The sequence below is a fragment of the Cataglyphis hispanica genome, chromosome 6 (genome assembly GCF_021464435.1).
Source record: "Cataglyphis hispanica isolate Lineage 1 chromosome 6, ULB_Chis1_1.0, whole genome shotgun sequence".
Taxonomy (NCBI): domain Eukaryota; kingdom Metazoa; phylum Arthropoda; class Insecta; order Hymenoptera; family Formicidae; genus Cataglyphis; species Cataglyphis hispanica.
In genome coordinates this window covers 8,323,879-8,388,491 of record NC_065959.1, presented here as the reverse complement: position 1 = coordinate 8,388,491, position 64,613 = coordinate 8,323,879, and the positions used below count along the sequence as shown (strand labels likewise).

Below are 64,613 nucleotides of genomic sequence, written 5' to 3'. Positions count from 1 at the left end.
CACACACACACACACACACACACACACACACACAGCTACGGTACCGCTTAAATGAAAGTTAAATGTTATAAGAAGGAGTTTAATGCCCGACTTTAAGGCTATTCTCAAAAAACATAAATTCAACTTTATTTTTACGCGCCTTTTTAAGTGGCAGAAATGAGTTTTCCAATAAGCAAGGATAACGCGATGCATCGGAAAATATGATCATTATTTTTTTTTGAGTACATGCACTTTTTTTTTGTCAGGATCCATATCTTTTCTTAGCAAATATATCGATTTATACTAATAATTCGTAATAAATAAAAATAGATTTCTCAAAATAGACTTTCTCTCGAATTAAACCTCAAACAGAGAAGTAAAAGAGAGAGAGAGAGAGAGAGAGAGAGAGAGAGACAATCTTATTTTATATTTTTTATTCATAATAAATTTTGCTTTGTTTGCTTTCTTTCTTCACATCCTTTACCTCTCTTTTTCTCTTCTTTATTTTTAACTTGCATTATCGCGAAATCTCATTCAATTACTATGCGTGAGAAAAGCAACATAATCATTCCAGATGATTGAAGAGCGATTAGACTCAATTATGCAGAACGGCTTCATCGCGATAATTCTCATTCGAATATCTTTGTGATGTTGAAACGTCTTCGATGTTTTGGCCGCGTCAGGAAGTATTATGAGCGTGCTCGAGTGAATAAACGCATTGGTAACGTAGTCACGTTTTCGTTCCTGCAAAGCTGCTCGAAAGTTTAGCGCGCGAGACACTTAGATATTCAGTTTCGCTCGCCTATCACGTCGAAAGAAAATTTTCAGTTAGTAAATTATAATCTTACACCCGTAGGATAGATCATGCACGCGTTGGAAGATTTAACGGAGATCGCGAGCGATCGTTGTAATTGTAAAAGAATTGCGCTTAAAGAGATACATAGAGGCGCAAATGGCTGAAAATTAGTATCCGAGGAACTGAAATTAGCTCCAGCGAGAGAAATTAAATAGGAAACTGCTCCCATCGCGAAAATCATTTCCTTCATTATTAGTTACGGGGGGCGTGTTATTACGCGCAATATTGTATATCGTATGGTATTATATTTTTTCGTTGTAACGAGGCGCGTGATGATGTGCGTTTTTTACTTTAGCGGACTTATCGCGATCATTAGGAGAATTTCTGCAATGTACTAGAGTTCGAAAGATCGCACAATACACTGCAATGCGACAAATAAGCATGACTGAGGGATAAATCGCGTATATTTGTATTATGCTTTCTTATGTACCGTTATCGAACCATCTATCTCCTTATATTTAACTGCTATCGAGTGGGTTTTGCTCAGACGCCATGTAACCGTCGACCTGCTCGCATAAACAGCCGTGCACTATTAAAGCCGCAGTACTTAAACTTACATCGAGACGAGAGCATGTCTCGCGTAGGTATCCCTTCCGAATCGATATCATCGTCCTATGGACCCCTCAATGTTATGTTCTTGCTATCGTAGCTATTTAACGAACACTTTTTTTATATTTTTATTATTATTAAAGTGTATCAATGTCTCTTACAATGATCGACTTTCTTCATTGATGTGCAATTTACGAAAGCATGCATCTTATAAATTAGAAACTAATTTTCTTATTTTATCTTTTTTGAAAAAAATTGTTTACTAAAATAAAAATATTTTTTTTATTAAAAAAATTATTTTTACTTTAATAAACAATTTATTTTTATTTTAATAGATATTTTTGCAATTAAAATGATGCCAAACATAATTCGAATAATTTTCAGTTAAATGCATAATAAAAAATTATCAAAATTATTCGAATCACATCGTGTTTCATGTAATATGCGCGAAGGTATCAATAATCCATTAAGATTAAATTAAAAAAAAAAATAAGTTAAAAACGTGCAAACTTATTTTTTTACATGTACATAAAAATATGGAGAAAAATAATATTATATTGAAAAAAAAATAAAAATAAAAAGATCTCACATTTTTTTTCTATTAGAAATTTTTTTACTATCGAATCTTGTTTGTAAAAAGCACCAGAACTTGGTAAATTTGTTTTCTCGTGTTGCAACATCGAGATACATTATTTCGACTGTTGTACGGAATCGAAGGGAATTCTTCGGTTACGAGTGGCAAACTCGACTCTTCCCGTTTCCGATGTCCTTTTACCGCATGCTGACAGTTACCGTCTTGTCACCCATCGCGTATCGTAAAAGACACGACAAGAAAGTATCAAGTCTCAAACTGCGCACTTTTGTCTGATTTCTTTCAGAATCGATAAATTCGCGAAGACAGTGTTGACGATTATAGACGAGCAAGAATAAAGCTAGTTATAGAATTTAATCGTAAACGTGTACAGGACGTTACAAAATTATTGCCATACTCGAACCGTTGAAATATCGTGACATATATTTATTATTTTACTCATACTCATTATTTTCATTTAAAATGTTGATTTATTCAGAGATATCCTATGGTATTTTTATAATATTTTTATAATTATTTTTTTAAAGTAAATAATAATAATAATAATAATAATAATAATAATAATAATTACACATATAAAACTAAAATTACAGTATATTAAGTCGTTAGGTTGTTAAGTCGTTTTATACTCTAATAAAATTACATAATGAAATTGAAAAAATATGAGTAAGAGGAATGACTCCATATAAATCTCGTTCTCATTTTTCATAACAGGCGTTTATATTTCCTGTCATTGTCGTGTTGCTTTTTGGCTATATCTCCGTATCCACCTCGTTATACGGCTTATAAAGCAACCGCGTTGATTGATTAATTGCCGGTCTTATGCGGAAATGATGCAAAATGAGGAAAAGTAAAAACGTGTTTTGTACGGTAATGTAACGGGAAGAGAGCGGGGAAAGGAAAGAGGGAAATAACACCCGATTTCCACTTGTCATTAATTGCATCATCCGCTTGAGATGGAAGCAACCTCCGCAAGGTCACTCCAATTTGATCGTTATTCTAGCAAATTTATAATTTATAGTCCAATAAAATTATCTCGTGATTTAAAAGTGCAAATGTCTGGAACTCTTGCTACAATATTGCTGCAATGTTCTGACAAACCTATAATCCAATAAAATTACCTCGAGATTTAAAAATGTAAATGTCTGGAACATCGCTGCAATGTTGCTGCAATGTTCTGATCAACTTATAGTCCAATAAAATTACCTCGAGATTTAAAAATGTAAATGTCTGGAACATCGCTGCAATGTTGCTGCAATATTCTGATCAATCTATAGTCCAATAAAATTATCACGAGATTTAAAAGTTTAAATGTCTGCTGCAACGTTGCTGCAATGTTCTGCTCAACCTATAAATGCGGGTTTATCTTACAATCGTGGAGGGCAGCACCACAATGACGACCGCTAATTACCCCATCTATCTATCACCTGGTCCATTATCATTATTATCTGAGGTAACATCCATGGCATTACGATAATTCCGCTCGCCGATTTATCCCATTATCCTCGCGCACATAGATTCCAATCTCTCTTCTTGTTATTTCTGCCCTACTCGGCGACGAGTCCCTTTTTCGGGAAGGGAAGGTAAAGCCAGCCCCCACGATCTGGTGGTCGTTACGTCATTTCCGGCGTCGTCCGGGTCGCCAGTTCCTCCGCGCGACCGGCGCGATGGCCGTGCCTTTTCCCTCCCTCCCGCTTGCCAGCCTTCCCCTCGCCCCCTGGTTCGCGCGCGACACCCAGACTGACTCCAGAAGTGTGTTCTACGTCGTGGTCGTCCCTGACGTGGTGTATAGACCGGCGGGAGCGATGACGGCGGTAGGCCCGGCTGCGCGGAAGACCAAGCGCGCTGTATGCGCGACTAGTGGGGGTGCCGGTGCGTCGCGACAAGAGGAAGGGAGAGGGAGGGAATGAGTGATCCGGGGGGAGGGAGACGGGGAGGGTTCGCCGCCGACGCAGGGGGCCGCAGAGCCGCGAGTTCTCCCGAGTCAGAGAGCCGGCAGCCCGCAACGCGAGTGTGTTGCTGCCGAGCTTTGAATAATCGAGAAGACCGCAACAAGCATTGTGAGAACTGTCATTCGTCGTCGCATCGACGTCGTCGTAATAATCATCGTCGTCGTCGTTCTCGACGGCAAGGAAGAGAGCCCATCGAGGAGAGGAGAGGAGGATTTCGCGTCGTACTCCCACATCGACGGAGAGGCTTTCGCATCGGACAACGAAGCGCCGTCGGAGGCCGTCCGTCGATCGCCGGTCTTCACGTAGCTCTTTTTCTCGTTCTCTCTCTCTCTCTCTCTCTCTCTCTCTCTCTCTCTTCCTCTCTCGTTCACAACCCCGTTGTCTTCGGAGAAGACCAACATCAACTTACTTGGTCCTCGGTATATACACACACACATACATACATACATACATACATACATACATATATATATATATATATATATATATATATATATATTTTGCACATTTTGTTTTAAGTCTGCTCCTGTCATTCTTTCACTCTCCTCTTTCTGTCTTTCTCTTTGAATGTCTCCGAACGTCTCCACCTTGATATTTCTATTTGTCATCTGCCCCAATTTTTGTTTGCTATATATTTCTCCCTTTATTCTCAATTACACTTTAATCTCATCCAAGTATTCTCAATTGCTGACCTCGCACAGTACTTTTCGCGGCGTGCAAAGGGAACGAGAGGTGGGGCCCCGGCCGGGTCTCAAGCGGACGAAGGGGCAAGGGCAACTCGGTGACGTGCCGTCTCCGACTTACGCGCGACTCATCCCTCCGAAGAACGTCCCTGGCTCCTCAAGGACAACGCCAGTCATTGCAGCCAACAGCAGCGGCGGACCCTTCGGTATACCCGGTTATCTGGAGTCCGGATTGTCGCGACTTCCCGGCACTCGGAATATTACTGGAGGGCGTAACGAGTAACCAGGTGAGTTATAATCAGGAACCAGATCGATATAGAAATCCCTTATGTGTCGGCGACCGCCTTTAACCGGGTCACCGATAACCGTACCGTGTCGAATGGGTTTTGGGAATATGCAATCGTAATGAGGAAATTCACGCCGACGATATTTCTCGCCTGCGACATATGACGTATGGATTTTATCGGCCGCGTCGTCGGGCGGTCCGCGAAAGGGGGCGACTTGTTACCAAGGGGTTGCACTGCAGTCGCGGTTATCGTGGTGGGGCGATCTCGCCACCGAAAGTTCTCCACCGTGATAGTGCCACCCGGCGTTCTCGATCATTTCGCATCGGAGGAAGAAATATTTGAAGGGAAATCGACGGGAGTGAGTGACAGCTCTCTCAGCTCCAGCGTCAGTATCAGGTACCCCTATCGTTTTTTCTCGGCGTGCATGTCGTGATACCGGACACGGACAGTTCATCCCTTCTTGGCTGAGACCGAAAAGTCAAACACAAATCGCGTCGATGCGGGGATCGATCGCGATTCGGTTAACGAGAACATTTTCGTCTGCCCTCGTCGTCTCCATAGTTTCAGAATTTGGATCAATGATCTAAGACTGGACTACCCCCCGATGGGAGGGTAACCCGGTGTCTCTCTCGTCCTGCGCATTGCGCCCGAAAGGATGTAGGATTGAGAGCGCCGCTCTCTCGTAGTAAATCCTGCGCAATGCCGGCTGCGGCGAGCAGGAAGCAATCTCCGCAAGGATCGCAAAGATATTCTCTGCTCGCGATTCGCGAATTTTGAAGCAGCTCGCGAGCTTTCCAACGTGAGGCTTCCTTTCGCGAGTGAGCTCTTGCCAGGTAGCTGATTTCAATTTCATCGGAAAGCTCGATCTCTCGTAAGGTTTCGACGAGAATCTCATCGATGTTCGGCTTAGCTCGCAGGAAGGTTAGCAACTCTATTCTCTATTGCTTCTCTTTGCTTTGAACTCATAGATTTGCCGACCGGCATACATTTTCTTTCAAATTTCCATATAAATCCCTATATAAATTTAAATGGACAAAATTCCTGTTAGAACTTTTGCGAAATTCTTCTCTAAGCAATTAAAAAAAGTAGACTCCGAAAAAATGTCATTTTATCGAGATCCAGAAGTTATAAATATTGTAATTTTTTAAGATCAAAAAATGAAATCGGTATTCTCTTTCATGCGATTGCTCGATAACTACATTTTTCCTCAATTTTTCCGGCGGCGAGTCACGCATTTTTTTTTCTCGACGCTGGCGCGAACGATTGATCGTACCGTCATAAAGTTGGCCGGTACGTTATGGCCGGTCGTCGGGTCATAAAGCGAACATTAGCAAGATAATATCTTCTCAACGGGAAAGAGATTACGATCCACGGCCACGTTTAACTTGAAGAAGAAGAGCGAGCGGGAGGCCGGCACTTTGTGTACAACCCTTCGCGCGATGTTAGACTTTTCCTCGCCACTTCTATTTCGGCCCCGAGATCCGTTTCATCTCGTACGCAATGCAGATGGAACATCCGAGTATATAGGAATGGCATAATGGCGCGGCGGAGCGAGGTAAATTTAACGAATAATCCTCGAGTGATAGCGCAACATAAATCATCCGATGCAGGCTGCAACTTTCGTTTCCTCGCTCTCTCGCGGCGCGTCAAACGCGTTAATTGCAATTAGCATCATGCATGCGACGTGTGGGCACTAATAGAAGGCAATAGTAGTGGTGACACTAGCTCGCTGTCTCGCTGCTTGATGAAAAATTTAGAAATTTATTTTTGTAAGAATATTAAAAAGGCCTTCCTTCTAATTTCTATCTATTTTTCTTTCTTTCAGCAAGATTTGTTGTAGCAATTTTTGTGATTTGAGAAGAAGCTATATCGGTAATTGAAGCGTTAATAGGCGGCAAAGAGAAGAATAAATATAGAGGCGTGAAAAGTTGATTACATTTGAACGAAAAAGTAGAAACAAGTGGACTGACAACCCCATTTATCATGGCATTAATTAGTGATCAGCATTCACGATAAGACATTTTGCACTTGCACTTTGCGCATACATATGCGCATTTATTATATATATTTATGTTTTTATATACGTAATTAAAAATCTATCTATCACATCTAATTTAAGAATAAATTATAATAAGATAATAATATATAATTATATAAGATTAATCGCTGACAGAAGAAATCATCATTAATATCTGACAGATATGATCAGATATGTTTCTAATAAAGACATCAAATATAATAAAAAGAGATTATCCTTCCATAAATTTCTTTGAAATTCATATACATTTATTTTATTGAAGAATAAATCCCCTTTTCAATATATTAATTTCTATCAATATTAAACAGAATTAATTTCTCTATATTAATATTAACTAATCATATAACTTCTTTTATAATGTCACAGCAATGAGTACCACGGACCCCACCGGGGAGGGTGGAGGAGGAGGAGGAGGAGGAGGGGAGGGCGCCATGTCGACGAACGTCGAACAGAATGCGTCTCCTAGCACGCCGAATACCGGCGCCGCGGTACCGGTACAAGCGACTGCTCAGCAACAGCAACAGCATCCGCCGCCGTCGCCCCTGAGCGGCTGTTATCTTCTCGTCGTGCTTCCTGAGCCTCATACCGCGCAACACAAGGACCTCATCCTGAACCGCCTCGCGAAAGGTGAGTCGTCACATTCTTAAATCGCCGATTATAAATCACGATGGTAAACGGCCATTTATCGCTACTATTAATGGGAGATACAATAATCGAGAGCCCTTTCGTGCACGAGGGAATTGATGAGTTTCTCGAACGCTTCTTCAACGCGTCATCATCTTAACGGCACGCATCAACGTACGCGTACGATTACGCTTGATATATGTAATTATTAGCGTAACTCTTTAAGAAAGTATCGGACACGGCAGAGATACGATTGGCATGCAGCTTGGGAGATGAGAGCGCGCTTGTAAAACAACTGGCTTCCATTTCGGTCGGATTTCCGCCTCGCGATGTCGCGCGATTTCGCGGGATTAAGATTGCACGTATCCGTTGCGGTACTTCCTGGACGTTGGTCTAACGGTGCTCGACCTCCTCCGCTTATATTTTCCTTCCTTCAATTATCGGACAAACCAAAGTCGACGGTTGCTAGGCGAGCCGTAAAGTCAACTCTTTTTTTAACGATGATTTTTTTTTTTTTCTTTCTAGCGAAAATGCCAATCGATTTCAAGTCGGCCAAAGGGCTTGTCATTAAAAGAATACTCGGCGATTCTGAGGGAGGCATTTTTTTTTTTTTAATTTATATAATTTAATTTGAGAAAAAAAGAGCTTATTTTTAAACAATATTTTTGAAAATTTAAAGTAATATATTCTTTTCAAATATCTTAGAACATTTCATTGCTATTACCATTGTTGTCACGAAAGTATTGTTATAATCTCTATGAGATTATGTGCATGGGATTCATAATTAAAGTACGTCCCAACAACGTGGTTTACATATTTAATTAGAGACACATAAAAAATCAATAAAAGGAAACATATGCTTACGTTCCATCTTCACAGCATGTCCCAAAATTTTATTGATAAAACAAATTATCGCGATACTACAATTTTTTTATAAATATTCCGTTAAAATTAAGATATTTCCCTTTTTTTAATTGCGCAAAATTTTTTTTGCATTCGGAATAACGAAATTCTACAACACGTTACCTCTCCGTGTGGATATGCTAAAATTAATAAATTATGCGGCGTTTTTTAAAGAGAAGGAGGAAAGGAGGGGGAGTGCCCGTATCCAATGTGATTTCCGCATTGCGCCAACAATGATTTTTAACGGTGCGCTCGTCGGCGCCTCATTTAACATTTATCCGTCGATTTTTCAATCCTTTCGTGCGCAAATTGTATAGCCCGCGCAGCGCGTTTGCATTTGCGACGATGATCGTGCGAAATGTCGTGCGATAACGCCGGTAGCTTTGACGCTAATGGCAAATCGCATTTACCGAACGTACGTGGAATTTTTAACCTTAATTATGTATTTTCATTATATGTATTAAAGCACAATTTCATCGTCGTTCTACGAAATCGTAATAAATCGAGAGTGCTTTTTTTAATATTATTTTATTTCAACAATCTCTATATAAAACTTGGGTTTTTATTCAATTTATATTAAATTAGTATCGAGCCATTATTTTCTCTTATAGTAATCGCTATTACTATTCTACTCTCATCGGAAATATTGTACTTTTATGTTTTTTTTTTTTCCTTGACATTTTTATAATTTTTTGCTTTCTCATAGAGGAAGCTTTGTTTTCATTAAAATTTTTTTTTTTAATTTCGATACCGTTGTATTCAAAATGTTCTGAAATCGCCGAAAAATCACATTTTTACAAAATGTCCATGTGTGTATAAATATATATATATATATATATATATATATATATATATATATATATAAAGTATGTGCATAAAAAGGACATTGCTCTAATTTCTATAAATTTTGAAATATCGATGTAAATATTTTTATATGAACAGAAAATCATTAAAGGATAGTTGATATTGGATTTGATGAGAATTAGTGAAAGGGTTAATTTTTCATAAAATTTTGAATTTTTCCAAAAAAAGATGTGTTTGTTCTAATGTGTTTGCGCAAATTTTGAGATATCGGACTAAATATTTTGACATAAGACATTTTTACTGATATTATAAAGGGAAAAAAAAAATAAAATTATGAGGAAGCAATGTGCAAGTTTCTAATTTGCACACCTTTCGACTTGTTCATCTTTTTTGAAGAGAGAATATATTCAGGGCCGACATCGGGATTTATCTCTTTAAGTTTAAACCCGTGGGCAGAGCTGGCGCAAAAACGCCTCCGAGAGAGAGCTCCGGCGTTTGCTCTTTTCTTGGGTCAAAAGGAGTGCCTCTCTCCTAGTTGCTCCTTCTCTCTTCGCGGACCTCCACGCGGACTTCCTCTCTTCCTTCGTATAAATTTAGCGGTAGATTTCGATCCTACGAAAGACATTTGCCGCGCCATTTACTGCGTGTTGCGGGCGTTACCGCGTGTGCGGCCTTTAAATACAACGAAAAACGCTCGCAGTTTCACGGATTCTCAAGCTCGTCGAAATCTTCGTCGCAAGAAGAAGCATACTTGTTTTCTTTATAGTCCCCGGCAGTTCTCTTGCTCTTTAACGAGATTCTAAGTAGACGTTCAAAGAGCTTTTTGCGTAAGCACAAAAGCGAATGCAGATTTAGCCACGATAATTACAATAAATTTAGCAAAGCACAAATTCTCGTAGAGAAACGACGAGTTTGAAGAGAACGAATTTTTATTTTGATGCAGATGCGTTATCACTTTATAGGAACGAAGACTTAGAGTGAAACAAGGCCCTACCGTATTACGATGTCCTTGCAAGTCGCCCCGTTTCCTCGCACAAAGGCCAAGGGATCCTAAGGACCCTCGTTTTTGATGAAGGAGAGAAATTTCGTACGCCCGAGCGAGCTTCCTTTCAAAGGCAAATTGCGATCGTTTGTGCTCGCTCCGGAAAGTTCGCGGAATCGCGCAGAATATATATCATATGGGATATACGTAATGCAGCGCGATATTAAAAATTGGAAAAAGGCGCGCTTTTCTGAAAAAGGTTATTTTCCGCCCGGCGAGTATTTTTTCACGCGCGTAATCCTGATCGTAATGAACGCTTCTTTTTTCTCTTCTCATTTTTTTTTTTCCCCCTCGCGTACGTTTCGTGCGAGCCAACGTCCACATGCCGTGCATGCGGAAATGATAATAGCAATTTATTTTTGACAAACGGCTCGCTCCTTGCGAGAGGACCTCACTTTCGCCGACCCGACAATTCAAACACGCTCGTGCAAAAAGCTGTCGCATGAATAATTAAAGGCAATCGCAATTTAATTGTACATACACATACACACACACACACATACATATTTCTCTTTTTTTTCTCGCGTTAATTAAATTCTATTGAATATCCCAGTTTGATCGTGATATCGAAGATTAGATGTTTACGCTGCCTCCATGTTATATATGCTTTATTGATATCTTTCCGTACTACGTATGTTCTATTTATGGCTGATAAAAAGCTACGTCTACAAAGTTATTTATCGGAAACGCATCAATTGCGACAAGTCTGTTTGCAAGGATTTTACTGTAACAGGTGCTATCGTGATTTAATATGCTGTTGAACACGATTTGACGTAGCTAAGCCTCTCGGATTAATTAATTTTCTCAATGCTGAACAACTGTATTAATGATAAAAATAAAACGGGGGATCAATAATTATTTATTTTGCTCTAACAAAAATTAATAAAAATAAATTTTTTACTAGATAAATTTTCACGATCTTTAATTTCGCGATTCTCTCTTTAATTCTCAAGCGTTTGATTGAATCGGATATAATTTTCTTCAAGGTATAATATCTCTATACGTGCCTCGTGATGAGAGTTCTTGTTCATACGAGCGTGCAAAAGCGCGTGCACACACGTGTCATCTCTCTCACGTTATACGTCTATTCTCTGCTCTCCACGGGCGGGGGTTACAGGCCTTAAATGTCCGTTTGTATTTATAGAGACTCGACATGCACTTCGGGGAAGCTCTCCTCTCGCCGATCTCGGCGACGATATACGTCCCCGATGTCGCACGCGTTCCCTCTCATGCTAGTCTTATTTTTCTCCGCGATGCATGAGTTTCTTCTATGAACAAATCAAAAGCCGCACCAACCTTCCCTCATATTCTTTCTCTTTTATCGCTCCTCCAGATCGCCATTAGTCATGGTAGATAACAGAGATAAAGAAAGGACTGTGCTCCAAGAGGCAATAAAATCTAGTTTTACTTTTTCTTTGCATAAGTATATGTATATATATATATATATATATATATTTAGTATATTTTTTGTATTTTCAAAAAATTGTCAAAAATATACAATCTTTTTTATTTATTTATTTATTTTTTCAATTTAGAAGCATTTTACATATTTTTTGATGCCGGCAATGATGTCGTTTGCAGAATTATTTTTTGCCGATAATATTTTACTGATTAATATTTGATTATATAATATTATAATTTAACGGATATTATATATTCTATACTAATGACTATTGCTCACATTAATCGCGTCCTAAATATGGTAAATTACCTTGAATCTGTTGACAAAAAGTGTCCCCGAAGTTATGGACCGTATCATTATGAAGGCTTGATACGGTCTGCGATTTCTTTTAATAATCGCTTTACCATCGCCTCTCTAATGATACAAGCATATTAACTTCGAGTATTAATAAAAAAATAATACTTCCTTCGATAAAAAAAAAAGAAAAAAAAAATAAAAAACTGATGATAAGGAAATTACATTTTCTTGTGCAAAGATATTAGCATACTATATCCTTTATTATTTATTTAAATTTTTTTAAACACCAAGCTTTTTCTATGTGTTAAAAATATCGAGATTATCGTTTTAAACGCGCGGATTCAATTTCGCCAATCAATGCTAATTTATTATTTACGACCAGATGGGGGTCCGCATAATTACATAGAATTCTCAGTCCCACGCAACTCGTTCCCATGCCGTGCGTGACGCACCTTGCGAAAATACATACACGTTTTACAGGGAATATCGTATCTATTATAAACATCAGCGGAGCACGCCCGAACAGCCAGAAGCAGCGCGATTGCTTCCCTCGAAATCGAGGGGACGAAACGAACAGAATTTCGATGTGGCGAATTCGCGATATCGACATTTAAAAATTCATATGCAGGATAAGGTTGCCGTCGGAAAATTGGCAGGCCATTCCGAAATTGAGTTTACGAGTTCAGTTTCGATACCCATTTAAAGGCCGATGATAAATATACAACGGGAGAGTGTCCCGATCAATCGCCGCGCGTGGTATTCCCGTCTCGCGGAGACTCGGGTCATCGTCTCTAAATATTCACATAATTGAACCGATGTCCGTATATACACGAAACGTTCGCACCACAAGCAATCATGTGTGTGTGTGTGTGTGTGTGTGTGTGCTACGCGACGGGCATACAATTACACGCGAACGCATACGCACGACTGTAGCATGTGCGTACTATACATGGTACTCGATAATGTTTGGATTAATCGGCTCCCCGAAATACTGACTCCGGTCATCTGTAGCGTACTTTATTCGTCGGCGATGCGACACGGCAAATATAGGTTTCCTCGACAAATGTTTCGTGCTGCAAATCGGAATTTGTCTGCTGCAAATTTAGTCGAGCGTCCGTCTAGTTTACAAACATTTACATTTACGCCGAGAATCTAGTGCGTAAGTATAGAAATTATTGATCTTTCTCTCTCTCTCTCTCTCTCTCTCTCCCTCTTTCTCTCGGTAATATATGATATATTATTTAAGTACATAATTTCCGTAATGCGAATAATAATATTCTCTACACTCTCTCAAGTCTGTGTTACGTAATACATAATAAATGAGTCGCGTGTGTCGCCTGTTGGATGAAACCGATGATCGATTTTCTCCTCGTACCATCTGCCACGAGAGATTGCGTTGTAAATTTGATAAAACGCTAAAATTGCCCTCCTCCCCCTCTCCCCTCTCCCTCCCTCCCCTCTTCCCCCGTCCAAAATGCAACGCGGAAATACGACGGTAATTTATTGCTCGCGAGATAAGTTTGAAAAAAAAATGATGGAAAACTATATATGTACACACGCGTTTTATGCCTTGTAAAGGAGGAGTAGGAATTTAATAGGGATACAAATGTACACGCCAAACCATATATATTAATTAACGGCTTAATCGAATAGAATTCATTTGCGCCGCGTTGTTATCTCGGTAACGATAAATCGGACGGTTAGCGAAAATTAAAAGCTTACAGAAGTTACGCTTACAGAAGTTTCGGCGACTCGAGGAATAGGAGGATCGATAGATGAACTGTCTGTGTCATCGGCAAACTCGCGGGATTATTAATGCGCGAAATAAATTTCAACATCGGCTCTCGTGAAGAGAGCGTTTGCGCGCTCGTTAATGAGCAGCGTACGCAATTAGCGAGTAAAGTGTTGCGTCGCGTATCGGTATTTAATTGAACGCAAACTGGTTTCTGCGCGTCGTACGCAGAAAAAATTGCGAGCGTGCAAGTTACAAGATTGAATTTACATCTGTCGTTGAGCGAGTCGAAAGAATTTTTTCGACAGATGTAACAGCATTTTCTTTATTAGAAGGGGAAAACGCGTCGTATTATAAATTTCTGTAAGAAAGAGATCGTAAAAAGGGGTACAATGTAGTCATCAAATCTGGAAAAATCAGAAGATACGTGATAATGCGTGAGAAAGAAATTACCAAAAAATTGCCGAGCAGAGAAGATACTGAAAAAAGAAAAGATGTGGTGAGCCGAAAATGGACGTAAAAGAACGAGATGAATCGGATGTTCTTGTTCGCCAAGATCGTCATATATATATATATATATATATATATATATATATATATATATATATATATATATAAAATAAGAATTAAAAAAAAATAGAAGACATAAAATGACGAGGCAAAGGAAGTCAGAAGAAAGGAATAAAATTTGAATATATAAAAAAAAAGCAATGATTTGTGCTTGTAAGAAGAAGAGGCGGGAAGAAAAGAGAAAGTATGTTAGACATATATTATATATTAATATATAAAATTGGCATATATATATATATATATATATATATATATATATAAAATAAGAATTAAAAAAAAATAGAAGACATAAAATGACGAGGCGAAGGAAGTCAGAAGAAAGGAATAAAATTTGAATATATAAAAAGAAGCAATGATTTGTGCTTGTAAGAAGGAGAGGCGGGAAGAAAAGAGAAAGTATGTCAGACATAGGAGAATATAATAATCGTGGAGCGAAGGGTTGTGAAGGACGACGAAAGGGGACACGTGAGAGAGAAGAGAGGGCAGGAAAGGTGCGTGAAGCGGTGAAAGGACGAGAGGGTGGTGGAGGGAAGGTTGCAAGGAGGAACGGAACGACGATGGGGTGGGTGAGAGAGGGCGAGAGTGTAGCTGTAGGTTGATGCGGCATGCGCATGTTGGTACCTGCCTACGGCCACATCCCCGCAGTCCCAGAACTTGGATCAATAATCCATCCACTCTCCACGGCTCGGAGTGAAAACTGTCGCTAAGCCGAAATAACGATGTCATTTCATCCTCGTCCTCGCTGAGGGCGATCGAACCCGAGAGTAATGTCAGCGTTGATAAATAGAAGCGCATTCAAAGACAGAATGCGTCGTGCTTAGGGTAACTTGAGAGATAAAGAAGCGAGGGGAGAGAGAATTATAATGACCGAGACAGGTGAAACGTGCAACTCTCGATAGCAATTGTAGAAATAAGGAAAATTAAAGGAAAGAATTGCTGAAAGAAAATAAAACAAACTTGAATTTTTCCAACGAAAGTATTCAACGAAAAAATTATTAATTTCATTTTGTGTAATATTCTTTGCAAATTATCAAAAGATTTGAGGCCAGAGATAATGATGTTACAGCGAAATATAATTTAGAGAGGATATGCGCGGGTCGAGACGAGACAAAAAACATCGTATTCAGCGACTGTAAAGTCCTTGTTTGTAGGTCGAAGGATAATTGGGGTATGTGTGTGTCCTATCTCGGGTTTCTCCTAATGAGAGTGAAAAGTAAATAAGTTGAATTTCGTGTCCTATGGAATAAACGTGTTTTAGCAATAATTTAATAACGTTCAACACCTTGATATCGCTTCAGTAGCGAGAAAATTTTACAGAACGGAGAGAGATGCAAATTACTACGACGACAAAATCTTTAAGCGAGGGTACACAGTCTATCCCCGGGGAATATAGGCGACGTGATTGTCTTTCATGGATCATCGGGTAATTTTATTACACTGACCTAAATTCTGCGCCGGAACAATTCGGCGAAATGTTGATGGAATCATCGCCGCGCAAAATTGGCGCTGTTGGTTGACAGATAGAATTATTAGCGGATCGCTTGAGGGATGAATCTGTCTCATCGAGATATATCCGGCGAGAATTTTGACAATTTTCGAAATTCTTTTCTGATAATTAAATTTTAACTAACGAAGATCAATCGAGATACGTATAAAATTTTTATTTTATTTTGGCAAGACTATGTTGTGGAAAATATTATTTTTATACACGGTGGGTCCAAAATATTCCAGACTTTGAGATTTTATAGGAAATGTTATTCTTATATAGGAAACTTAATTCTGAACAAAAAGTTTTCTATAAATATAGATCGAAAAATGATTTCTTTAAAAAGTTAACAAAAACTTCCATAATCACGGTTATTTTATACATTTTCACAAATATCAGGGAAAGTATGCATTTTTTAACAAAAAGTGTCGAAACAAACAAAGATTGTAAAGAATTAAATTATTTTTCAAATGAGATCAAACGTTTGGGCCCATCCCCTGTACTATCGTAAATTATATATATATATATACATACATAATATTATTTAAAATATATTATACTGTATTCACTTTATCATCATATCTGATATTACCTATAAAATATTGTACACATTACACAATACCATGTACCGTTACGTCATATTCACGCACGTGGTCATTTTATTCATACAATTTCACAATACAAATAGAAGGATAAAGTCCCCTGCATTTTATACGATTCATTCAATCAGATTCATTTGACGGGAATGCAGTTGTGAATTGGGCAGACGGTTTTTATGGCTCGACGAGCATCAACGAAAATACGAAAAAAAAAAAAGATCAATTTCAGTTTCAAATTCGACTCATGCTTGCCATCGTGGACTTTTGAAATATTATCGACATAAATAAATTTATTTATTCTCGCTTATGTAACAGCAAAGTTGATTTCCGTGAAACCTGAAGCAGAAGAAATCATTCGAGAAATATGTATGTATATTTTTCCGTATTTATATTGGTTTTACATGCATACATGTGCGATATTCAGTGGCATGGCGGATATTGAATGCTTCGCTTTTTTTTTCGATATCGTTTGCAAAAGATTTTGATGGAAAAATCTCGGTAATCTTTTGCGCAGTCAAAAAATCGTGCGACATGAGAAGCTTTAGACATCAATGTCGCGTATATATATTTTTATCATATCATTTATAATTTTATATTGAAGAATGAGTTTGCGCATCGAAAGACACTATCATACAATGAAAAATCCATACTTCGTAATGCTATCGTAATTAATTATTTTTTTGCTATAAAAATATCATACAAAAGAGAGGTATATTTAATTTTTAAATGCTTCTCGGGTAATTTCGATGACAGCTGGCGAATGTTTCATCTGTACTTAATTGAATTAATGTGAAATCAGGTATAGAATCGTCGTTTCTACCGAAAGAGATTCTATCTAGTAATTGCTTTCCACTTTGTTCGCACTTTACGACACGCGAGAGCCGCGTATAATATATATTACCACCATTTCTTCTCTCGGCTCGTCATCTTTCCCCGTGAGATTTTTATCTCGAAGTGCCATATCACCAAGTGCGCCACAGGGGAACGAAGTAACAATACCTGACAATGCAATACATACCTGGCGATCGCGTTTCGCCGTCTCGCGCGAGCGCCTCTCGAGTCATTTCGACTTTGTACGGAGATGATGACTCGTTGTGTCGGGTTATGTCGAAGATGAATAATACATTTATAGATTGTCTGGAAAATTCTCAGGGATTTCTTTTATACGTGGAAAAATCAGGGAATTCTCGTGGAATTTTATTGAGACTCGGGATATTTTTAAAAAATTCTCTCTGATAAATTTTCTCTTGTATTACAAACAGGCGGCACAAATTGTCAATTACGCAATTATTTAAAATATATTTAATGAATATATATTAATCTCTGTTTATACATTCAATATCTTAACAAAATATTGAATATGCAGTACATATTTTTTATTGTATATTTTCTAATTATAAAAATATAAAAATGTTATGTAAGTGAAGAATATTTTTCACGAAAGCTATTCAATTTTTTTTTTTTTTTTTTTTAATACATTGGCAAATCTAGCATCTTGAAAAAAACGTTTATAATAAAAAAAAAAACATATTTTAAAAAGTTGCATAAAAAATCTTTAAAACATTCTGTTTACCTGAAATTTTTAATAAAAATATCTGGAAGATCAAGGAATTTCCAGGAAATCCTCTTAACATCTCTCAAGATCTTACAGTTGGAAATCAACGAACAATACATTTCCCCCGCAGCACGATGACAACTGTCTCCAACTCGATGCGTTTGTAACTTTCGGATGAGTGGGCGCGGGCTATAACGAGTGACAGTATACAGGGGGGGGGGTCCCCGGAATCTCCTTCCGTCCCCCCCTCCCCCGTCCCGCCCGTAATCGACTTTTCCTTCGTTCGTTTATTGCGTGTATGCAAGACGCTTGATATGCCGCGAGCACAATGCAAACGTGCTGTCTGATCTCGACAGTCGACAGGTTCTGTCTGACTCATAGGGCACCCACAACGGGTAGGATAGGTGGGTTCAGTCGAGCGGAAAAAGAAGGCAAGACGCGAATTCATTCATGCGTTTATTTCGAGCTCGACGGAGATTCACCTTCGACAGTGACCCTCCTCTGAGGATCCCGCTCGTAAATGAGCGGTGAAACACTGACAGGGATTGTGTCCGGCCGGACACGCCCGTTTCTACTTCGTGCCGCGACAATGAAATTGAACGTTTCGTGGTTCTCGCGCTTCAAAGGGGTCTTGCATCAATGTAATTGTAGTGCATTTCTCCTCTATACATTTAGAAGAATAAACGTGCATTCTTGTCATTTTTAACTGATGGTATAACGAGGATTATTTACATTCCACGTGAACCAGCATGAAATAATGATGTGCTAAGACGGGAGAGAAACCTCGATAGACGACCGTATCTCTCGATTCTAGCCGGCTGAACATGCTCGGAATAGCGAAAGGGTTGACGAGCACTTTACGCCGCCTCATTGATTACGAGCCTGATGTATAGGTGCGAATAACATGACATAATACTTGCGCCAATAAATCGGAGCTTTCCTGTACGAGAAGAGCGTAAATCGAATCACATTTCCTCTCGCTCGTTGGGGATTAAGAAGGAATTGGCTACATAAAAAATTAATAAATCTAATACATTTCGAGAATTTCGACAATTGTACAAAGCACTTTTAATGTTTTAAAATATAAAATTAATTTTTGAATTGAAGTAAAGATTTGCTGTGTAGAATTAAAATTTTTGTTTTCATGAATTCTTATGTATAATCATTATAAAATTTTCGCGGTATAATTATTATGCCAAATTAGCTTGACATAAGATAATATTTACGATTTTCGAGATAAATTATATTTCGCAGGACCAATTTTTACTTTAAATTTATAAATTAATTATTAATTTTTTAAAGATTAAAGGTATGTGATTTTTGTGCAAATGTCAAATTCCTGAATCTCGAAATGTATTAAATTTATTAACTTTTCACATAGCTGATCTGTCCAGTTCTTACTTAAAAGCGAAACGGCACGAAATATCAAAAGGCACCGAATATTAATACATCGCGTCCTTTGCAAAATGCATTTTACGCTTTTATTAAAGGCGCGGGAGAAATATGCGAACATAGGAAAGAGTGAGATAGGTGGGACCTTTGCGAGTATGCGTGATCTTTGTGTGTGAATATGGATATGAATGATGCACACGCACATATGATCGTAGGATTGGCATATCAAGGTTTTATATACCGGGGCCCGGTAATACATATGTAAATATATATAGATATTCACGCGTGCATATATATATATATATATATATGTATATATATAGGCGCGATGTAGGAAGGCATAGTTGCCGACATGAATCATGATTGAGAATGTGGGGAGGATCGAGAAAGTTGGAGTTACACGATGCCGGTATTATCCAGGCGGATCGGCTTTGGGGATTCGTCAAATTAGATTGTGCGGATCGTCTCCGAGGTTCATCTCGATGCTCTGTCACCTGGTATTCCGCGTGTATCATTCAACCGAAACTTCGTAAATTGTACGCCCTTATCAATCTCTGGACGGAATCATGCGGTCCAACCAGTAATCTATGTTTTGTGCGAAATAAATTTTGAATTTTTTTTACGCTTCTTGCAAATATACCCTGTTTAATTATTACGTTTTATTAGAAATACAAAACAATAACATGTAAGACTTTTCAGAGACAAAAAGAAATATGAAATATAGTTATGGATTAATATAGTTATGGATGTATTAATATATTTACTTAATATATTAATACTTAATATATTAATATACTAATATATTTACTTATTAAGGATATATTAATATATTTATATTAATATATTTATGGATACAATATAATAATGTATTACATATTTTTTTCTTTTGCCTTTCTCTTTCTTTCTGAAAATTCTTATATTATATATATATATATATATATATAATATAAGAATTTTATAAATAATTTTATGTACAAAATTATTTATACACATACATAGACACACACATATTTTTATAATTATAAATATAAATCTCTAAAAAAATTATTTTTCTATATAAAAATAAAATGTTTACTTTAACAATACTCTATTGCATTAAGAAATGAAGGACTAATCTTTAATAATGTAAATATTACGTCAAGATAAAAAATTTGGCCAAATTTATGGCATGTAGTAAATGGGTTAAGGGTACTGGAGGGACTGGTACGTTTAATGGTACGCTACTCGTGAAGCACGTATAAACGAGCTTTTCCAGCTAGCTACTCGAAGAATTGAGAGCCCGAATACATTACGGCTGCATAATTTACGAAGTGGTTTGTACGATGATAATTATATACGTGACCCTAATACATGTTTGCGTTAATTAACGTTTACGGAGAAACCAGACAAGATATATGTCGGAAAACTGCCATTTTAATACAATCTAATGAGCCCTAAAATTATTACGATAATTTTCATCTTTGTTTTCTTTTTTTTTTTTTCTTTTTATAACCAAATAAATCTCATAAATTATTATAGATTCTTGAGATCAAATGCACGAGAGATAAATGTCGTACATTAATAAAATCTCGCGATAATATCTATTAAAATATAATTAACTGCAAAGATAAATGTGATCTGTGTGCGAGAATTAAATTTCCCTTATTTTATTTTTTCTTTCCTTTTTATTTCTGTGTCATCTCGACGGGTCGATCATTATTTCGCGGGCGTGATAAGAGGCGGGATGAGGCGGTTGACCATTTCACACTTTCGGCATGTGTGCGTGCAACCGAATATAGCGGATCTAATTTTATCGTGGCATTCGCCAAGCCAGCTTCGCTCTCTCACTGTCGCGAGTCAGTCGCGGGATCTCGTCTCTCGACTACCTCGTTCTTGAACCTGACCCCGAGACCAATACACACGCACAGCCGTCGTTAATAAATGTCGGGGAGACAGCTTAAGGGTCCCTTTTCGATTGAATTACGATCCTTTAACTTTAATCGCTCGTAGAATATTTTTGTCGCCGTTTATCTCTTGATTAATGAAAATTCGTATTTTCGTTCTCGCTTCCAAGAATATTTACGCTCGCATTCAATTTTGTGTTATGACAAAAGAATCGTTCTTAAATAAATATAAGTCTTTTGATATGAATATATTAGTAATCTATCTCTAAAAGTTTTCATCGCGTAACTAGTCTTTGAATTCAAACTTCAATATCTATATTCTCAGGATATTTGAACTTCTAAAGTTAACGCACAAAGTACTTCGAAAGTGCCCTCAATTCATTAGGTTTGCAGTCTGCAGAAAGGCAAAAAGACCTGCTCCAATTCACCAGGCTCCGATTCAATTAGCCGATTAAAACTTTGTTGACGGTTATATTCATACATCAGAGATTGAATAAAATTATTTTATTCACGACAAGTTAGATTTTTGCATTATTAATTAACGATGAATGAAACAAAATTGGAGGAAATGCTAGAGGAAAAAGCATAAAAAAAAAAAAACAGAAATAAATTTCCATACTCGGCGTGAAGAAAGAGAGAGATGTACCTCTCTTTATTATCTCAAGATCTCAATAACATTCCTGATTATGACGAGGCCGTAAAGCAATCGTAAGCAATGGTGCGTGCTGGATATAAACGATCCGCTGATCGCACACGACGTGGTCGTGCCCTAAGCTCGAGGACAAGTGCAAACCTCGTGAAGCCGAAGCAATTCAGACACACACGCTTGAACTACAAACGGGTCACGTTACCTGGGAATTCACGGTTCATCGCGCATTCATCTTTTCGCCCTCGCTCGTGCCGCCACCAACCCCGTTCACCGGCGTCGACTTCGCTTCGAAATGAACTCGGCATACGTCAGCGAACAAATCTGTAACCGCGAAATGGGGAAATACATACGTACGCTCCGTTCGTGCCAAGACGTTCGTTTCATCGTGATCGCCAATGTTTACAGTTTACGTCAGATGTAAATTCAACGGACGTAAAACGATTCGCAAGTTATTTTTTTTTTTCAAGAATTCTCTTTGTATTTTTTCTTTTTTTTTTTGCTCTCTGTTATCTGGATTGGGTAATCGGATTTTCTCGGAAAAAGTTATAAAAAAATTTATTTTCTCGAAAAATCTGCGCGAAAATCTTATTTACGGAATTTACGTTCGTCCATTTACATGTTTTCGTTACGCTCTCGCGTCGACCGTAATAAATGCGTACACTCGCTGGAGGAAAATGCCAACACAGACGCCAACGCGCCTCGCTCTCTTCCGCTTCCTTCATTAATCATCCGACACTACCAGAATTTTTCCTATGTTCCTATGGCATCTCGACGCAGTCCGCGTTGCTGCTAAGTGGATATGTATATATATTTGAAAGGTAGACTGAAAAAGGAAGGGGCGGGGAGGGGCGGGGAGGGGAGGAAGAAATGCATGTTCCGCAATGAGAGATGTATGAAAGACGCATAATCTACAGCGAGTCCCTCTTTCATTTCTCTTTCTCTCTCACTTAATAGATTCTTGGCACGGCACTGCTTATTAAAAAATATTCAAAGTTAGCGTGAATTTGTAATAGTATACAAGAATATCAGACCGTATTTCTCTCCAGTTATTAAGTTTAATTTAAAAAATATCTGTTTTATATATGTATATATATTATACTAACTAAATATGTATATATATATATATATATATATATATATATATATATATATATGTATGTATGTATGTTTGCACAATAAAGGAGATTAATTAAAATACAATATTAAATTCCATTATTAATAATTCAGTTCATTAAATTCAATTATTATAAAATAATATTTAAGACACTTTATAATTTTACTAAAAAATTCTACTTTTACTCTTAATATATTTTGTTAGTAAAATCAGTGTAGAATTCTAATATTAATAATGAAGAACAATTCTAAAATTGTGATATATATTTTGCGGAAAATATTGGCTGATAAAGAATAGAGATGTAATAGACACTCTTGACAACCCTATTATATTTAACTCGTTTGTTATTTCTAATTTACTGACCGCTTTGTTTCCATCTGCGCCATGACCAAAATATATTTGTGATAGATCGCAAAAAAGTGGCATGAATAATTACGATTTTTATTCCGGATAAAGTTTTAAAATACAATAAAAAAAGAAAAAAAAAAAGGAAAAGTAAAAAATAAAGAATCCTTTTCTCTCGGAGAAAAAGGCGTTCTAATATAATAAAATATCTACAAAATAATCTGGAAATTTTATAATTTGCAGTGAACATAATTTTTCTCAATAAAATGCCTCTTCGGTTTCTTTATTACAATATTTCGAAAGGACGGTCCCTGTCACATCCACTCGCAATCCTTGATTCAGGTCTTCGCCCTTGTCTTGGAAATATAAATAGCAGCGAGTGAGCTAGGTCGATCTCTATGCTCCCTCTGCCGAGGTCGTGCACTGCATTTCTGAATATCCGCTACTATTTTCCTCTCCGGATCTACTTTCGGCCTGTCAAACTCCGCATTCGATCAAAGACCTTTAGCAGAGCAAAATCAAATATGCTCATGCAAATATCAATGGAATTATATATCGTATATATATATATATATATATATATATATATATATATATATATATATATATTTGTGCATGTTATAAATTTATATTAAATTATGATATTTATATTATATTTATATATATCATTTTATACATAAACTTGAAACGCTATTGAACAAAAATGTTGGTATAAAATTTTATACACATATATTTTTTCTTTTCTCTCTTGAGAGAAAAAATTTTAAAATGGAACATGGATTATCTATGCTGAGCAGAAATAACGGAGGTCATCACATTGATTTCCTCTTCGGCATTTCCTTCGGAGAGATTAATCGGGAACGGCGTCAGCAATTTTCCTAGAAATTTTTCGATCCTCTTACGTTACAAAGACTTTACGTTACGCTTATATTTCATTTAACCGATATTCGCGGTATTCTCAAGAGATGTTCGAACACTGACACGTTTGTACTTATAATAGATATTCCATTGTCGTTATTACCCTGCAGTTGAAAATTCCAAAAGTAATTGTATAGAAGTATATTCTTCTCGCGTAATATTGAGAGGATAAAATATGTAGTTTTCTCTCTTTAAATTCTTGTAAAATAATTTAAAAAAGTTTTATACGGTCAAAAAATATAATATATACATAATAATCTTTTTCCGATGTGCTATTAAAGCGCATGTCGCACGTGTACTTACTACACGTAGACGCGTTGCAGGCAGGACAACGAGAAGCCATTTCTAAACATAGTCGGGACAAACCCAACATTCCCAGCATCCAACGACTGAGGGAAAAAAAAAAGGAAGTCAAATGCAAATCGAGAAACGCGAGCGCGCTAAGAGATGTACGGAGCTGCCGCGAAGAAACGTGCAGTTTTGTCTATACTTAGCTTAAGCTACTAATCCATAGGGACATCGCGAGCGTCAGATATCGCTTCTATGTATCCGCGAGAGATCACAAAGACTTAATAGCAGAAATTAATAGTAGAAATTTTTTTAATAATGACTTTTTTTAATTTTAAATGTAGTAGAAATTTTTCGAATAATAATTTTTCATTTCGAGTCTAATAATAATATACGTCTAATAATATATACACGCATATGAGCCTTCCACAATTTTACAATCGCGACGAGGAATTTATCTTCGTGTGATGACAGTTTAAAAAAGGAAAAATTGCTCGGTGCAGAAATTTCACAGGCCAGTAATAAAATCAAATTATCTGTGTAACATGCGTTACAGAGGAGACGCCTCGTTGAGATAAAACTGGCCTCGGATTTCTCTCCCCTCTTTTTTTTTTATAAATACAATATGTATATCATGAGACGCGCCGCGATCCACTCTGCATTACCGCGAACAATCGTGAAAACCTCCTACGCTTTTCGCATGACGATCGCCTATTTAGATACATCCTCATTGTGCGGCAGATAGAAGCGACATGTCAGAATGTCACACGTTAAAGCCGGAAACCGCGGGACGCCGGGATACGTCTGTGACTTGAAAATGTGACGTGTGTATAACGTGTGCTCGCACATAAGTTCTCATACTTGTAAGTTGATCGCGATATACATCGCTGTTGTTGATTAAAAACGGGATTTCCGGCGAAACAAATGCCACTCTTTAGTACCACTTTTATCATGATGACAGATACTATTCCATCCAAAACTCTCGCTCCAATTGTCAAAATTCGCACGAATTCGGTCGAATCAATTCAGTCATACATTTTTTTTACACGCTTTTTAATCGACAGACTTTCGATTCCGTACGATTCTTTCGTACGATTTTGCGAATAATTCATCTCATCACGCTGGAATACGCAACGTCGATTCACGAGCGTACATACGAGGTTCACGTGGGCACTTTAATTAAAGCAGTCCGGCTTTAATTAACAGACACTTTACCCTTAACTGCTATTGCAAATCGTATTTATCCTCGGCATTGTTCGGTTGATGAAATTACTGATCTATAGAAACGAATATTCAGTAAAATCAGAGAGATCTGATCTGGCAAACTAGAAAAAGGATGATGAAAAATATCCGCGGGGTTGACAGATATTCAATACTCCGATCCCTTTATCTGCCGCTGATAAATTCTATTTTTCTCGAATCCGCATTTAACGAACCATCAAGCTATCGATTCATTGCACGCACAGACCGATACTGCCATAAAAGTCACGCGTTTAATTAATAGCATTCGATTTCCTTAACTGGCTAAGCAAGTTCATACCGCGATCATTCACGAGGCAACGCTCTGCCGTTTCGAGTGCTCGAATTAAATAGTGAATCAGCAGGCAATACGATAATGCGTCATAGAATTCATTGACTGCAATTAGCAGCTTTTGGTAATAAACGGAGAGAGAAGAACAGACCTGTCGACGAGCTTAACCTTACATGATAACATTTTTTACCTCGAACGAACGGAAGCTGCGAATATAATTGCGAGCAAAACGTGAAATATGCATCAGAAAACTGCAACTTAAATTTTATGTCATTAATTCGTCAATATTATTTTTAATCGATATATTGATTAATTATTTAGTAATTAACTATGTGGTAAATTATTTAATTAACTAAATTATTTAATTAATTAATTAACGCCCTGCGATTTAATGCAAATCCACGCAAATTGTCGATAAAACTGTCAGAACTGTCTTCTATAAATTTGATTTCTGGAATTATAAAAACGCAATAGCATTTTTGTATTTATAGCATTCTTCAAAAAATTATACGATCTTTAATTTCTATCGAAAGACTTTTCTGCTGACGATGCATCTTATATAGGAGAAAGCAGGATGGATGCTGCATTTCGCTCGAGATGATTCGCTCTATGCAAATTTTCGGGTCTGTCGCGATCGCTCTGACACTTATTGCGATTGAAACCAATGGGAATCGGTGAGCATTAAGTAACGCGATCCACAAGGAACGGCTTCTCTCGCATATCAAGCCTCGGGGCTTCCAATCAGTTTGACACATCAAGCACACTCGATATATTCAGCGGCAGCGACGATGTAACGTTTCTCTCTGCTTGCTTATAGAAAGGCAAACTCGTTCTTTATTTTCTTAATTTATTTCGTTTACGTGCAACAAATCATGCTGTTTATTATACAGATCACTCTCTTAATTTTCTCAAATTTGTCACTCGAACTTCACTTAATCTATTAAATTGATCGGAAAAGTTGATTGCTCAAAATCCGTTTAAATAAGCTGTAACAGCGGAAATGCATGGGAAAATTAATGGAATGTAACTTTAATTAATTGAGTCCGGTCCGTTTAGGCAATTGAACCGCCTTCGCATAATTCGCAGTTTTAACTATAATTTCGCGAGAGTGTGAATATGTTTCGTCAGTGGCGCGGTTAATAATAGCGTCCACGTTTACTGGAAAGTATGCAACACGTATTTACTTATTGTAGGATAAAATTGGAGGCAACGAGAGATTGCTGTGCGGAATCCGTCGCGCGGGCTAATGCCTCTTGCTCGCTTACTTTCTTCTCTTTTCTTTTCTTTTTTTTTTTTTTGTTAATTTTCTCCGACTCGTCTTTATCCTCGGCATTGATTGATACTACAATGTTGCCAGGCAACGTCTCGAACCAGACTTGTCTGTGTACACGCCAGTGCCGGTATAGAATTACGAGGCGAGAGCCAGTTCGAACTCCCTTGGCAACGAGTTACGTTCCATTGTGCTGCATCATCAATTCTTTAATTCGACACGAGACGCCGGGCGGAAATTTCTCAACACTTCCGCCTGTGGAAAGCGCTCTAAGAAAAGCTCTATACCTTGATTAGATCGTGAAATACTGATAAGGTCAATTTTTTAAAACTGTTACACAAAATTGAGAGATAAATGTTAATGTCGATCAATATATTTGGAATATTATATATATATATTTTTTTTTAACTGCGTACAATAATTTGTTAATATTAATATAAATATAATATTGTATTTATATGTTCATTTTGTTATATATTTTATTTTAATTTTCTTCTCTACTTTTTCTTCCGAAATGTATCTGGGATAATATATTGAGAGCATCGGAAACTTTTTGCACGATGTGTCAAAAGTAGAGTATCCCCGCATTAAAGTTGGCAATGGAGGGTGGGTACAGGATGTGCGGCGATCGATTGCCAGCTGGCATGGAATCACGTGACGGGTGCGGTGTCGGTGACGTCACGATACGACCGCCCCGAGCGTGCAACTCACCCTTATGACAAACTGCGATCGCTGATTCATTTATTCCAATTATCGCGTCAATTTTTGATAGAAATGCATTTTTGCTCGTTTTTATTTTCATATTAATTGTTCACATAACTAGTAATTAATTTCTCATATTCACATGTAACAAATAAACTTGAAAATTTACGAGCAGAAAATGCTATTAGCATTTTCAGTTAGAGTCCTCGTACGTTATTGCATTAATTATTTATAATATTGATCTTTCTTTTTCTTTATTGATCGTTTTAAATAAAAATAACTTTGTACACACAAAAACGATTGTCTCTTAACGGATGTTTAATGGACTTTTTGGATGTGTAATACGAAACTGCCTAATATATAAACATAATGGACATTAAATAAATTACATCAACAAAAAACATTATAAATAAATAAATATATTAATTTTTGTATCTATTTTTCAATCTTTATCAAATATACTTTTTTATTCGTTGATAAAATCCGGAAAAACAGTTCGAAAAACTCTATACCTGTAATGAAATACTTAATTTACTTTTCTCATCAATCAAATCTATAACTGAACTTGACAGCTTCTATTATCTTAACCTTAACCTTATATCACTCGATGGCTGAATTACCCTTGCTCTATTGAAGCCAGATCGCTGCAGTCTTGCTCATTTATATGCAGTTATAGCCCACTGTTCCACTCACCTCTAAACGTCTTACACTTTGACAATAACTGGGTTAAAATTTATCGTGATGCACAATTTTAAATGCAATGTTATATGTTAATAAGTCAAGTAGAAATTTGAAATATTTTATGAAGGATCTGAAAAAGCTTTTTAATACATATATGAAAAGTTTTTTAGAAATACTAAAAAAATCTTTTTTAAAAAATTTTAATCTCAAATGGAATTAGAGAATAAAATCTTTGAAATAGCAATCATCATTTCCAGATTACGTATTTTTTTGTTATATAATTCTCGAGAGGTAAATGTTCGTTTGGAACAATTTCAAGCGTACATTCTTTAGTTTATGCGTATATACAAAAATGATCTATTTTTCATTCAAAATATCAGGGCCAGTCTTGGAAAAGCTTGGCCAAGTTCATAAAAAAGCATGTCGCTGGAATACTTAAAGTTACATTTGATCTCGAAGGATGGTGATTTATATGCAGATTTTATTCTAAAAGTTTTCCGATACTGCGACGATCTGCTTAACATGTGCAAAGAAGATTTTGCTTCTAAAGTTTGCTTATACTTAGCAAACGCCATTTTCTCCATTTTTGCAGGTTTTCTATCATGGGACAAAGACAGTTGTCACGTAGATCTGGAGAAGGAACTATTGGCCTTAGTAGCACAAGCCCCCGAAGGCGAAGAAGCCAGAAATGGTAATTACAAAAATATATTAAAATTTAATTTATTTATACGTACAAGATATTTATGTATGTGTATATAAAATACGTCATTATTTTAACATATTTTTTATTTATTTTAATATAATCCGTTAGTAAATGATCGAATGGGATTTCCTAGGTGAAAGATTGATTCAATATGCCACTGAGAATCTCGTGACCGAAGTTCTCATTCACCCGCAGACAAATACATTGTTACAGTGTATTCGCAATCTCCTTGCAAGTTTCACGAAACATCGACACATCATACACGCTGGATACACATTCGGCGGCAATGGTTCCTGGATATTGCAGGTATACTCTACGGAAATATAATACTATACGCAATCGTTGATACAAGAAAAAAAACGCATTCTAATTAATACCATAAAAGTTGTTCGAAATGTTGGCCGGTAGTAACCTTGGATTAAAAACATGTTCAATAATTGTTATTCAGGATGGAACCTTCAGTCTCGCAGACTTTCTGGATGCATTCAGCGAACATGAAGTGCAGAGAGTCCTTCGTGCCTACGAGAATAGCGTTACCGTGGATATACATTGTGCGGGTGTCGGCGATTGGACGACAAGTCGATTATCGAAGGAAGTTTGTTGCAGGCATGTGTCGTTCGCCTTTTGTTCAAAAACAATTTAAATTCATTGCACAATTGGCTCCCGCGTCGTAAAAAAAATATAACGTTTTACGAAGTATGACAACATTTTTTTTTAATATAAATAAATTTTATATATATGCTGAGTGTAAAAGAGAACTTCTCTGATATTTTATATCCTTTTTCTGTTTACAGATTTTGCAGAGTCAGAGTGAATCCCGACGATGTTCTTACAGCTGGTATGCCGGCTATCACTAGTTTCACGAATTACATTGGACAGTATCTCATGCCGCAAACGCTGGACCAGCTCATGGAACCGTCGGACGTTGTCGGAAATATTAGATTTAGCCATCCGACCTTATACGTCTTCCCCGGTGGGCAAGGTGACGCCGCGCTTTTCGGTATAAACGGCTTCAACATGCTCGTCGACGGCGGCTTCGCCAGAAAAGCCTGCTTCTGGGACTTCACCAGGCATCTAGATCGATTGGATGCAGTTCTAGTCACTAGGATAAATAATAGCAACATCGGCGGCATGTTTAGTGTCCTCCGCAAGAAGAAAGAGATGCACGTCTATCCTCAAATCGGCCATTTCTTCTGTAACTTAGTCGTAAGTAGTCTTCAACTCTCAATAGAGTTAACTAACTCTCTCTAGAATTTCTATTAATATATAATATATATATAAATTACAGCATAACTTTTATAATAATAATTAAATAATTAAATAACTTTTCTAATAATTAACATTCTACAATACACTTTCTTATAATATCTACTACTATATGTCTATCTACTACTATATCTACTACTATATAAGCACGGATACAAAATTATATACAATGCAGGAAAGAAGACAATCAAATTCACCCGATGGCGATAAGGATATCGATCCACTCATTCTCAATCTCACCGATATCGGTCAGGAGATGGTGCTGAATCTTCGGCATATCAATCTCCGCGCTCATCCTTGCTACAGAGATTCGGAGCCGATTAATCTCTATCACAAAGTAGGCCACGGCACTCTGGATATGTATGTGCTTAGTCCGAGCAAAGACAGTCGCGAAGTGCGCGAGTTTCTGTCCAAGTGGCACGCCTCGGATTCAAAGCTATTCGCCGGTTCTCACAAGAAGGACTCGAATAATCTCACATTCCCGATTCAAAACCTTGTGTCGATATGCGCTCTCCTGGTTTGGCAACCGGCTAATCCTGAAGATAATATCACGCGAATCCTCTTTCCCGGCAGCACGCCGCAGCACAAGATTTTTGAAGGTTTCGAACGACTCAAGCATCTGGATTTCCTAAAGCACCCGGTATGTTCAGCAAAAACACTGTCGCCGTCAACGTCTCTGGCAACCCTCAGAGACAAACCAATCAAGAAACTCGGCCTTATCGAGAAAGAATCGAAAAAAATCTCAGAGCCGAAGAAAGAGAAAAGAGAACCATCAGAGCCCAAGTCTATTAAGGCTGCGGACGAGGCTATTCCTAAAACAACCCCTCAATCGACGCCGATTATTCCCACGAGTAAACCCAAGACTGAAATAAAGACGAAGAAAGTTGCGGAAAATAAGAAGATCGAGATTGAGGCAAAGGAAAGCAAGAAGATTGAGAAAGAATTGAAAGAAGTAAAAAAGGAATCGAAGAAGGAACCGATTAAAGTAGAGAAACCCGAGAAGCGAGAGGACGAAACAAAAAAGGCTGATTTAATTAAAGCGGAATCCGATAAGACAGCGTCCAAGGAAATTAAAGAACTCAAGGTCAAGCCCGAGCCAAAGAAGAAAGAAGTAAAGGAGAGTAAAACCGCAATAAAGACCGAATTAAAAAAGAGCGAAGTAACTCCGAAGCCGAAACCAAGCGAAAGAAAAGCTAAACCTTCTGGCGCAGAAAAAAAAGATTCCATAAAGTCTTCCCCTACAACGCCGAAGAAGACCTTGAATGGGACTGCTACGAAGGCGGAGATATCAAAGGCCGCGCCAAAGGCAAAACTGGCGCCCAAAATTATTCCCAGTCTTCCAGCCAAGAGCGCCAAGGAGGCTAATAACAGAAAAGTGGTGGAACAAAAAAAATCCGAAGTCGAGAAGTCTGTTGTGAAGGATACCGCGGTTTCTGTCAGTAAAATGTCGAAGCCTAAACCAACGGATAGGAAACCGATCAGTCGTCGTCCGAAACCGGTCAGTCCCAGTAAAGCTCGTATGCCAGGCAGTCCGGCGAAATCTACTCGTAGCACGCCAACCACTTCCGTGAAATCTGACAAAGATGGTGTTATTCGCAAAGTAAAGGGCGACAAAGGCACCACCGATTCATCCACGGTTTCTACTCCATCCGGCATAGAACCGGAAGCCGTAAAGCCAATTGATAAGAGTTTAATCGAACAGTCTGAAGATATGTCGCTGGATTCTATAGAAAGTAAAGTGCTGGCTGATCTTAAAGAAGAGAGGGAAGTCGTCGAAGAAATTGAAGCTGTTCTACAAAAGGCGGAAAGGATTGAAGAGACTCGAAAGGATGATCGTTTCGAGGGAGACGATGAAATCACAGCCGAGGCTACGGATAAGAAAGAGGAAGATATCACAGAAGAGGATGTCACCGCCGAGATTGAAGATATGCCTAAAAAAGAAGGTTCCAGAAAAGAAAGCCAAGAATTAACCGAGGAAGACGAATATCTTATCGTGGAAAAGGAAGAAATTTACACCGAGGACTCGGTTCAAAGTGGCGAAGGTGAACAGAAACATGTTCTTGATGAAGCTGAATCGGAAAAAGCGAAAGTCCTACAAGATGCAGAGGCTATAAGAGAAAAAGGTGAGAAAGAAGAGCCCGAGGAAAAAGGAAAAGACGAGAGCCCAGAAAAAAAAGTTGATAAAATTGCGGACAAGGACAAGGAGATTGCTGAGCTGTTTTCAGAACACAAAGAACAATTGCAAAAAGAAGTAAAAGAAATAATAGCTTCTGCTGCTGAAATCGTGCAGAAAGCCGAAGAGAAGGATGACTCCGGTAAAAAAGACAGCGAAGACATTACAAAAGAACCATCCAGTCTCAGTCCGGACAAATTGGATTCGTCAGAGAAGAAAACGACTGATACAGACATGAAGCCGGATGTCGACCAAAAGGAGCATATCCTTGAAAAGAGAGAAGAATCTCAAGAACGAATCTCGACGATAGAATCGGGAGCCACTACAACCGCTCCGACTTTGCCGGAAGACGAGCGGATTCCATTGGACGAAATAAAAGAAGACATCGACGAGAAACACGTTATCGAAGAAGTGAAAGAGAAGGATGCTCTTATAATGTGGAAGGAGGAGATAGTTCCGGAAACTGTTTCCGCGACTGCTAAACCGGAGGTCAAGATCTTTGATGTTCGCCAAGCGATGCAAAATTTGCAAAGAGACATCGTCAAGACACCCGACGAGGTCGCCGATCTGCCAGTTCACGAGGAAGTCGATCCTAAGCTTTACAGAATGGAAGATTTTGAGAAGGGAAAAGAGGAGAAGCCTTCGCCGACTACACAAGAGATTAAAGAGTTACCCACGCCACCTGTAAAGGAACAGAAGGGTGTCTTCAGCTTTTTTGGCAAAGTAGCAGATAAGTTTGAGAAAGGCATTGATAAATTAACCAAAAAATCGAAAAAAGAGTCTGACAAAGATTCTGATGAAAAGTCTTCGAAATCTAGTTCTCCAAAGGAACTAAAGATCCAAGAAAAGACGTTCTTTGAAGAAGTCGATATGGAGAAAATGTTCCGTAAAGTTGGCAAACCCGCCGACAAACCTGAAATGTTTGAGAAAATGAAACCTACGGTCGTCGATGTGAAAGTGGCTGCCATCAAAGAAACAGCGGCATTCATACAAGAGGAAATATTTGATGCGCAGAGAAAAAGCGTGTCTGATATCGAAGAAAAGCTTCCGATTGATAAAATGGAAGAGATTAAAAAAACAGAAGCTGAAATTGAAGAACCGTTATTCGCAAAGGATGTATCACCGAAAGCAGTCGACGATAAGGAAATTGCCAAGGAGATCGAACTTTTAAAGGAAGAAGATATAGGAGAGGATGTTGAAGAAGTAAAGGCTCTTCTGGAAGAAGCCTCTAAGAAATTTAAAACTGTGAAAGATAGTTTAAGAGATTCGTTAGAATCATTGGAGGAAAAAGTTAAAGAGGAAGAGATACAACATGAAGTATCATCCATAAAGGATATTGTAAAGGATACTTTGGAAGGGGTAGCCGAGAAATTAGAAGAAATAAAACCGCATATTGAGAGCCATTCACTTGACATAAAAGAACCGGAGAAAGTTAAGTTTGCTATACCAAAGGATGAAGAATTTGAAGAAGAATATGAAGAGGAGCTAGAGGGACCATATAGAGATGTAAAAGAAGCCGTCAGGGATGTTGGAGAAGTTCTCGCCGGTACTGCCGGAATTAATCTGGAAGATAAACCTAAGGATGTTACAGAAATAGTAAAGAAAGTCGCCGAAGTTCTCAAGGAAGATGATTTTCTTTCCGATAAAACATTGTTCGATCAAGCTTCTAAGAAAGAAGAAATCTTGCCAATTTCGGAAGGGAAACCGTCGGAAGAAGAAATTTCGACAGAAAAAAAGCTCTCGATACCAACCGAAAAAATATCTCAAGAGAAAGATACTAAGTTGGAAGAAATCAAATCTAAACTTGCTCATGAAGATATCGTGACACCGAAGAAGGTTGGAATTACCGAAGAATTTCCAGTTCACGAAGAGGTCGAAGAACTTATCGAGAAACCTGGCAAACTTCTGGCGCCAAGTGAGAAACCCGGTGCTGTCGAAGTTAAGGAAGAACCCTGCGTGAAAACGATTAAAATGAAGGATGATACAGTAACTTCGCCCGTGAAGGACATCACGAAAGATAAGAAGGACGCTGAAAAGATTTGCGCGGAAATGTTAAAAGATGATCAGCATATTTGTGATCAACATAAAAAATTGCCCGACGACGATACGGATCGAGTAGACGTGATGCAGGCCGGCATTGAGAGCACATGCGTAAAGGAAACGACGAAACGGCCATCCTTGGAGGACAAGCTGGCGGAAAGCGAAATAGAGCATCCTGTGATAAGCTTCGAGCAAAAGGTTTCGCCGGCAAAGGCGGAGATAGTGATGGTGACTCCCGGTTCTACGCCTACTTCACCGAAATTCACCGCGGATAAAATGTATGATAAGGAATTGGAGATTGATTCTCGGGAACTTTCCAAACTGCCGGAGGATATTAAACAGGTCCTCAAAAAGGAAGCACCTATTGAGGAAGTGATCGAGGAATTGATTATCACGAAAAAGAAAAAGATTACGATCGAAGTGATCGAATACATCACCGTGGTGAAACGTATCCCGAGGGAACGCGTGATTTACATTATCGAGGAAATTATCGTTAAGAAAGGACTGCCCAGACGAAGCGTGGTGGACGATCCCGAAATTCTAAAGTCGAAGGAATCCATAACGCCTGAAAAAAGAATGGAAGTTGAAGATTACATTGTTAACGAGTATATTGTCAAAGAAAAACGAATTACTATAGAAATCGTCGACGAAATCTCGATTAAAAAAGTTGTGCCTAAGAAGATCGTCATCGAAATTATTGAGGAGATTATTGTCAAGAGAAAAATCGTCAGACACATGGTACTGGACATTCCCGAGGAAGTATTATCTGAAATAATTAAAGAAGAATCGCCGGAAGAATCGCCAGAGGAATCAGCAGAGGAGCAAATAACATCGAAAATAGACATAACTGCAAAACGAGAATCGACTGCTGAAGTTCCTAGTTCTCCAACCAAGGTAGAAGAATCAATTAAACCTCAGAAGCGAACAGAGATTGAAGAATTTGTTGTTAATGAATATGTCGGTAAGGGGAAAAAAATAACCGCGTCGATAATCGACGAGATTTCTACTAAAAAGGCCGTGCCCAAGAAAATTCTCATCGAAATTATTGAAGAGATTATTATTAAAAAGAAGATTCCTAAAAACGTATTACTTGATGTTGCCGAGGAAAAGTCCGATCTACACGAGATATCGACAATCTCCAGAACGACACCTGAAGATAAAGAGGAAAAAAAGATATCAGAAACAGAAGTTTTGGACGAAAAACAAAAATCAATCATTGAAGTTCCTAGCGTGGAGATTCCAGAAATAAAAGAGCCGGTAACTCCACAAAAAAAAGCAGAAGTTGAAGAATATATTATTAAAGAATATGTTTCTAAGGGAGATAGTATTAATATACAAGAACTTGAAGAAATCTGTGTTAAAAATAAAATGCCTAAGAAAATAATTATCGAGATTATCGAAGAAATTATCATTAAAAGAAAAATGCCAAGGCACATGGTACTTGGAGTGACCGAAGAAGAATTATCGCGCATAATCAAGGAGGAAGCAACTCCAGAACCGAAAGTTTTGCATGAGAAAAGAGAATCGGTCGATGAAGTGCTCAGTCCTGATAAAAAGAAAAAAACTCCAGTTGAATTAGAAAAAGATAAAAAAAAGGATATGCCTGAATATGAAGTTGGCGAAAAAGAATTATCACCTGCATCTGAGAAAAACGTTGTCGAGGAAGAGGAAGAGGAGGAAGAAGAGGTAGATGGTTTTGTCAGTATACGTAGAAAGAGTTTCGATGAAAAGAAGAAAGCGACTTCACCGATTAAAACAGAGGTTTTGCCTGCGGCAAAAGAGCATGAAAAAGATGTAATTGACGATTTCGAAGCTGTCGAACAAGAGTATAAAGTGCGCGATGTACCAATTACGTCTCCCGAGAAGGCAGATGAAATGCGAGAGAAGGAAGATATTGAAGAAACTGCGGAAGATACTATGAGCGAGGTGGTCGAGGCAGATGAGAAGTTTGTGCAAGAAACTAAAGAAAAGGTGGAGAAAGAAGAGCCTCGGATTGATGTGGCAAAAGATATTAAATCTGACGATAAAAAACGAGAACCTGAAGAACCAGAGACATCTGAGATATCGGAAATCGTTGATACTACAGAGAAATACTTGGACGAGGCTAAAGAAAAAACAGATGACGTTTCCCCGAAAGATAAATCTTTAATTGAGAAAGCAGAAGAATTGAAAGAACTTAAAGAAAAAGAGATACCTAAAGACGTCTCCGATAAACGGCCTTCAATTGATGTAACTGCTGTGCCAGAAGTTATTTCTAAAGTGATCGCACCAAGCACGAAATTAATTGACGAGAAGACTGCGACAGATAAAACGAAAGAAATTGAACCTGCGAAAGAAAAAGTCGAAGAACTTATAACAAAAGATGATAAATCAAAACCGACAACTCCAGTTAAAGACGAAACATTAACAGATATCGTTTCTTCTGAAAAACTTATTGAAAAAGTTGCCGAAGGAATAAAGCCAGAAACGAAACTCGCAGATGCAACAGGCTTCGCACAAGAGCCAAAGACAGAATTATTTAAAGACAATACAAAATCTAAGTCATTGGAGCCTACAGAAATTAAAGAAATTTCAATAACTAAAGAAGAAAAGAGTTCTCCAGAGTTATCCGAAGAAACTTTACATAAAAGAACCAGTATCTCAAAAGAGCCGGAAGATAAAGTACTAGAAGCAAAAGATGAACCGCATGTTGAGGATGTAACTAAACCTCTCGAAGAAGTTAAGGATGAGAAATATCCAGCAGATAAACCTGTAAAGATTGACGAAGATTCTGGCACTGTGAAAAGAATGTTGGTCACAGCGTGCAGCGAGGATGGCAGAGAAGAAATAGAGATTTGTCCGACCGGGAGCATAACTTTTATGAAGACCGTCACTCCGGACGATTCTCTCAAAGATGTATCCGTTAAATCAACACCAGAAAAAGAATCTTTACTTTTGGATAAAGACTCGTTGCACTCGGGCGTGAGCACTCCTGAAAAAGATAGCATTTCCGAGAAATCTGTGCCCGAAAGTAAGGATAAAGTCACTCCCGAGGACAGCTTGGAAAAATCTCCCATTGGTACTCATGACTCACAGGATCTTGAAGACAGTTTGGAAAAATCAGAATTGCATAAACCAAAAGACATTAAAATATCGTCAATCGATGACAGTAAGCCAAAAACGCCGGAGAAATCAGAAGATATTACAAAACCGAAATCTCCTTTGCAAAAAGAAGACTTGAAGATGCCAGATAAAATTGCAGCCGAGAAGGATACATCACAGTCCGAAGAGGGAGAAAAACCGAAATCTCCAGTTAAAGATGCAGGAGAGATTGAAAAAGTGAAGCCTCAAGCTAAAGAAATTGTTAAAAAGATTGAGAAACCGGAAAGTCCTACAAAAGAAAAAGAGAAATCTCCTTCGCCATCTGAAATAATACACGAAGATGTACAAAAATTACCTCATGATACAACAGCGGAAAAATCTCCAGTCAAATCAATTGAAAAACCAATACTTCCAATCGAGAAGGCAATTTCACAACCTGAAAAAGAAGAAACAACTAGTATCTCGAAAACGCCTGAGTCGCTCCGTTCGGAAGATGTTTCACCGGCCGAGACGATTTTTTCAAAGTCACCCACGGACAAACATGAAATGTATTTCTCGAAGACACCGATTAGTGAAGAAGATGTTGCCTCCGAAACAGTCACTGAAAAATTATCCGAATTAGTTAAAGAAATTAAACCGGTCGTAGACAAGGAATTGAAAATGTCGAAAGAAAGAACACCGAGTCCAGAAAGTAAAGATCGCATGTCAGAAAAGTTTGAAACAAAAGAACATGATTTGAAACCTACATCGCCTGTTATTACTACCAGTGCACTAGACGAAAAAGCTCCATTGGAGAAATCTATATCGCCAAGTAGCGAAAAACACGAAGAGAAAGATGTTTTAAGTATATCTAGTGAAAAATCTGACGATAAAGAATCGGCTATGCGTTCAAAATCTCCTGTTAGTGATAAAGAAGAAAAAGAAGATGCAACTGATAAATCTAAATTATCAAGTATAGTTAGTGAATCAGTCGATAAGAAAATATCTGAAGAAAAAGAGACGCCAAAAGAAAGGGAACCAGTGGATACATCCAAATCTCCGACCATCGTTAGTGAGAAATCTGAGCAGGATTTTAAATCCCCGGATAAATTTCCTAGTGTTTTAAGTGATAAAGCCGAGGAGAAGGAAACTGATAAGTCAAAATCACCTAGCTCCATCGAGAAAGAAATAATAAGTGAAAAATCACCTATTCTCGAGAGTGAACATGACGATGAAAAGGGACCAATTGACGAAGTTAGATCTTCAAGCGCAATTAGCGATAGATCTGACGAGAGAAAAGAAGCCGAACGTTCAAAGTCACCGAGTATAGCCACGGATAAGCCGGATCTTCAAGATGTGGAGCATTCTTTAGAAAAACAAAAATCCCCTATTTTTGATAGGTCAGAATCGCCTAAAGATATTGATAAGACTGAAGAACAAGATAAAAGTAGATCTCCCAGCGTAGCTAGCGATAAATCAGATAGCAAGAAAGTAAGTTCTAGATCACCAAGCATTTCTGTAGAAAAAGTAGATCTCAAAGATATGGACCTACCAATTGAGAGAGCCCGGTCGTCTAGTGTTGCGAGCGATAAAGAAGATAAATTGGAACAACTTCCGACATCAAAGTCATTTATTGACGAAACCGAATTATCAAAGGACGCGCAAAAATCTCCGAAACTCGATGAAACAGACCTGAAAGATACAATACAACCTCCTTTAGATAAATCGCGATCGTCGAGTGTGACAAGCATTGGCGAATCTAAAGAATCAATACTTAAAGAAAAATCACCGATCGAAGAGTTGATTGACAAGAGCAAATCGCCAAGCCCTATCGAGCAGAAATTAGACATCGAGGAGGAAGAATCTGAAAAATCAAGATCATCCAGTATTGTTAAAGAATATATTCCAGAAGAAATAAAAAAATTACCTGGCCCTGTTGAAGAAAAATTAGAGGATCTTATAAAAGAGCCGATCGAAAAGTCAAGGTCACCAAGTGTTTCAAGTATTGTAACTGATAAAAAGGAACCTGCCAGTCGATCAAAATCACCAAGTATTATCGATGAAAAGCTGGATTTGAAAAATGTTGCTGAAGCATCACATGATAAATCAAGATCGCCTAGTATTATAAGTGTTACAGAAGAGCAAAAAGAACCAATTGATCTCTCGAAGTCGCCTAGTATTGCTGGAGAGAAATCAGATTTGAAAGACGTAATCGATATGCCTACTGATAAATCAAGATCATCAAGTATTACAAGCGTAACAGATACTCAAAAAGAACCAACGGATCGTTTGAAGTCTCCCAATATTTCTGGCGAAAAATCAGATATGAAAGATGTGATGGAAACAATGACAGATAAATCCAGATCTTCGAGCGTCATCAGTATTGCAGAAGAAAAGAAAGAACCGTTTGAGCGATTAAAATCTCCAAGTGTCACCGACGAGAAACCAGACCTAAAAGACGTTGTGGAACAACTCGATCAATTCAGTTCACTCACCGCGATTAGTGATGTAAAGAAACCGGAAGAACGATCAGAATCATCAAGCATTGCTGGCGATAAGTCAGATGAAAAGGAACCAAGAGAAGATAAATCTAGATCCGCCAGTGTTGTAAGCATTACAAGCGAACAAAGGGAAACGACGGATCATTCTAAATCACCTAGCATTGCTGGCGAGAAACCGGATTTGAAGGACATTGCGGAACAACAAATTGAATTACCGATCGATAAATCCAAATCACCGAGCGCGATGAGTGATTCAAAGGAACCCGAAGAAAAGTTGAAATCACCGAGCATAGCTGGAGACAAGTTAGATGAAAAGGAATCAACGGCAGATAAATCTAGATCTTCCAGCGTTGTAAGTACTATAAGCGAGCAAAAGGAAACAACGGATCGTTCTAAATCACCTAGCATTGCTGACGAGAAACTGGATTTGAAGGACATTGCAGAACAACAAAGTGAAAAATTACCGAGCGATAAATCCAAATCACCGAGTGCGATGAGTGATTCAAGAGAACCTGAAGAAAGGTTGAAATCACCAAGCATTGCTGGAGACAAGTTAGATGAAAAGGAATCAACGGCAGATAAATCTAGATCTTCCAGCGTTGTAAGTACTACAAGTGAGCAGAAGGAAACAACGGATCGTTCTAAATCACCTAGCATTGCTGATGAGAAACCGGATTTGAAGGACATTGCGGAACAACAAATTGAAAAATTACCGAGCGATAAATCCAGATCACCCAGCGCGATGAGTGATTCAAAAGAACCCGAAGAAAAGTTGAAATCACCGAGCATTGCTGGAGACAAGTTAGATGAAAAGGAATCAACGGCAGATAAATCTAGATCTTCCAGCATTATAAGTACTACAAGTGAGCAGAAGGAAACAACGGATCGTTCTAAATCACCTAGCATTGCTGATGAGAAACCGGATTTGAAGGACATTGCGGAACAACAAATTGAAAAATTACCGAGCGATAAATCCAGATCACCCAGCGCGATGAGTGATTCAAAAGAACCCGAAGAAAAGTTGAAATCACCGAGCATTGCTGGAGACAAGTTAGATGAAAAGGAATCAACGGCAGATAAATCTAGATCTCCCAGTGTTCTAAGTACTACAAGTGAGCAGAAGGAAACAACGGATCGTTCTAAATCACCTAGCATTGCTGATGAAAAACCGGATTTGAAGGACATTGCGGAACAACAAATTGAAAAATTACCGAGCGATAAATCCAAATCACCGAGTGCGATGAGTGATTCAAGAGAACCTGAAGAAAGGTTGAAATCACCAAGCATTGCTGGAGACAAGTTAGATGAAAAGGAATCAACGGCAGATAAATCTAGATCTTCCAGCGTTGTAAGTACTACAAGCGAGCAGAAAGAAATAACGGATCGTTCTAAATCACCTAGCATTGCTGGCGAGAAACCGGATTTGAAGGACATTGAGGAACAACAAATTGAAAAATTACCGAGCGATAAATCCAGATCACCCAGCGCGATGAGTGATTCAAAAGAACCCGAAGAAAAGTTGAAATCACCGAGCATTGCTGGAGACAAGTTAGATGAAAAGGAATCAACGGCAGATAAATCTAGATCTCCCAGTGTTCTAAGTACTACAAGTGAGCAGAAGGAAACAACGGATCGTTCTAAATCACCTAGCATTGCTGATGAGAAACCGGATTTGAAGGACATTGCGGAACAACAAATTGAAAAATTACCGAGCGATAAATCCAGATCACCCAGCGCGATGAGTGATTCAAAAGAACCCGAAGAAAAGTTGAAATCACCGAGCATTGCTGGAGACAAGTTAGATGAAAAGGAATCAACGGCAGATAAATCTAGATCTCCCAGTGTTCTAAGTACTACAAGCGAGCAGAAGGAAACAACGGATCGTTCTAAATCACCTAGCATTGCTGATGAGAAACCGGATTTGAAGGACATTGCGGAACAACAAATTGAAAAATTACCGAGCGATAAATCCAGATCACCGAGTGCAATGAGTGATTCAAAAGAATTTGAAGAAAAGTTGAAATCACCGAGCATTGCTGGAGACAAGTTAGATGAAAAGGAATCAACGGCAGATAAATCTAGATCTTCCAGCATTATAAGTACTACAAGCGAGCAGAAGGAAACAACGGATCGTTCTAAATCACCTAGCATTGCTGGCGAGAAACCGGATTTGAAGGACATTGAGGATCAACAAATTGAAAAATTACCGAGCGATAAATCCAGATCACCGAGTGCGATGAGTGATTCAAAAGAACCCGAAGAAAAGTTGAAATCACCGAGCATTGCTGGAGACAAGTTAGATGAAAAGGAATCAACGACAGATAAATCTAGATCTCCCAGCGTTGTAAGTACTACAAGCGAGCAGAAGGAAACAACGGATCGTTCTAAATCACCTAGCATTGCTGGCGAAAAACCGGATTTGAAGGATATTGCGGAACAACAAATTGAAAAATTACCGAGCGATAAATCCAGACCACCGAGTGCGATGAGTGATTCAAAGGGACCCGAAGAAAAGTTGAAATCACCAAGCATTGCTGGAGACAAGTTAGATGAAAAGGAATCAACGGCAGATAAATCTAGATCTTCCAGCGTTGTAAGTACTACAAGCGAGCAGAAGGAAACAATGGATCGTTCTAAATCACCTAGCATTGCTGGCGAGAAACCGGATTTGAAGGATATAGCGGAACAACAAATTGAAAAATTACCAAGCGATAAATCCAGATCACCGAGCGCGATGAGTGATTCAAAAGAACTCGAAGAAAGGTTGAAATCACCGAGCATTGCTGAAGATAAGTTAGATGAAAAGGAACTAACGGCAGCTAAATCGAGATCTGCCAGCGTTGTAAGTGCTACAAGCGAGCAGAAGGAAACAACGGATCGTTCTAAATCACCTAGCCTTACTGGCGAGAAACCTGATTTGAAAGACGTTGCGGAACATCAAATCGAAAAATTACCGAGCGATAAATTCGATGATAAAAAATCAGTCGATGATTCAAAATCGTCAAGCATTACTGGAGATAAATCTGATTTAACGGAAGTTACGGAACATCTAATGGATAAATCTAAGTCATCGAGTATGGCGAGTATTACATCTGATCAAAAAGAGCCGATAGACAAAGCGAAATCAATTTCAGATAAAAAAGAAGATTTTGATAGAAGTATATCGCCGAGCGAAAAATCCGAGGAGGTGAAATCAGCTGTTTACTCCAAACCGTCGAGTGTCGTTAGAGATACCGCAGACTTGAAAGACGTGTCAGAATCGCCAGTTGACAAGTCTAGATCGCCTACTGTGACAACTGATCAAAAAGAACCAATTGAAAGACCGGTTTCTCCTCAAATAATAAAAGAGCCACACGACAGAAGTAAATCTCCGAGTATAGCGAGTGAAAAATCTGGCTCGAGAAGGACCAGTATCACGGAGGACAAATCAGATCTTAAAGATGTCATTGAACCGCCAGCCGATAAATCCAAATCATCCAGCATCGCGAGTCTCACGACCGAGAAAGCAGAACCATTTGAAAAATCGATATCACCTACCGTCTCTGACAAATTAGAATCACTTGTTGATCGGAGCAAATCTCCCAGCATTGCCAGCGATAAATCCGACGAGAAGATGTCAGACAGTAAGGTCGGCGGTAAAGAATATTACGAAGATGCCAGCGATAAATGTCCGAGTTTTATCGACACAAAACCTTTGACAATTGTTGAAAAATTGGATATTAAGTCGGATGATGCTACGCCGCACGACAAATCGCAATTTTCTAGCAGCGACTTGGATAAACAATCTGTAGAAAAAATAGATATTGACGAATCGAAAATATTTAGCGGACAAGTCGGACAAGATGTAATGGAGAAGATGATATCATCACACATTATCAGCGGCAAAACGGAACCGATATCACTATCTGATACCTCGAAATTACTGGATTTAGTTGACAACAAATTCGATCAGAAAGAAAAGTCTAGATCGTCCAGCGTTACTAGTGAGAGGCCCGGTGATATCGATACCAAGATTTCGCCAAGTTTGGATAGTGAAAAAGTTCCGAAGGATGAATCCGCTAAATCGTCGCGAGCCAGTTCGCCACTAGATAAAACCCCAAAAGATAGATCGCGTTCACAAAGCGTTTTCGATATTGACGATAAAATCCCAGCCACTAGATCTAGTTTAATCGATGACAAGCTGCCAGAGAAAGTACTCCCTCAGGACGAAAAGGAAGCATTCAAGCATATTGATATAGAGAAATCGCTTGACGAGAAGGACGAAGATAAAAACTTGCCGAAAGAAAAGAAGAGTCCTGCGACATCTCCTGAAATGATTCAAAAGGAAATGCGTAAAATTCGCGAGAAACGATTCGCTGATTTCGAAGAACCTGACATTACGCAATCAAGAACAATAGAAAAATCGGACGACGAGGAAGAAAACATCGTTAAAGTGACAGCCGAGAAGAAAGCAGAAATTGAAAAATACATTTTGGAAGAGTATATCGTAAGAAAAAAGAAAATTAGTTTAATAGTGATCGAGAAATTAGTTATGACGTATTCGGTGCCGCAATTTATAGTAATGGAAATAATAGAAGATATTATCAGCCGGCAAAATGTGCCCAGAAATACAGTATTTGACTTTGTCGACGATGAATCCGACTCTCAACACAAAAAAGAAATGACGACATTGCCGCCACAAGAGAAGGCAGATATAGAAAAATATATAAACGAAGAATTTATTGCGAAGAAAAAGAAAATTACGCCAGAAACATTGGAAGAGATTGTCATTCTCAAAGGCTTGCCACGATACGTTATTATAACCATAATCGAAGAGATTATTATGACCAAGCATATTTCTAGAAATACCTTGATCGAAGGTGATTTAGGGGAATTAAAGGAAAAAAGTCCAGACGAGAAAAAAGATAGGCCAATCTTACCGACCGATATGAAATTAAAACAAACTACCGTTTCTCAGGAATATCTTCATGAAAAGCCAAGCGACACTACGAAGAGCGAAAGTCCTGACGGCAAGGTATCCCCCGCTGACAGTGCTCGAGATGTGAAAGCTCTTTCTGCTAGTCCCAGTCTTAGTCCAGAGCCCATCCCTTCTGACAAATCGACCCAGGACAGTCCAGTTCGATCTGAACCGCACATAGACGAAGAGATCTTGATATCGGAGGAAAAACGAACGGAGATCGTAAAGCTTTTAGAGGAAGAGTACATAAAGAAAGGCCGCAGGATCACGGAAGTGATACTCGAGGAGATAATTATCAGAACTTCCCTTCCGAGATATATTATCTTGGAGATTGTAGAGGAGATTATATTAAAAAAGAAAATACCGAGAGAATCTGTAATCGACGTTGAGATTTACCAAGAGGAAGAGCCGGAAGAGGACTACGATAAGGCGGTTTATGGTTATGACAAAATGGCGGATGTGAGTTACGAACTGCCGCATGATGCCGGGAAATCTTCCATCGAATACAGAATGAGCGGGATGTATTCGGAATCCGGCGAGCGACAAATAGATAAATCTGACTATTCGATGGATTATGAGAGCCAGTTCCACAAAGCTTTTAGCGGCGGTATGACGGAGATGCGGACGACGCACATAACCACCCTCTCCGGCAAATCGACACCAGAATTCATTCACGACGCGACACCCGAGTCTGGAATTGCAGCTGCTGACAAAGCGCCTGAAAAATTATCGGAGAGCATTCTTACCACGACTCATATAACCGACGTCGAAGATCCAAAAACCGTGCAAACTGTTACGATACTGAGGGAAAGCAAGATTACAGAGCCGCATCTTCCTGCGGAAAGTCCGGAAAAACACGATGCGAAACATGAAATTATCGATAAAGATGAATCCGAAAAAGAAACTTCGAAAGAGGATCAATCCTCTGATGACATTGTAATTAAGAAGATCGTGGAGCGCAAAATAATTGAGCAGGAAGAGACGGCCGAGACATCCGGTGAACCTACGATTGAATCGGATAGCGACGTCATCGTAGTTAAAAAAATAATCAAACGCGAAATAGTTGAACCACAAGAGGAATCGGAATCCGATAAAATAGAAACTAAAGAAACCAAACGGCCGAGCGTCCAGCAGGACGAACCTGAGGCGATTACCAAAATCATTAAGCGGGAGATCGTGGAGCATGACGAACCGGAAGTAATCACTAAAGTCGTCGAACGTGAAATTATCGAGCAGGACGAGCCCGAAATTATCACAAAGGTAATCAGACGCGAGATCATCGTTCCTGAGGAAGAAACGAGCGATTCCAAGGAAGACTCTGGCGAATATGTAAAGACAATTACAACGAAAACAACGAGAACAATCGTGACAGAGGAACTGCCAGATGCCGAATTATTACAGACTGATCCTTCCAAAATTTACACAGATCCTGCCTCGGGTACAACCTATAGGGTTGTGAGCGACGAAAGCGCACCTGACGCGACGAGCAGCGCTGATGTGAAGCGAATCGTGACGACGGTAACTACAATCACCGGTCCGGATGGCAAGGTCACCACGAAGAAGGATGTGAAAGAGAGCTCTGATACAGTGGACAGCGAAAAATTGCTGGAGGAATTGATCGATTCAGATAAGATGACGACGGAGACCACCAAGTCCGCGGAAAAAATTATTAAGGAAACTATTACAACGGTAACGTCAGGCACTTCGACACCTGATGCAAAAATCTATGATTCCGGCAAATCAACTCCAGATCTCAAGCAAGAGGATAAGCTTGAGTCCACGACGAAGGAACGCTTAGGTGTCGAGAAGTTTGAACCCTCGCCATTAGTAAAAGATTTGATATCGGATGACAAGAGCTACTCCGGCAAATCTTCGCCAGACATTTCGCTACCTAAGGACATTGTCTTCAGCGGCTCGACCGGAAAATCCACGCCGGAGATACCCATGTCACCATTGATTCGAGACGGTGCAATCCAGCCGCATCTATCGGGTAGATCAACGCCTGATCGAAAATCCGACGGTCGATCATCGACAGGCACGCCGGAAGGCTTCAGATCGGGTGACGTGATCCGTACCACCATCACTACCACGAAGATGATATCCGACGAAGGCGAGATAGTGACAACTATCAGAGAGATTACGGAGGCGACGAATGAAAAAGGCGAGACCGTTGTGCTGGCGGAGAAGACTGACGTGAAGGTGGACGAGCGTATGCCGAGTAAGGACGCTGCGGAGAGTGCAATGAGCAGCATCATCAGCGGCGTCAAGTCCTCGGAGTTGCAGCGTAGCGGCAGTTCGGCATCCGATGACGCGACTAGCGACAAGGATCGCGATCCTTCGAGCGAGCATAGCAGCAAGATCATGACTCAGGCTCAACGGGATAGCAGCGAGGAACCGCACACCATTTCCGACGACGAGCCGCCGAGCTCGCCTTTATCTTCGACCTCGCAAATGGGATATTCACCGCAAGCAACACGTCGCTACGAGCAATCGTCCGACAAGGAGGAGGAGCAGAAAGAACACCAAATCGAATTCTCAGCAGCCGCAATGAGCAGCAGCTTCTACGGCGAATTGCCAGCGGTACCGACTCAGATCTCCGCCATGAAGACCTTCCATGGAGAGACCGGTGTGCAGAAGAGTGATCCTGTTCCCATTCACGGTCATTTTATGGTCGAAAAGGAGTTCGCTGGTGGTTACGGTGAGAAGCCGGATGCGAAGAGATACGTCGACGAGGCCGATCTCGATTTCGACAAGGCGCTGATGGAGCACAAGGAGATGAAGGAGGCCAACGGTGCTTTTAGCAGTGGCATAGCACCCAGGTACACAAACGGTAGTCTTCGACATGAGGCGGACGATGCAAAGGATCATCCGTCGTCTTCTTTCCACGACGACAAGGAAGATGCAAAGGGTGACTCAAAGAAGGATCCTCTGGAAGGATGGGGCATACCTCTCGGCCTGCCGTCTCCTAAACCTCCCAGAAAATTTAACCTGAAGAGCTCCGCTCAAGCATCCTGTTCAAGCGAATCGACTTCCGATATCTTGAACTTCGACGTATTAAAAGATTGGGGGGAACCTCTCAGATTACCATCTCCTGCCCCGACGACTAATGAGATCTCGAATAAAGGAACGCCTGGCACGCCGAAGAAAGAGCGGAAGCAAGCGAAGAAAGTTCAGTCTGAGAATATTAAAAATAAGAAACGCTCGGAAAGTCCTGGTAAAAACGAGAAAAAGTTGAAGGATTCGAAAAATAAAATCCAACCGGTTTATATGGACCTGGCATATGTGCCGCATCACGGAAATTCGTACTACACTTCTTTGGAATTCTTTAAGCGAGTGCGAGCGAGATACTACGTTTTTAGCGGCACCGAGCCGAGCCGAGAAGTCTACGATGCTCTACTGGAAGCTAAGAAGACTTGGGAAGACAAGGATCTCGGTAGGTTTAGTGAAAATGTATATCTTAAGAATATTATACATTTATACATTTCTCTCTATGACAAACTATTATAAAATTTAACAGAAATAATTTTCATTATAGATTAAAAAAAAATAATTATATATTTTTTTATTTTTATTTTTATTCTGAATTTAAATTCTTTAAAATATAATTTGCTCTACCATCACATCACAATTTTGAAATATTTGAGATTATTATTGAGTTTAAAAAAAAAACCATTTTATTATACTTTGTGTCGTGCTACGTCAAGCAATGCGCGTGCTAGAAAAATTTTATTCCAGATTCTATTCAAGTAAAATACATATATATTGCAGAACTTTCAATTTGCAAAAAAAATTTATTATGAAGATTAAAAATAACGCTAAATTTAAATCGTGAAAATCTGATAAACTTTAATCTTCACAACAAATTTCTTTTTAACAGTTTTAAAAATATATTTCATTTTAAATAAGCTAAATGTTTACATTAACTTACACCTCACGGATTGTTTTCATTTTTACATATATTACAGAGTATCCTAAGTAACACGCACTTTAAATTTTGTAGCGCTCTCTTCTAGTTCCAGAGATATGAAAATTTAAAGTTTCACAATTTTAATGTTTTTTCTATTGTAAAATAAGGAAAAATAAAGTTTGTTTACGTTGTATTTGTGTAAATCAGACGTGGAAAAAGTGTTTGTTTACATTTTTGGTGACGAAGCTGTTTGAATTTTTCGACTTTCCACGCGAAGCGAACCTATGTGTCTAGTTCTTTGATAGTGGAACCCCCCCCCTCCCCCCCGCAAGGGGGGGAGGAATATACTGTCTCAACGCATATACTTTTAAATGCGTAAATATAAAAGATGTGGAAAGGTGTAAACTCATATGGAACCTTACTTTGTAACCCCTTTCTCCCACCCCTGCGGGAGGGGAGGGGGTCCACTATCAAAAAGCTAGACATAGATTTGTGTTGAACCTCGCTTTGCGTGGAGTAGCAATTGTGAGTAAAATAGACGATTCTGAAGCGTACTAGCAGTAACATAAAAATAACTCTAAATGTAAACAAAAGAAGTTCTTCTAGCTATTTTAAAGTTTGAAATTATATCGAATATAAAGAAGCTACAGAAATTACAATCCTTTTTCTTACTTTACTTTTCTCTAATATTATAATATCGAAATAATAATATTGATTTTTATAAATGTGCATTCTTTTTTGCGTTCTTTTCTCAGAGATAACCATGATCCCAACTTATGACACCGACACTCTGGGTTACTGGGTTGCCGACAACGAGGAGGCACTCGCTGCGAATCACATAGATCTATCGCCGTCCGCGTCCCGGTGCACCATCAATCTCCAGGATCATGAGACTAGTTGTAGCGCCTACAGGCTCGAGTTCTAGGGATTGGCAGCTTGCTCAGCCGTAATAGTCGAGTTCTGAGCGGCGTCCGGAACGCGTCATCATTCCGCTTTTTTGGACCCATTCCTACGAAAAAAAAAAAAAAAGATAGAAGAGAAGAGGTCGAGCGCGCGCGCGTAGACCGACCTACCGTCCCGTCAGGGCGAGCCTTGACGCCCTGACTCCTTCTTTCCCTTAGAAGACCCAAAGACAAACGAGATGGCATTTCGAATTTTCGAGATTCCCTCGCAGTCGTAGCTCCGCGGCCTAGCAGGATCGTAGAAGACCCTATCGAATTCTATGTAGAGATTGTCTCGAAGAAGAAAGACCCTATCTTCGAGTTCGCGCAGTTCTCAGATCGAGACCTATTCTAATCTAAATTAACATACGTTCTCCGTAATTCTTTTGCGAGGAGACGGTGCGGGCGACGAGACGAGAGATTGTAGGGATTTTTCTCTTTAGTACGGACACAAGGTATAAAAAAGATTAATTACTTACTTCTAAGAAGCCGATTATATTAAAATATAGATAATTTGATTAAGGATCACGCTGTGTTGATAACAGCGGCGGATGTTCTCCTTTTTGGTCTAACGAATATTTGTATTTCTACACTTTGCACACCGTTCGCAGTCCATGTAGCGCGCTGATACCGCCTGCAATACCTTATCAATCACTGCTCAAGTCGAGGACGATCGCGGGAATTCTCCTTCTCGCAGAGATTCCGCTCTGAAAGCGAAGAAGATGTGACATTGCTCGATCGATCGATCAATCGCGAGTCGATGTCAAAAGTTCATAAATTTCGCGGCTTGGGGCAATCTACGTTATAGCGCTTAAATTGTGACTTTAATTAGGATTGCCGATTCACAAGATCAGCGAATCGAACGATCGCAGTGTCACTCACAATGCGAGATCTTCTCGCGCCCTACCCTCTTCTCGAGCAGCAGATTAAAGTAAAACTTTTAATATCTGACACAGCTGCCGCTTCAAGAGCACCGCGTAGTATTCAGTGTATCAGTTAAAAAGAAAAAAAAAATATGTGAGAAAAGGATGAGGACACGAGAAAAGGAGAGTGTCATATTCACGCGGTGAGATATATCGTGAACTGGAAACGAAAGAAGCGCGCTTGACGGATCCATCGATGATGGATCGTTGTCCTTAAACGAGATGTGCAAGGAGAGAATGATTGCACGTTATCCGCGAAACATTATCCTTCGTTGTTACGTAATTAACGGCCCCCTTTCTCGTCGTAAATGTCTATTCGTGCGTAGATAAAAACGGTTAAATTTCATTGGAAAGTCTACTAGGATAGGGAATTATCTGTGTGTCGTGTTTCTATATCGTAGAGAATATGTAGAGAGCGATGGTCGCGCGAGCTTGATGACAGATTTTTGTCATCTTGGGATCCGCGTGAGCGACGTGGCCGGGTTAGGCGTCGAGGAGTCCGACGAGGATGTTTTCGAACAAGTCCGAAAGAGCGTTTCGTTCCGTGGAAGAAAGCGCAGGACGATGATGATGCATTTCGAAATGTCTATTGGTTTTGGAACAATGGTTTTGATTTTTGGAGACATCAATCTTCCGTGGAGGATGACGAGAGAGAAAAGAAATTTAGGAGGAATCTTGTTAGTCAAGTGGAAATTAATAACAAAACTGTCGGAAATAAAAGTGAAAAATATTTTTAATGATCGAATCACTGTAGCATCGCACAAACAAGTTTCTTGCAAATGAGATCCGAGTGATCTCTGAATATTTCTGGAAGGAAAAAATGTCGGATGGAGGAGTGATCGAGAATAGCATTTTTCAAGAGGACAGTCCGTGATAGAGAAAACTTGTTTGACAGACAGTAAAAGAGATATATTACTGGATATTTGAAGCATGATGTAGCACTGAAGACTGGATCAGATTAAAGCTCCGTTACAATGAGAGACGAGGAAGATCATGCCATCGATTTTATCACGACGTATCATAAAGTAGCTCGCGCTCAAGTGGAGATTCAAAGTTAAAGAAAAATATTCGAATGACTGTTCCGCTCGATTACTATTTTCTGAGGTATCGACGATATCGATATGAAGATAACTGATTGTTATTTCTTGAATAGATTCGTTTCCAGATAGACCTCGCGGTTGATCGTCGGCGATCTTGAAATCATCACGTGACATCATGTGAATTCACTCGGAAGAGTTCATTAAGATCAATAAAACTTTTTGTACTTAACCTTCTCTCAACTAGGGCGTTTTATCGAAATGTCAAAGCGCGTGACAAACTGACGAGACGATGATAACGGTGATGCAGTATAGTGACGACAATTGATAACGCGGACGTGGATGTCAAACATCCCGTTTATTCGAGAGCCTCAATACTTGAAACACGATTTTTAACGAATCGATCTCCCATTCATTTTTACCGCACAACGAGGGCGTGAAAAACATTTGAGATCATATTACAGGAAATGTTTACGAGTGAATGTTCGTAAAGAGATGTCGATAAACCTTGCTTAAATAATGCAAAAATTTAAGACGTATGTATATAACGTAAAGAACTTTCAAAGGTAAATCTTTACAATTTTCGACATTTGTGCTGTCTGACTATTCATTTCGATATTTTTTTCTCTTATGAGATTGAAAGAGAGACCAGGTCAAGCATCTTGATTCTAAACATACGTGTAGTAGTAACCTTAAGAAATCCATTTAATGCCGAGTCCGTGTGAGAGTCCCCTAAATCGCAATTGTCACTTCATGTCAAATCAATGTGACGCTAATAAATTTGAATCGAAATCAAAACGTGTCGGTTTAGGCGACAACCATCTTGAGCAATCAACAGCTGCGATTTAGGGATGTATCGAGGGCGTACGTAGAAGAGATCGATCATCGTCTTGAAATTACGAGGGAACACGAAATATATAGGGTGGAAGGAGAATCGATATGCAAGAGATAACGGAGAGACAAGTGCGATTAAGCGCGATATACCGAAACTGTAACTTATAGAGGACACCTTTGCCCACATTATTCTAGCGAGATCCATGGAGACGAAAAATAAAAGTAACATTTATCGCAAAGTCGTCTTTATGTTCACGTCGCAGCTAAATAAACACGAGGCTGACCATCATCGGATTTTACTACTTGAAGATTGCAAAAAAAAGTCGAGAAATCTCGAGATAAGAGACGCTTGCGAGATAGATTAGGACGTCCTCGACACATTACCTTGAAACATGAAGTATATCCTACGACGAAAAAAAAAAAAAATGGATTTCGCTGAATGAAGATCGGAGAAAGCTCTCCTCTATACGAGACACATTCGTGCCTACACGAAAATGATGGTGCTCGATTAGACCGATCGTTGATGACCTTTGTTAAGATACGATATGGTATCGAGGCGAGCGATCGGCAGGAGGTGTTTGATGAAAAACGATTTGTCTTGTCGCTGCAATCGACACGCGATATTAGCGCGGCCTTCGGGTCCGGTTTCTATAGATTAGTGCGTAAGTTTTTTACCGTCTGTGTAAGTTACACACTTGATACTTTTTGTTCCGACTTGCTTTTCACACGCGTATATGTACTCATCATTCGTCTCATTTATCTGATTATTTATTGTTCATTCTCTTTGTTTATCGCGCGATCATTGTATCACCAGACGCAGAAGGGCGTTTGAATAATGAAAATCAATTGCCGAGAGAAAATTTGCGAGAAGACTTTGATTATATCGTTTTTCTTTTTTCAATTAAATTATGAGCGATCAAGATTTTATTTCGCTGACTAGCAAAAGAGGAGCAAAGGGAGCGAGAAAATTTTATAATAGAAAAAAAACATGTAAAAGAAAGAGAGAAAGGCATTGTGACATTGATAAAAAAAAGAAGGAAAAAAAGAAGGAGAATAATCGATATTGTTATAAATAAGACTATTATTATATACCGGTTATTTTTAACTACTATTGTGCTTGTTATCATTGCGCGATATTACGCTATTATTATTATTATTGCGATTACTCTATTAATATTATTACGATTACGTTCGTGAGAGCGGGTCATTATCATCATCATCATCATCATCGTTTTCTCTTTCGTGAATGAATAGAGAAGTTTTTATAGTATTTACCGATACCCCTTGACATATACGTATGATAGAGAATTATCGGCATACAAGGGAAAATAGATCTATAACATAAAAAAGAGAGAGAGGAAAGCACAAGAAAGAGAAAAGGGAGATGATGACGATGAAGTATGTACCTATGTATTTATATATTATTTATTGACAAGTAATATAATGACCAGTTTTATCTAGGTAGGATGTTAAAAATTATAAAATTAAATTTTTTTTAAATGAGAACAGAATAAATTAATAAACTATTAAATGAGAAGCTATTGTCGATCGATGATGATGCGCGCAGGATAGATTAAATAAACGAAAAATAAAAAAAATTTATGGAAGTAATTTAAATAAAAAGTATAAAAAAATAATAAAAAAAGAACAAATAAGAGATTAGGAACGAGCTTTCACCGAAACAGATTAGCGGGAAATATGCGAAAGGGAAGAAAAAAAAATATATATATATATATATATATATATATATATATATATATATATATATATATATATATATATATATATATAGATATCTATATATAATATATGAACGAAGTATTTAATAAATGAAGTGAGAATGTGAGAAAGAGAAATAGAGCGAAAGATATATGAGAGAGAAAAAGAGAGAAAGAGAGAGAGAGAAAGATGTGAAAAACGTGAGCCTCAACACCTGTGCGAACCCCCAGAATCGCGGTGCTCGACGGGTGCGAGAACGGCGATATATTTCTCCGACGAGAAGACGACAAACAATCAAGAATATCATTATGTGAGAGAGAAATTATCGGATCGTTAGACGGAGGAGAGCGCTCATTTTCTCTTCTTGATTCGCTCGCGTTTTTCGTTTCATGTTGTCGGAGGGACGGCGAAATAAAATAAAATAAAAAACGCTCCTTTCCTCCGTCGCGAAAATTTTCTCGGATACTCGCGGGGCTCTAGTCAGAAATCTCGTTTCTCAAGTGTTAGGAAAAAAAAAAATAAATGAAAAAAAAACGGACGGTCATCTAGTCACATCCGAGCGAGGGATTTTGCTGTCGCGCGTCGAGGGTAACGTGAGATCCGCGCCGAAAGGTCTTTGGAAAGGCGTTCAGGGAAACTCTCAGGAATGTGTGCCCGAGACGTTTCGCGAATGCCTTTCGTGACGTTTCTTCGACATCGCTCGAGTTCCCTCCACGATTGTATAATCGCGGTTCTCACCCGTCGCAGCGCATCGGCGTGTCGCGTTTTTTTTCGAATAACGAATTAAGCAAAAAAAAAAAAGAACTTACTGTGGAGTGTTCATGGTGCTATGATTATTATTATTATTATTATTATAGAAATAACGATGTTATGCTATATGATAAAAAAAAAAATAATAATATAATAAATATACACTATATACCTTAGAATCTCTTCGCCTGTGTGCCTCACGCGTCTTAATTTTTCTCCTCGTCGATCGACCGTAGATCAGCCGCCTGTTTCGAGATGTTTTGCACAAGGATCGAGACCGATGTAATCTTGTTGCGGATCTTCGGATTTTCGGATTGCCGCGGACACGCGGAGAACGAATATGCATCCACGAATCTCTCCGCGCGGCGTGAGATACGTATTCTTCTCTCGCAGTTATCGGCAATCGAAAATCGAATTTATCGGAAATTACACCGATTTTCGAAATCCTGCTTCTGCATGCCCACGTGTTTTGTTTTACATGTCATGTAAGTTTGTAATGAGAAAATAAATAGCTCATGCGCTCTGCAAGATTGCATTCTCACCAACTCTGTATTCACACACTCTTCTTCATTTCTATTCGTATTATTAAAATTTCTCAGTCTCATTAATAGATTATTTAGCAGGAAAATGATAAAGATAAAGCTATACATAATATTGTTAGATAAAATAAATATAATTGCCAGCATAAATTATAAATCTACACTAGATTTGTTCTATGTCTTTTAATGTGTATACAATTATGATATGCATCGTAATATAATATTGTTGATAATATCATATTTGTAGGGTACAGTAATATTTTCTGGGTACTTTTATTGTGTAATTAAAAGTTTCTCTTGATTATATATATCCAACAACGCACGTGTAATGATTTCAACCATTAAGTATTTATCACTGTGTAATTATCCTGTTGTACAAAAGTGCAGTAAGGAAGTGTGCTCTAAAGTGTACGAGACGTTGGATATTTAATTATTGCATTCATAACTTTTGGATACATTCATTGAATAGTGAATGTCGCATCTGCACGTGCAAAGTTTTCATGACCTCAAACATAAGAGATATTTATCACTGCACGATCATTAGCCTGCATTATGTCAGTTCGTCGAGCAACCAGTTCATATATTGCACAAATTAAATAAAAAAAAATCATCGAACTCAAATCGTCAAACTCGACATCGCTCACGAAGCACGTTTGCGTGAAATCCGAGTTTCTGTGTGGCGTCTGGAACCGCCCTTAAAACCTTGTGTTATCCGGCATCTTGACGAAGTACGCCACCTTGTCCTCCGCCACCCTGTAATTGTGAATCCACCTCGAGCCTTTCCTCAGACTCCCATCGATGCCATCCCTCCAGACACCGGCTGGCAAATAAACTTCCCTCTGCCTGCTGCCGGAATAAAGCACCGGCGCGACGATCAGCTCCTCGCCGACGGAGAATTCGTCGACCACCACGTGGCAGGCTGGATCGGCCGGGTCCAGCATCCAGAGCGGCCTGATGATGGGCAGACCGGTGTCCAAGGTCTCGTTCGCGTACTTTTTCAGCAACGGCGTCACTGTCTTCTGCCGCAAGGTGGTCAACCTCTTGGCTATTTCCAGAACCGACTCGTCCGAGTATTTGCTGGGCAGATGAGTGAAGCGGATCACGGGTAGGAAAGTGGACAGTTGCAGCCATCGGATGTAGAGTTCCTTGTCCGGCAGGTCCACCTCAAAGTCATTGTCGGGATTGTTATCCGACATCGGAAGCGCCACGTCGCCGCCCACTGCACCCGGCATGATAAACGGGTAACCGATCATGCCGTAGCTAAGCACGATGGGGATAACGGTCTTGATGGCCTTCCAGGAGGACGGAAAGGGTGGCAAGGACACAAAGACGGGAGCTCGTGGCCTGGAAATGGCACTGGACACCCCGATCACGGGAATGGTGCTTAGTATCGAGCGGGTGAAGATGGTCTTGTAATGATCGGGATTGGTCAGTGGCTGCTCGCATTTGTAATAGTGCGGCATGTCCTGAGCGGTGCCCAGGTCGAGATAAAACGAGTCAACGTGATACTTCATGATCAGGCTCTCGAGTTTCGTTTGCAGCCAGGGTAAAGTCTTGTTGTTGGTGATATCGAGCACACCGGCACTGTTACTTTGCTTGTATCTAAAATTAAATATTTTTACAATTTCCTTAAATCAATTCTTTAGTCAGCTAACCTAGTCTAACTAATAATACATAAAAGCACAATTATAAAAAATATGATTGAAAAATAACCTCGTCAATGCCGGAATCCGAGGATCGCTGCCTCTCTCCGAGATGAGTAATCTACTAGCGACAGCATCCTTGAAGTTCACGGATTCCGTGGAGATAAACGGCTGGATGCTGAAGACTATTCGAAATCCTCTGCGATGAATAATATTTATAGTCTCCTCCATGGAGGGAAAGCGCTCTTCGTCCAGGACAAAATCTCCCGGATTCGGTTGCCATTCTTCGCTCAGCAGAACGTGGCCTTGGCGAAGGAAACCCAATGCGATCACGTCCTCCGTGTAATTATAAATGGCCGCCTCGTTGATGGGCGAAATTTGCCAGACTGGTTCGGACAACAGCGAATGAACGGCGTGCAGCTCGTCGGGCTTCAGGCCGTCCCACAGAGACTTTTCCGCCATCAAAGAGTGTAGAGTCTTCATATTGTCAGTAGCGCAAATGGTGTAGTTGAGCTGGGGTAGCGGCGTCAGATGATTGATGTAAGCGAAAGCGTCATATTTGGCTTGAAGGCAAAAGTCGTTGGTTCGATTGGCGTTGATGGAAACGTACAACGGTGTCTCGGGATCCACTAGGATCGTAGCACCCTTCGAATTGAGAAAGTATCTTTTCAACACATTGCCGAAGGAATGTTTCCTCACGTCGCCCGTGATAAAAGGACTTAGCTCCAGGCGACCTCGTTCCAGGGGATACGCCATGTTCTGAATCTGACCGGCGCCGTACCAGTGGCCTCTCTTCGAGGACCAGTCGAAGCAGTCCTTGGGATTGTAGTAGGGACTCAGGCTCTTCCAGGTTACGTGGTAGCAGTGCATGTCGTCGCGCTTTGTATGTGCGAGATAGAGCCGCGTCTGCTGCAGCCACTCGAGGCAGACAGAATCTTGCCGTTGATGATGCGGAAGGCAGGGATACACTCCCGTTTCCGGTGGAATATCCTCGCCGAGTCGAGCGGCGATGATCTCCGCGCCGGTACTACTGTAGATTGTCATCACTCTTTCATTTTTATTAAATCTGAAAAAAAGATCAATCCGTATAAACAATAATTAGGATTTGCAGAGAAATCTTTGTAATTAAAAAAAAAATGATAAAGAGTAAAAATGTTATACATCGAAATAATGATAATAATTAGAATAATGAAGAAAAAAAATCAGTGTACAGATAATTTTGCTACTACAATTCTTTTTCCATCCTAAGATAATGCAGCCTTTAAAAAGTTAAGCGTATAAGCATTAGGTCAACAATTGAATACGCATTTTGAGACTGACGATCGGCGTAATAAACGAGCCTTAATGTATTCCATTAGGTGCTTCCTGGCAGAGGCAAACGACCGAAAATTATTCCACAGCAGGCAAGCGATACAAAACGCCGTGAACTAACAATATATTACAATGATTCGATAATTGATAATTTGCTCGAAAAAGAATATCCTTAAATATAATGTAATATTATAAATAATTTTATTATTAAAAAAACATCAAATTTTTTATTTATTTATAACATTCTTTGATACCATATACTCACCTGAATTTGTCAAAGTAAGCTCGTTGTAAGACATGCTGGTTGTAATAAATGTGTGCGAATCCCACGAGGAAAACGACGCACAGAAAGAGGAAACCGACAAACGCTCTAAGCCTACAAGAAATTAAATATTTTTCTAGAGATTATTATATATTATTAAAGTAACCATGAAGTAAGTATAACATTCTTATCAAATTTTAATATTAACGTAATAAATTCTATTATCTCGAAATAGAAATTTGATATCTTGCTTTACCTGTAGTCGGCATTCTGACGTCTCGCATTGTTTCGCAGTGCTTGCGGTAACGACAATTGCAGTTTCTCCTTCAGGAGACTGCTAATGCTGTTTACGCTAGTTATCGTGGAATTCGCACTTTGCGCACCCGAAAGTTCCGTGGCGTCGTTTCCCATTTTTTCGTTCATCGATGGTTGCATGACTCTACTTTTTCTTCGCGGTGGAGCTTGCAATGGCACCCTACAAGAAGTTTTTTATCACTATTATACATATAATTAGATAAATGGTCAAAGCGAATATTAATTTCAATTTCAAATTGCCTATCAACCTTTGCAATGACACGGCGCTACCGACATCATATCGGGGAATCATCCTGTTATGTCAAACACGATTGACATTTAAATATTAAATTTTAAAATTTGTTTCTTAATCCTTAAGTTACTTTTTTAGACAGCGGTCCAAGCACAAACACACACTATTATATATTTAAAAAATCCGAACACTCGACGTGAATGACAAGAGAATAGTAGACAATTTTAAACAATAGAGTAAGTGGAAGAAAAAAAATCGAGAGATGATCGTAATTACAATCGCGTACGGTGACTGTTGACTCCCGAAATGAGCATTTTGTGGGAGCCGAGTCTCATGGCGCGATAACCCTGATGCGATATGAAGGAAGGTCAGAACCGACGACGATGGTGCTTATGATGACCGTGAACGCGGACAGATATAGGTACGCCGGTTTCATCCGCTCAGTCCGAGCGTAAATGCGAACGCAGTAAACAGTGTCTCGTATATATATATATATATATATATATATATATATATATATATATATATGCATATAATGGAGTGTTGCAATGCAAATTGTACGTTTAGAGTGCACGTTGTCGGGAGAAAATTATAGTCAGCGAAGTGTCCGTCTCTTGCGGCGAGCTGCACGGAATGTTTCACTAATATAAGTAATATCGGCGCATTTATGGATCTATTAAGCCGTCGAGTCGCCTTAATATAAGTGTGAGCCGAATCGATACAAAATGCCAAGCTATTATCATCCGTTGAATAAAGTCCCGACGTACGAGTTTGCGAAAAGTTAGCTGGATTAGATTTGTCAAACAAATCGTATCTAAGACAAATTGACTGAAGTCAATTAAAAGAGCCGATAAGATAATTAGCTTTATCGCGAAAATTAAAATTCTGATAATAAATGAATAAATAAATCTGGCCTTCTCCACGATTTATGAAACTTTAGCAGACGAGAATTTTTATTTTTTTTTTCTTCAAACTTTAATCGATCGTCAAATCTCTACAACACTTACTTGACCAATTCCTCGTCATTTGCTTCTTCCTCCGTATCGGAACCCAGCGGACTTCCATTTGGCGTCGAGCCGCTGTTACTGAAAGTCACGCTGCTGCTGGTCTCGCTCTCCGCTCTCGCGAATTTCGAAGCCCCTGTCCCCTGAAACATCAACAATTCAGGTGTGAACAAGCAAGTCGACACCTGTGCAATGAGACAAACTCCTCTATCGACGCCGTAAATCATCGTCGTCGATCACACAGTAAGATTCGTTTTCGCGTGTCATCTATATCGATCGCTGACGTAACGATCAACAGCATACGCGTCTCGATCTGCGCGTCTCGTGTTCACATTATTTTTTTATTAATATAGTAGAGTATAATTTGCGAGAAAATATGCTGATAAGATGCTAATTTTTTATTTTATTATTTTTTTATGTTATTATTTTATTATTTTATTTATATTTTTGTGGATTTATAATTCTTATTTCTAAATAAAATAAAAATAGAAACATTTTAAAAATATGAGAAATATTTCCGTAACAATGTACGCGTGCGTAATCGATGAGCAATTAAGTACAATGACCTTATTCAGAAATGCGTTTCTTATCAGCAAGGCTTAATGCCTATCATATATCAAACGACAAATTTAACAAGCGTAATAACTTCAGACGATATTGCAGTCTCTCCGGAGCAAAATATCATTCGAATGTGTTAAACGTTTCTCAACCTTTGATCTAAAGCCATTAGCATAACGCTAATTTCGCTATGCAAATCCCTCAACATAAATAGACTTTTGCACGTTCATATATTATCTTAATTGTTATGATTAAATCTTAAACAATGCTTACCGTCACGTTAGTTATCGGTACTCTCTTCATTACATTTTTTATCAATTAGATTCAACACACCATGCAATTTAATATTATTAAAAATCTTTTTTCGCTTCACTATCTTTTCACGTCTACATTTATTCACACTTTGCGTATATTTAAGGAGAAAAATATATAGTCTCTAGAAAAAAGAAAAAAAGTTGTTTGACAAGGATGGATATAAAATAAAATCACGCAATATACGTCATGCGAGAGATGCAACGGCACCGTTCGTTTCAAGCGGCCAGCAGGAACTACTCATTTCTCTAATGAAAACATGAAGCGAAATGCATGCACGGATAGGTTGCAAACATTACGTAACGCAGCATTGACGAGGAATCTCGTTCTTCCGAAACGGGCATGTATAGACATAAATATCATAATATGTAGATAATGATTAATGAGATGAAATGATATCGTTTTTCAACTTATCTTTAGTTTACAAAGAATGATATTTATATAGGAAAAAATAATATTTTATATTTTTATAAAAATTAATATCTTCTATTTTTGTAATAATTCTTGTATATAAAATACATGCATCTCTCTCGTAAACTTTGCTGCAGAATTCTCGAAATATTTCCCAGTCAAAGATTTTATCCTGTGAAGAGCTTTTAATGCATTTTCTGAATGACAATCCAGTCAGTGCTCTCTTCAAAAAGTGTATCTGTGATCTTTCGCGTTATCATTTATCGATAGCAACGGTTGCTCGTTTGCCACTTTCGCAAAACATTTTTTTTTTATTTATACAACCGCGCACTTTTTTTTCTCGAGACTTATGATAATAATTATCAATCACGATGTTAATCGAGAACATTCGGGAAATAATCTGATAATGAATTAATTATTATCTTCTCGATATATAAACATATTTTAGCCTAATAATAGGATCTCGTTATGAATATAATCACATTCAAAGTTAAAATATATAAAAAATTAAATATATAAAAAAATATATATAAAATATATATTTCGCTTACGTTTTGTCTGTCTATTCGAAGGTCGTCCATTTCGTCGAGATTGCTGGGCATCGAGATGCTAGTCTTTCTTATATTTGGAACGCGTAGCGCCGTCACTTCCGGTAGCCCTTTTACCGTGTTTGTCTTCTCGGCCACTTTTTGATTATTCTCTCGTTTGACTTCGTTAACAAACACATTCGTGTCGTCGTTTACTTTTTCTGAAAGACCAACCATGAGGAATGGATCAATAATTTAGAAATATTTAAAAAATGCGTCTCGTATTATTTAATGATTAATTACATATTGAAATAACGTTAGCGTAAACGCAAATCAATAAGGATATAATTTCTAGGTTCTTAATTTGCATACTCCAGCGTTATCGTTAAATAAATATTAGCGTCAGTGATGAATGCACTTATACCGTGATCCTAACTTATCATAGTATAAACTTAAGAAAGAAAAACATGGCGGCGGTGCAATTGAAGATCAAAAAGTTCATTGGAGTTAATAATTAAAAACTTGGCACTTTTACCACATGACGGTACGTGACAAAACAAACAAATATCAAGGATATAACCTGCTTTATAATTTCTTCAAACATATAATCAGTAAATTAAATTCATTTCTTCAATACCTGCTTAAATAAAGAGGAAAAGAGATACGAGAGGCAAAAATAATCTTGAAAAGTGCGAAATAAAAATGTGTGATTGTCCACAACGCTTGGCAAATGATAAAATCGTTGGAAAAATCGACCCAGATGTCGTAACCCTTTTCTCGAAATGTTTCGCACCGTATCGTCCCGGAAAGGATATCCTCGAGCATAAAATTCCCTCCGATCCGAATGGCACGCCGATCGATTCCGTGCAATCTAATAGCAGTACGACATGCGATTGTGAGAAAAATTCGTCGTCGAGTCTGGAATCCTCTAACGAATCCTCTAGCGAATCCTCTAGCGAATCCTCTAGCAGATCGGTACGATATCGACAAAGAAATATCTTGCATAAATTAAACGTAACAACTGTAAATTATTAATTTCCTCCCGCAAGTAAATAACTGTTTTGAAAAAACGTGCAGTATATATTTATTTATCCAACGGAATGCGATTACTCTGACGAAGAAGAGAGTTTCCAATTGTCAGCGATTTGCTACGACAGCGACAAAATTGAAAAGACTGTGGAGAAAGAACCGCAAGTCGAGTGCACCCTGGCCATAATAAAGCCGGAAGCGATAGTCTACAAAATGGAGATCGAGCGTCGAATATACACGGAAGGCTTCGAGATTTGTCAGAGGCGTTGGCTTCAGCTTACACCCGAGCAGGTTTCACAATTCTATAACGATCACTTCGGCGAGCTGAGTTTCCCTCATCTGGTGGCGTACATGTCCTCGGGACCCATCATAGTGTTCGTGTTGGCGAAGCTGAACGCCGTGGAAGAATGGAAGAGGATCATCGGACCAGCCACGGTATTGTGCAGAATATATAAGAAAAATCGAATAAAATGTACTTTAGCGACGCATTTCTCGTCATCGACTTTATACAAAATTCATTCAAATATTGTTTCAGGTTACTGAAGCGCGTTTATATTTTCCCGACAGCATCAGGGCGAGATACGGTCGTAAAGGGGATAGTTTTAAGAACGCTGTGCACGGCAGCTGCAATCGCGAGCAGGCCGAGAAGGAGATCCACTTTTTCTTTCCCGAATGTAAGAATTATTCTTTCACTTCATTGTCTTTTGATTTTCTTAATTTTTTAAATACTTTTAATAGCATTGTTTTCATACTGAATTGGAATTTTTCTTTTCTTTCAGTCATAACCGAGCCGTTATTAAAGAACGAGATGGCTGAAGACTTTTTATGGGAGAATATTAACCCGATTCTCGCCGAAGGTTTAACTTTGGTAAAATAATCTCTCCAAATAAATATTAAATTGATAAATTATTTGAATAATTAATTGTATACGAATTC

At 38.8% G+C, this 64,613-nt stretch overlaps 3 protein-coding genes across 4 annotated transcripts in view; 2 read left to right on the top strand and 1 right to left on the bottom strand.

The window, feature by feature from the left end:
* Positions 1-4,008: 4,008 nt before the first annotated feature.
* On the top strand, positions 4,009-54,822 carry LOC126850586 (microtubule-associated protein futsch). The gene is made up of 9 exons (XM_050593730.1): positions 4,009-4,230; positions 4,630-4,898; positions 7,303-7,563; positions 29,316-29,414; positions 29,560-29,732; positions 29,875-30,032; positions 30,221-30,632; positions 30,868-48,856; positions 50,086-54,822. The coding sequence occupies exons 3-9, from the start codon at positions 7,305-7,307 to the stop codon at positions 50,253-50,255; spliced, it is 19,260 nt and encodes a 6,419-aa protein (XP_050449687.1). The 5' UTR covers positions 4,009-4,230; positions 4,630-4,898; positions 7,303-7,304; the 3' UTR covers positions 50,256-54,822.
* A 1,366-nt stretch (positions 54,823-56,188) lies between these two features.
* LOC126850610 (uncharacterized) overlaps positions 56,189-64,613 on the bottom strand; it is a 12,934-nt gene continuing 4,509 nt past the window's right edge. Inside the window, exons 5-10 of the mRNA XM_050593763.1 lie at positions 62,673-62,869; positions 60,844-60,983; positions 59,546-59,764; positions 59,293-59,403; positions 57,787-58,782; positions 56,189-57,675 (exon numbers count right to left, since the gene is read on the bottom strand). Of these exons, the coding sequence (XP_050449720.1) occupies positions 56,769-57,675; positions 57,787-58,782; positions 59,293-59,403; positions 59,546-59,764; positions 60,844-60,983; positions 62,673-62,869 (2,570 nt within the window). The 3' untranslated portion in view covers positions 56,189-56,768. The remainder of the gene's footprint in view (positions 57,676-57,786; positions 58,783-59,292; positions 59,404-59,545; positions 59,765-60,843; positions 60,984-62,672; positions 62,870-64,613) is intronic.
* The window catches only part of LOC126850648 (nucleoside diphosphate kinase homolog 5-like), a 4,406-nt gene continuing 190 nt past the window's right edge, over positions 60,398-64,613 (top strand). The window contains exons 1-4 of one of the 2 annotated variants that reach the window (XM_050593857.1): positions 60,398-60,486; positions 63,726-64,112; positions 64,213-64,351; positions 64,457-64,545. In XM_050593857.1, the coding sequence (XP_050449814.1) occupies positions 63,891-64,112; positions 64,213-64,351; positions 64,457-64,545 (450 nt within the window). In that variant the 5' untranslated portion in view covers positions 60,398-60,486; positions 63,726-63,890. The remainder of the gene's footprint in view (positions 60,487-63,725; positions 64,113-64,212; positions 64,352-64,456; positions 64,546-64,613) is intronic. The other variant, XM_050593858.1, reaches the window with a different exon arrangement.

Coding starts and splice junctions, on each gene's coding strand:
- LOC126850586 (XM_050593730.1), top strand. CDS start 7,305: ATGAGTACCACGGACCCCACCGGGGAGGGTGGAGGAGGAGGAGGAGGA. Junction 7,564..29,315: donor CCTGAACCGCCTCGCGAAAG/GTGAGTCGTCAC, acceptor CCATTTTTGCAG/GTTTTCTATCATGGGACAAA. Junction 30,033..30,220: donor TCGAAGGAAGTTTGTTGCAG/GCATGTGTCGTT, acceptor TTCTGTTTACAG/ATTTTGCAGAGTCAGAGTGA.